This window comes from Dryas octopetala, chromosome 3 (genome assembly GCF_963921425.1).
Source record: "Dryas octopetala chromosome 3, drDryOcto1.1, whole genome shotgun sequence".
NCBI classification, from domain to species: domain Eukaryota; kingdom Viridiplantae; phylum Streptophyta; class Magnoliopsida; order Rosales; family Rosaceae; genus Dryas; species Dryas octopetala.
In genome coordinates this window covers 21665958-21738046 of record NC_141368.1, presented here as the reverse complement: position 1 = coordinate 21738046, position 72089 = coordinate 21665958, and the positions used below count along the sequence as shown (strand labels likewise).

The 72089-nt window shown below is 38.4% G+C and overlaps 3 protein-coding genes and 1 non-coding gene across 4 annotated transcripts; 2 read left to right on the top strand and 2 right to left on the bottom strand.

The window, feature by feature from the left end:
• Window positions 1-24391: 24391 nt before the first annotated feature.
• Window positions 24392-24498, bottom strand: LOC147291784 (small nucleolar RNA R71). Its single transcript, XR_015121572.1, has one exon. It is a non-coding gene; the product is annotated as a small nucleolar RNA R71 (small nucleolar RNA).
• A 15772-nt stretch (window positions 24499-40270) lies between these two features.
• On the top strand, window positions 40271-46036 carry LOC147291783 (uncharacterized). Its single transcript, XM_086238489.1, has 5 exons — window positions 40271-40463; window positions 42056-42538; window positions 44228-44386; window positions 44904-45325; window positions 45868-46036. Exons 1-5 carry the CDS (start codon window positions 40331-40333, stop codon window positions 46027-46029), a joined length of 1359 nt encoding a protein of 452 aa, XP_086094615.1. The 5' UTR covers window positions 40271-40330; the 3' UTR covers window positions 46030-46036.
• Window positions 46037-51801: 5765 nt separating this feature from the next.
• LOC147291782 (uncharacterized) lies at window positions 51802-52491 on the top strand. Its single transcript, XM_086236022.1, has one exon. It carries the CDS (start codon window positions 51802-51804, stop codon window positions 52489-52491), a length of 690 nt encoding a protein of 229 aa, XP_086092148.1.
• Window positions 52492-58344: 5853 nt separating this feature from the next.
• Window positions 58345-63729, bottom strand: LOC147291781 (uncharacterized). The gene is made up of 5 exons (XM_086236021.1): window positions 63600-63729; window positions 62841-63323; window positions 62163-62309; window positions 60276-60706; window positions 58345-58500 (listed from the first exon to the last, which is right to left on the bottom strand). The coding sequence occupies exons 1-5, from the start codon at window positions 63727-63729 to the stop codon at window positions 58345-58347; spliced, it is 1347 nt and encodes a 448-aa protein (XP_086092147.1).
• Between the last annotated feature and the right edge of the window lie 8360 nt (window positions 63730-72089).

Genomic DNA, 72089 nt, shown 5'->3' with positions numbered 1-72089 from the left:
TCCACTAGTGAATCCCAAGAGCCCACCTGCCCAATCTTATCAAGGAACCCCCTCATTTAATGGCAAACCGACCTCCCACCTATGCAGCTCCAATGAGGATCAGGAGGAATTATAGGCAAGGTAACCAAACTCTCCAACAGTATGTGGATAGTTTTGATTTCTTGCAGGTACAAGTGCCAACTGAGATGATGTCTGAAGAAGCAAAGAGTTACTACCTAATCTCAGGATTGAGTGAACCATATTGGAGTGCATTTAGAGATAATTTTCCACCACCACCATACCTAGAGATGAAAGAAAGAGTTTTGGTTTAGAGGTGTTGCCTCTGCCAATAGTGTCTGCGGATGCAAGAAGCTGAGCCCTTAATCACATTATTTCAACTAGTCCAAAAACAATTGCTTTTCAATTCTAGTAGTTTTAATTTTAATTTATGTTTTGATGGGTTTCAACATTGCCAATTATTTTGCTCAAGGATCCCTTATTTTGCAAAGGTTTAGAATTGAGTTTTGGGGACAAAACTCTTTTAAGGAGGAGAGGATGTAATTAACACCCCAAATTTTATTGATTTGGATTATTGGTGTTACTAGGCTAATTGAAATTAGTTAGAAACTAATTGTTACTTCTTTTAAACAAAAAGGTGGATTTATTTCCACATAGACAAGTTTATGGAATTTCATTTATCTAAATGTTTTATTTGAAATTATGTCACTTGCTTGAACCTTAATCATTTTCACATGTTTGTGGTAATTTCCGATTTAAGGCTTATGCACACTTTTATTTGCCTAAATTGACTTAATTACTTACACTTGGTTAATTGGATGATAAACATAACTTTGTTCATTGTATGTTTCTATTTTATTCAAAACTTGTTTTAAGGCACTTATTTTAAGTAACATGTTTTTAAATAACTATTTGGTTACTTAAGTGATCTTTTCGGATCACACACACATACACAGTCTTGCTTGTACAAATATGTGTTTGTGACATATATTTGTTTAAAAATAGGATTTGACAACTAGAAATACCAAGGGTTGCAAAGTTGACCTTAAAACCCTATTTTCTTTGACCAATCTTGTAACGACCCGATCCAAATTTCATTAGAAATTTAAATTTTTTATTTGTAATGGTCATTTAGAGGCGTAGTGGGAGATTAAATTGTGAGACTTCGTATTTTTTCAATGAATTATTTTCAATATTTTGGGAATTTATTTGAGAAATAAAAGGTTTTGGATTTAATTTTTAATTTTTGTTTTAAATTTGGCTTGACCCAAAAGTTGACTTTTAAAATTAGTGGGTTTTCGTCTTTGACTTTGGGCACGTTGAATAGGTCTCAAGTGCACGAGTTCGTAGACAAGTAGCACGCGTTGATCCGAGTTACGGGTTGAGAGTTACGCGTAAATTTACAGAAATCGGTTTTAAAAACCCAAAATCAGTCTCTCTCTCTCTCTCTCCTCATTTTTCTCTATCCCCCCAACTTCACTCTCTATCTCTCTCTCTCTCGAATCTTCCTGCCCTCGCACATACCCCCTCCTAGCCACCATCGCCTGCCAACCACCGCCGACCTCGACCTCCTGCGAGCACCCCGACGCCGACCACCCTCCCCCGACTTCACTCTATCTCTCTCTCTCTACACTCTCCCCCCGCGACACCAGCAAGCTGGACTAGTTTTTCCAGCCAATTTCTTGGCGACCTATGGCTGCCGACGTGCAACCCTTGTGCGGGCCGTCCTCCCCTGTACCTTCCCTCGCCAGCCCGCCGCCTCTGTGCGTAGGAATCCGCCGAAGAACCCAGCAGCCATCGCCGGCCTCTCTTGCCGATTCCTGCCACCACCGAGCTCCGATCACGAAATCAATAGTTGGGTTTTCTTCCTCTCTTCATGGGCTTCCAAACCCATATGGTATTACTTGTCAATTTTGAGTATTTGTGATTGTGAAAAATTGGGGTTTATGAACTATTTTGGGTTCCCTTTAAATTTCAGTTTTGGGAGCTGTTCTTGGACGTGTTTGGACATTTTTCAACCCTAGGAACCCTTAATTTATGATTAGTTTTGGAAATTTGAAACAAATTGGAGAAATTGATAGTTTTTGGGTATTGAGGAACTTGATTGTTTGAGGTTTACAAGCCACTTCGGGTTTGCCTTAAAATTTGGATTTGAGGATTGTTCTTAGATAATTTTTGGACAATATTCATCCATATGAAACCCCAATTGAAGTTTAGAATCGAAAAGGTTGTGGATTTTGGAGAAATTGTGGAATTCGATGTTAGTGTCACCACTTTGAGCGGCGACGGCGGTGGTTCTGACCACCCCGTTGTCATGTTGATTATCTAGCATCAATTTGAATGCCTTTACCAAGTTGGTTATCGATTTTGGTAGGTGGAGGCTGTTCGGGTGGACCAAAGTTTATTTGAGATTGAAATTGGACACTTTTTAGATAACGAAGCTATCCTCGAATGATTTTCTTGTTTTAGGGGAGCCACGTGCAGGATTCATTTCAAGATTTTGGTCTAGTTTGAGATCTTGGGTGTCGTGGGTCGAGCCAATGATGTTTTGGGAATAGGTTTTAGAGTGTCATAGTTTTAAAGAAGCGATTTCTAACCATAGGGAAGAATGTGAAGTAGCCAGGATGTCGGGTTCCTTGTACACACACACATTTTATTGATTGTTGAAATGGGACTAATTGTTTGTTATTGCTTTTTATTTAGGCGAGACGACTGTGGCTCGTGACGATTCGGCGGAGGATCAAAACTAGATTTCCCAATTCGTGAGTGGACCTTGATCTTAATAAATTATGCTTTACTATGGGATTTCAATCTCTTTGGTTATATTTGAATTGACTTTGAGTTTTAAATCTTAAGCTTTCTTAAATAACCGTTTATGTTAGTCCGATTACCCTTATCTTGGAATCTATAATTTAAGCGATACAGAAATATTTTCACATGCTTTTATATGTGAATTCATATTGAAGATACATTTATTTAAAAGGCGTGTTTTAATTTTTACTTAGTTTATGAAAAGATTACATAAATCTTGGAAGTTCTTCTCATTTAATATTTATTTTTGGTTTGGAACATTTGTGATTTGAGGAAATGACACTTTAGGGTTTGGATTATTAAGGAACGAGTTGAGGGAAAGAAAAGGGTTATTCTTTTATTTCAAAAGTAAGTAGAGATTCTAAAGTGTATTTGGAAATTGCTGTGTAAATGCATGTACTGATCGGACAAGCGTGCCTGTGTAAAATGCACGGGATTGTGGCCCGGATACGAGCCTGCTCGTGCAGAGTGACCTCTACGTACGAGATTGTGGCTAGGATACGATCTTTCTCGTTCGGAGTGACCTCTCCGTATGAGATTGTGTGTAAGACCCCGTATTTTTTTTAAAGAGTTATTTTAAATATTTTGAGAATTATTTTGATCATCTTGGGAATTTATTTGGAAAATAAAAAGGGTTTTGATTTAATTTTTAAATTTTGTTTTAAATTGGGCTTGACCCAAAGTTGACTTTTAAAATTAGTGGGCTTTCGTTTTTGACTTTGGACTTGTTGGGTAGGTCTCGAGTCCACGAGTTCGTAGACACGTAGCACGCGTCGATCGGAGGTACGATTTGAAAGTTACGGGCATTTGAAGTAGAGGGCAAACTTGTAATTTTTACAAAAATGGTTTTAAAACCCAAAATTCAGTCTCTCTCTCTCTCTCTCTCTCTCTCTCTCTCCCGCGTCTCTCTTGCCCCTCACCCTCACCGCCCCTGTCGCCGGCTGCTGGGCTGCGTGTTTGGCCCACAGTGCTCGCCACCCTCCCCTCTCTCTCCCTGTGGTCTCCGTTTCTTTGGCCGATCACCCACGACGAAGGAACGACGCAGAACAGTCGAGCCTCTCCTCGCCGACGATCTTACTTTTCCGGCCACGACGCAACTCCGGACCACCTGGGTTGTCTTCCCCTCGTCACGGCGAGCCTTTCAGTGTCGTTCCCTCACGCCGATGACCACCGTACACGACGGTGCGAAGAGAGAGAAGCCGCGCCTTCTCCGGCCAATTTTGAGCTTTTCCAGTGACTTTTGGCCGTCGACCCTGTTATGAAAGTTTATCCTCTTGGTATGGACTTTCTTTCCCCCTTGGTTTTGTTGGTCAATTTTGAGAAATTTGAAGTTTGAATTCTAGGGCTTGTACCCATTTCGGGTTTCCCTTTGATTTTCGGATTTTTGGGTTGTTTTTGACCCATTTCAATTGAATTGAAGTCTCTACTTTGATTTTGGGCTCGAATTTGTCGATTTTCTTGTACAGGTCCAGTTCACTGCCGCTGCCACTACCAACTCCGCCACTTGTGGCGGCGGGTTGGGTGGTTTTCCTTGTCAATCATCCTCCTCAGAGCATCCAGAGACCAATTCCAGGGTCTGTTTGCGTCTTGGTGAGAATTTGATGATGTTTGTGTGTTGTTTGGGGCTGGGCAGTCACCGTGTGTGTTGGTTACCGCCCATTTCGGTCGTTTAGCGACCATTTGTGTTTCTGCTTGGTATTTAATTGGTTGTCTGATCTTAACAAGTACACGGGCTCGGGAAACCTTATTCCCGATGTCGTTATGTAAGACCTCGTATTTTTCAAGATTTATTCTAAATATTTTTGAGAATTTATTTTAAGGATTTTGAGATTTATTTGAAAAATAAAAAGGGTTTTGCTTTAATTTTTAATTTTTATTTTAATTTGGGCTTGACCTAAAAATTGACTTTTAAAATTAATGGACTTTTGATCTTGACTTTGGGCACGTTGGATATGTGTCGAGCCCACGGGTTTGTAGACACGAAGCACGCATAAATCAGAGTTACGGTTTGAGAGATACGGGCATTTGAAGGAGGGGCAATTTTGTAATTTTGCATGAGTGGGTTTTAAATACCCAAAAAATCAGATCTTTCTAGACACTCTCTCTCCTCTCTCCCCGATACTCTCTCTCTCTCTCGCCCGTTCAGCACCACCGCACTGTCACCGGCCCGTGGGCGCGCGTCCGGCGGAGGATGGAAGCGGACGAAAGCTCTCCGAGCTCGCCTCTCCTCCCTCCTCCTTCCTTTGTGCATCGTTTAGCCCAGAAACCCCCCAAAAATTGAACCCAGTTCAAGTCGATTGGGCCTCCGGCGACGACTCACCTTTTCCGGCGGATTTGAGGGTGGCGACCACTTGGGTTTTCTTCCCCAGGCCCCGGCAAGTTCAGCCATGCCACTCCTTTGCTCCGGCGACCACCCCCAATGGAGAAACGACGCGAAACAGGGCCGATCCTCCCCGCCGGCGATCTGCGTTTTCCGGCCACGATACGACACTGGGCCACTTGGATCCTCTCCCTCTCATCACGGCGAGCCTCCCCATGGTTTCCCCATGCTCCGATGATCTCATACGGCGACGGATTGAAGAATTTTGTCCGGCGGCTTCTCCGGCGATTTTCGGCCATTTCCGGCGACTTTTGGCCGTCGGTTCAGTTTTGGAAAACAATCTTCTAGGTATGGGCTTTCTTTCTCCCTTGTTCTTGAGTGTCAATTTTGAGAATCTGGAGATTGAAATTTTAGGGTTTGTACCTATTTCGGGTTTACCTTGAATTGAGCATATTTGAATGATTTCTGAATTGTTTTTCATCCAATTGAAGTGCCTAGGTTGATTTTAGTTGAAAAACCAAATTTTTTAGGATTTGTCGCCGCTGCCACCACTGCCTCCGCCACTTGTGGCGGCGGGTCAGCTGTCGTTTGTCTCATTTTGCCCAAATTGAACTTCTAGGAGACCTTCAGAGGTTGTTGGGTGAGTTCTGTGAAAATTCCGTGTTGTTTAAGGCCGGGCAGCCACCGTGTGTGGTGGCGGCCGCCCGTTTTGGACGTTAAACGACCAGTTGTGAATTCTGTTTATATTTAAGTTGGTTGTCTGGTCTTAATAGGTACACGGGCTCGGGAAATCTCATTCCCGATGTCGTTATGCTGCCGGATTTGATATCCGAGGAATGGCTCTGTGAAGGGTAACTCGGTCTTTTACGTAGTTGAACTGTGAGCGAAACTTACTGGATTTTAATGTTGAGTACTGCTAATAAATTGTCTGTTTTGTGGGTTTTGCTGCTTTATGTTGGAGAAGCCTAGGTGTAGGATTTGAATCAGGAGAATGAATTAACGAGGATTTAAGGTTAAGGAATTAATTGAGAATTATAGAGTTGCTTGAGGATAATCGCTGAATTAGAGAAGGAATGATTATTGTCAAGATTAATGGATGATGATTAGGCAGTTATTATACAAAACGATCGAATTAATTATTGAGTAAGTGTTGATGATGATGCCTATATAGAGGTGAATCTGAGAAGAATTACAAGGGGCATTAATATATTATTAGATAGTGAAAGTTATGAGATGCTTTCGTGAATGTTATGATTGAGGTAGTGTGAGAATACCTGCCTGCCCGTGCATTGATTCGCTCTGTACGGGAAGTGGCGAGCCTAGTTACCTGCCTGCTCGTGCATTGATTTGCTCTGCACGGGAAGTGGCGAGCATACCTGCCTGCCTGTGCATCGATTCGCTCTGCACGGGAAGTGGCGAGCTTATCTGTCTGCTCGTGCCTATGCACGGGATGTGGCGAGCTTACTTACCTCAGTATATGACTAGCCGTTCTCCGGGTACCAATGTGGCATGAGATTTCAGTTGTGGAGTATTTGAGAGTATTAACTGTTCTTTACAGCTTTGAGACAATTTCAGAAAGGAGTTGAGAAAAGGTTTTTAAAGCTAGAGGATTTTCAAAGAGCGATGTGAGTGAATTTAGTTAGTCTGTTTTATTGCTTTGAATGCTTGTGTGCATATGTTTGCTAGGATTTGGGTTGATTAGGACTTGGTAGAACTAGGCTTGAATCTTGAGAATGGGAATATAATGTGTGGTTTGGATTATCGTGAACCAGTTGGAGATATGGTATAGGCATATAATTTATGTTGAGGTTAATAATTGACGTTTAGGCAATTGATTTGCCAGAATGATGATTATTATTTATTGATGAGATTTGATTTGAATACGAGGATTTATGATTTATCTTGAGATTTGGATGATTGGTGATGAAATTATTATGTGATTGAGTATTTATGGATTTTATTGTGGATTATTATTGATTATGGAAATAGAAGAATTATTGAGGTTATTATTTAAGTTATTTCACTCATACGAGCTCTAGTGAGCTTACCGGGTTGTTTATTTGAATGACCCGGTGTATCATGGATATGGTGCAGTGTGGTTGTTGGTGTTTTACAGGTTAAGCAGTGATGAGTGTTCATTTTACGCTATTTTATGATACTAACTCCCTAACCTAGAGTGTTAGAACTCGATCATTTTGTGTCTATTGTCTTGTTTTTGTGTTTTTAGGTCGAATGAAGCATAAATAGAAAATAGGAGCAAATGGAGCCGTTTTGGGACATTTCCTGGTCAAACTAGGAAAATGGGTCAATTCCTGGTCGAACCAGGAAAAGAACTGAAATCCTAATCAAATGAGGATTCCTAGTCACACTAGGAAACATCAAGTCCAGAACCATCATTGTCGAGCCAGAAAAGAGAAATCCTGATTGGAACAGGAATTCCTGGTTGAACTAGGAAACCTAACCCTACTAGGGAAAGGAGTCCTATTGACACTAGGAGACTCCAGGGGCAATATGGTCATTACGAGAAGTCAAAATGGATAAGGAATCTTTCATCTACAAGAAATCCTAGTTGGACTAGGAAAGGTTAGTCAAAGTCAACTCAATCAAGTCAAGGTTCCAGAAGCTTCTAGAAGGTGGTGGACATCCATGGAATCAAATGGAGGGAAGAAATGAATTCGAATCCAAGAAGGAGAGAGGGGTAAAATTGGAAGTCAAAGTCAATGGTCAAGGGTCAACCATATCATGTCATGAAGTCAATTGGGCTTTGGGCCTAGGTGAAGTCGAAATCCACAAGAATGGTGAGGTGGCAGCACAACACATTATTTGCATGCTTGCAGCCCATTCAGCCCAAGTCATACAGCCATGCATTCCTAAAGCCCATCACGCCACTTGCTTGTTGCAGCCAGCCCATGTTCTTTTAAAGGAAACCCTAGCCTATCACGCCTACAAAGAGAAAGCCCAAGGAATCCTAGTTGAAAAAGAAGTCAAAACCCTGGAAAATAGAGCACCAATTTCGACAGCAATTATGTAATTCTCCAGAACGAATCAGGTAGCATACCATACATGGTTGGAAAGATACGGATGTTAGCTTCGCAGGGAATTTTACGGATTTCGATTCCGAGTTTTCTAACTCAAGATATGGTCATTTTAGTGGAGGTAGCGCAGCAGTTCCGCGAGCTGAAAACGGAGTTACGCCCAAAAAGAGCCCAAATCAGCCCAAGGCCCATGTTTGGCCGAAAATTATAAGTCTTGGTGTGCAAGGAATGCACTTATCCCACATTGAAGTGAAAGAGAAATCTCAGCTCCACTCTCCTCTATAAATACATCTTTATGGCTCAAAGAGAGGGATCTCCTCTCTGAAATTTCAGAAACCCTAGCTGTTCTCTCTCTCTCTCTTGTAGCCGCCAATACCCTAGCCTCCTTTCTCTCTCTTTCTTTTCTCACGCACCCTAGGAACCCTAGCAGCCCCCATTATTTCTCTTCCCTTGCCGCAACCACCATCATCTCTCTTTCTTTATTTTTCTGCTGAACCAAAGGAGGAGGAAGGAGTCGAGCCGCTGCCACCTTGTGCCGCTGCTGCCACCTTCTGCCGCCGCTGCCACCTTGTGCCGCCGCCGCTGCCACTCTCTAAGGATGTTCTCTTTGTTTTTCTTTTGGAATTCTAGTTTTTAATTGTTTTTTTTTAATTAGTTTGCTTTCCAACATGGATTGGGAATTTATTTATATTATTCTGATTTTTTTTTCTATTTTAATTATGTAAGTTTATTTATTTTATCTTGCATGTTAGTTGTAGGTTGATTATTAGATTTGCATGCTTTAACAAATCGTTTATCCGTCTCTTGGTCTGTTAGTTTGATGTTTGCATGTATTAAATTTCCACTATCTATTAGAACCCGTCACTAGTTGTTTGCATCCTTTGACTGGCCACCTTAGGGTAATTGCATCTAGTTTAATTGTTAGGTTTAGCTGTGAAATAATCAAAGACACTAAACCACAAGTAACAAGGGAATAAGGGATTATTCTTGGTAGTGGGGTTGGGCGACCTCTATAAGGAAATAGTCAAAGCTTATATGTTGTGCATGTTTGACGTTCTCATAAAACTTAATGACTCCTGCATGGGTAACAGCTGCCTTAGCTTGAACTAGGGAACATGTAGGTTAACTGGCTAAGGAAGGCCCAAGAAGCTCTTAGTTTATGCATTAGGAGAACAATTGCGAGAAAGTAACTAGCCAAACCTTTTTAGCAGTCAAACTTTAATATGTTGTGTTCAAATTAACTGTCATTAGCCTTGGATGGTTATTGCATGCTTATCTGATTTGAAACTGAAAACTTAACATTGCAAGATAGAATAAAGGGTGTGTGTGTGTGGTGATGTGTGTGTGTGTTTCCATCTTCCAAAACCCCCCATTTAGTTATTCTATTGATTAATTGAATTGATTTGTTGCTTATTAACCATTCCCTGTGGGATCGACCTCGTGCTTGTATGCTTTGCTACTGATGCGATTCGTGCACTTGCGAGTATACTTTGAATGAAATAGATGTTTATTTTGTTCTAAGAAAACATTCAACAAGTTTTTGGCGCCATTGCCGGGGAATGGTGTCTAATATCAATGAATTGATTTGATTAATCATTAGAATTAGGATATATTAGTTAGATTTGTTTTTGGTTAGTTTTTAGTTTAAATAAATGCCGTGACTTTACAAGCATATTCTCTACTGATTTTGTGTTTGCTTTTGTAGATGCCGAGAGCAACAATGGGAGAAAAAGGAAGAGAAGACGCAAGTAGAGGAATGGCAATGTCAGGCTGAAAGACAGTAAATCAAGCGCTGATTGGGAGGCAACCCAAGCTTTTCAAGAATCCAAGAGATCAATATAGACCAAGGAGGCCGCGCCTACACTTGGAGTGTCCAAACTTGCATCCGCAAGTAAACAATTCCTCTATTCTTGCTTCATTTGACCATCTTATTTCATTTGTGTGTTTATTTGGTTGCAATTTCCCTATTGCTTATTTTGAGCATTCATGCATTTAATTTGTATACATTAAGGGCAATGTATCATTTAAGTTTGGGGGGAAAGCAATGGTGTCGTAGCTTGTTTATTAGGTTTTTAGTTTTTAAATTTTGAAAAAATAAAAAATAAAAAATTTCGTTTTGACTTTAGAGGTTCGGTCCTCTAGGGCATTTTTCAAAAAAAAAAAAAAAAAAGGTTTTGTTTCTTTTGTTTTTGAACTTAGGGAGTCAAATCCCACATCAAAATGCAATTTTCTAAAATTCATTCCACCCTAATGATGGAATTGAATCTTTAGAACCTTGTTGCAACATTGTTTTTAAAGTGATTTGAGTCTTTTGTGTGTTTTGGTTAGTTTTTGAGTTCCCAACAAGTTGATTGATTGTTTATGACTTTTGAGAAGCATGTTTAGCATTGTGTGTATGATATGTATTCTTCTTTTTCTAATATTGTTCCATAACCTATTTTATGATTCTATGTGATTGGGCCTTATTTTCATGAACTTGAGTTGTGATTTGCTTGATTTAGTGATTCATATGCATCTTAGAGTAGACTTATGTGACACATGTGAAGTTTTGAGCCTTGTCCTTCATTTCGCGAGTGTTGTACATGACTCTATTCTTTTCTCGTTATTTAAGTCGTTGTATGATCTCATTGTTTTTGATCAAATGCTTGAAATGTATATATTTTTTTTAATCAATGAACTAGAACTTCTTTCTTATTCTAGGCAAAGCATGTTTATAACTACATGAATCTTAGAAGATGATTTTATGCCATGTTTGTTTTACCTATAGCCTAAAAAGCCAACCCTTATGTGTTTTATCCCTAGCTAACCCTTTTGAGCCTTATAGCTTTTTCTTTGTTTACCCATACTATATACCAAAACCCTAAGTTTGGGGGTGCTATACCCCTTTTACCCGTTTTACCCTATTATGGTATTGCAATGTGTTTTACATATTGATTGAGGTGGAAAAGAAAAGAAAATGCATAGCTTATACAAAAATGTGCTGAGATTGTATGTACACCGTGCCCAAAAAGAAAAAAAAATAAAAATAAAAAGAAAGAAAGAAATAATTGGGACGGTTTCAAAAGAAGAATTAAGCAAAAGAGTTCAAATTGAGCTATGTAGTGCAAAGAAGCAAGGTATGCCTCAGAATGTTCTATTGTTCTTGAAATTCCATAGTTTATAGCCCTTTGTTTATCCCTTCCATTTCAATATCATACCTTACCCTAAGCCTTCATTATAACCCCTATGAAGCCCTAATTGATTTTAAGAGAAGTGCAGTTCTTAATGTGGAGTCTAGGAGGGAAAGGAGCTTATGGTTATTGATTTTATTTCAAGTGTTTTGATTTTCCCTTCCTTGAGATCTTGTTTCCTTTCAAATGTGCCTATCTTTCATGCTAATATGTGAGCTATTTCTCTTTGATTATATAAATTCTCTCACATATCCTTTGAGTGCACAATTCAACCCAATTCTTGAGTGCTTTATTGTTGAGGGTATGCCTTGGTGAGGATTGGAGTTGAATCTATTTTGTATATGTTGATTTATTTCTTGCTCGTCCAACACTTGGGTTATGAAGAGAATGACCTATATGCACAATGGAGGAGTAAGGTATGTTATTTGAAGCAGTATTAGAATTTGAAGAATAAATGTTATATGCTTATTGCTCTACTATGTTATTGTTGGTCATACTCATGACGTCATTTGTTGGGAAAGTTAGTTTGTTTGTTTTTGAGTCTTTGAGTCTTTTTCTTTATTTTCTTTGCTCGAGGACTAGCAAAGTCTAAGTTTGGGGGTGTGATGAGTGTTCATTTTACGCTATTTTATGATACTAACTCCCTAGCCTAGAGTGTTAGAACTCGATCATTTTGTGTCTATTGTCTTGTTTTTGTGTTTTTAGGTCGAATGAAGCATAAATAGAAAATAGGAGCAAATGGAGCCGTTTTGGGACATTTCCTGGTCAAACTAGGAAAATGGGTCAATTCCTGGTCGAACCAGGAAAAGAACTGAAATCCTAGTCAAATGAGGATTCCTAGTCACACTATGAAACATCAAGTCCAGAACCATCATTGTCGAGTCAGAAAAGAGAAATCCTGATTGGAACAGAAATTCCTGGTTGAACTAGGAAACCTAACCCTACTAGGGAAAGGAGTCCTATTGACACTAGGAGACTCCAGGGGCAATATGGTCATTACGAGAAGTCAAAATGGATAAGGAATCTTTCATCTACAAGAAATCCTAGTTGGACTAGGAAAGGTTAGTCAAAGTCAACTCAATCAAGTCAAGGTTCCAGAAGCTTCTAGAAGGTGGTGGACATCCATGGAATCAAATGGAGGGAAGAAATGAATTCGAATCCAAGAAGAAGAGAGAGGTAAAATTGGAAGTCAAAGTCAATGGTCAAGGGTCAACCATATCATGTCATTAAGTCAATTGGGCTTTGGGCCTAGGTGAAGTCGAAATCCACAAGAATGGTGAGGTGGCAGCCCAACACATTATTTGCATGCTTGCAGCCCATTCAGCCCAAGTCATACAGCCATGCGCAAGCCATGCATTCCTAAAGCCCATCACGCCACTTGCTTGTTGCAGCCAGCCCATGTTCTTTTAAAGGAAACTATAGCCTATCACGCCTACAAAGAGAAAGCCCAAGGAATCCTAGTTGAAAAAGAAGTCAAAACCCTGGAAAATAGAGCACCAATTTCGACAGCAATTCTGTAATTCTCCAGAACGAATCAGGTAGCATACCATATATGGTTGGAAAGATACGGATGTTAGCTTCGCAGGGAATTTTACGGATTTCGATTCCAATTTTTCTAACTCAAGATATGGTCATTTTAGTGGAGGTAGCGCAGCAGTTCCGCAAGCTGAAAACGGAGTTACGCCCAAAAAGAGCCCAAATCAGCCCAAGGCCCATGTTTGGCCGAAAATTATAAGTTTTGGTGTGCAAGGAATGCACTTATCCCACATTGAAGAGAAAGAGAAATCTCAGCTCCACTCTCCTCTATAAATACATCTTTATGGCTCAAAGAGAGAGATCTCCTCTCTGAAATTTCAGAAACCCTAGCTGTTCTCTCTCTCTCTCTTGTAGCCGCCAATACCCTAGCCTCCTTTCTCTCTCTTTCTTTTCTCACGCACCCTAGGAACCCTAGCAGCCCCCATTATTTCTCTTCCCTTGCCGCAGCCACCATCATCTCTCTTTCTTTATTTTTCTGCTGAACCAAAGGAGGAGGAAGGAGTCGAGCCGCTGCCACCTTGTGCCGCTGCTGCCACCTTGTGCCGCCGCTGCCACCTTGTGCCGCCGCCGCTACCACTCTCTAAGGATGTTCTCTTTGTTTTTCTTTTGGAATTCTAGTTTTTAATTGTTTTTTTTTAATTAGTTTGCTTTCCAACATGGATTGGGAATTTATTTATATTATTCTGATTTTCTTTTCTATTTTAATTATGTAAGTTTAGTTATTCTATCTTGCATGTTAGTTGTAGGTTGATTATTGGATTTGCATGCTTTAACAAATCGTTTATCCGTCTCTTGGTCTGTTAGTTTGATGTTTGCATGTATTAAATTTCCACTATCTATTAGAACCCGTCACTAGTTGTTTACATCCTTTGACTGGCCACCTTAGGGTAATTGCATCTAGTTTAATTGTTAGGTTTAGCTGTGAAATAGTCAAAGACACTAAACCACAAGTAATAAGGGAATAAGAGATTATTCTTGGTAGTGGGGTTGAGCGACCTCTATAAGGAAATAGTCAAAGCTTATATGTTGTGCATGTTTGACGTTCTCATAAAACTTAATGACTCCTGCATGGGTAACAGCTGCCTTAGCTTGAACTAGGGAACATGTAGGTTAACTGGCTAAGAAAGGCCCAAGAAGCTCTTAGTTTATGCATTAGGAGAACAATTGCGAGAAAGTAACTAGCCAAACCTTTTTAGCAGTCAAACTTTAATATGTTGTGTTCAAATTAACTGTCATTAGCCTTGGATGGTTATTGCATGCTTATCTGATTTGAAACTGAAAACTTAACATTGCAAAATAGAATAAAGGGTGTGTGTGTGTGGTGATGTGTGTGTGTGTTTCCATCTTCCAAAACCCCCCATTTAGTTATTCTATTGATTAATTGAATTGATTTGTTGCTTATTAACCATTCCCTGTGGGATCGACCTCGTGCTTGTACGCTTTGCTACTGATGCGATTCGTGCACTTGCGAGTATACTTTGAATGAAATAGATGTTTATTTTGTTCTAAGAAAACATTCAACAAGCAGGTTGAGGAGGCAGTGAGGAGAAGACGAGGCAGTGGGACCTATTTTAATTTGATTTAACTGATTTTATACAGTGAATTTTACATAAATATTTTGGGCTCACACTCTGATTTATTTAACGTATTTATTTATTATATTAAGTGCATGGCTCAGTCTTTGAAAAGGGTTGAAAGACAGTGTTTCAGTATTTTTTATAGGCTCGAGGATCGGGGCGTTACACGTTATGCTGCCGGATTTGTCATCCGAGCATGCTGCCGTCCAAGGGCATTTCGGTCTTTTCACGCGGTTAAACTGTGAGTGAAATTTATCAGATTTTAATGTAGAGTACCGCTAGTGAATTGTCTGTTTTGTGAGTTTGTTGCTTTATGTTAAAGAAGGCTAAATATAAGATTTAAATCATGAGAATGAATTGATGAGGATCTGAGGTTAAGGAATTAATTGGGAATTATAGAGATGCTATGACGATAATTGCTGAATTAGAGAAGAAATGCTTATTGTCGAGGTTAAGGAATGATGACTAGGCAATTATTATACAGAATTGATCAAATTAATTTTTGAGGAAGTATTAGTATGATTTGAGTGGCAAACAAATGAGGGGTCGTGAGTAGGAATCAATTTCGGAAAGGATTTGGTATAGCTCGAGGTAGACTGTGAGTAGATCTTTGGTTTTCGAAATGTTCTGCACATTTTATAATTCAACTTTTTATTTCTTCATTTAATTGAGTATGAATAGTTTCTGGAAATGATTTTTGACATTATTTTGGGGAAAATTTATTATTGAATTTTCATCCTTTGGAAAATGATTTTGATCGAGCAACTTTCACAATTTGAGAATGATTTTATTTAAGCGGATTTATTGGAAGATTTAAATTTCATTTTTTTTTCTGGAGGAGTACTTTTGAGATGTAGTTGATTGAGATATCCAAAAGCAGTTTTAAACCGCCATATTAGTACCCCCCTCAGCAGGTATAGAATTGCTCTACACTCGCCTAGAGATGACTCGACAGTGTATGACCAGCATTTGCTCTGCACTTGCCCAGTCGGCGGTGTATGACGAGCATTATATATTGCTCTGCACTCGCCTTGAGATAACTCGGCGGTGTATGACCTGCATTTGCTCTGCACTTGCCTAGTTGGCGGTGTATGACCAGCATGACATATTGCTCTGCACTTGCCTAGTCGGCGGTGTATGACCAGTATCACATATTGCTCTGCACTTGCCTAGAGATGACTTGGCAGTGTATGACCAGCGGTTCCCCAGGTACTAGTGTGGCGTGAGTTTTCAGTTGTAGAGTATTTTGAAAAATGATATTACATCAGTAAATATTTTAAATGACAGTTTCAGTAAGGTTTTTCGTTTTATTTTCGACGTTTTAATAGTTTCACAACTTGAGAGTATTATTTGTTTTTCAGAGTTTGATTTACGGTTTGAGGGGATTTAAAAATGGATTTGAAGGAAGAGATTTTGAAAATAGTTTTAAAGTTAGAGGGTTTCAAGGAGCGACGTGAATGAAATTAGATAGATGATTATTTGTATTGTGTGCTTGTATTGCATTGTTTGCTAGGATTTGGTAAAGTCTAGGCTTGAATCGTGAGGATGGAAATGATAGTGTTTATGCATTGAGGTTATTAATTAGGATGTGAATGATTGAGGTTGAGGTTAATAGTTGACAATTAGGCAATTGATTTGTCAGAGTAATTATTATTATTGATGGAATATTATGTGATTGAGGAATTACGAACGCATGAGGATTAATTATTTATGCCTTGGATTTATTGTGAATATTTTGTGGATTGTAAATTGTGATAATTGAGGATTTTTATTACGTCATTTTACTCAAACGAGCTCTAGTAAGCTTACCGGGTTGTTTGTTTGAATGACCCGGTGTACCATGGATATGGTGTAGTGTGATTAATGTTTTGCAGGTTAAGCAGGCTGAGAAGGCAGTGGGGAGAAGTCGAGGCAGTGAGACCCACTTTGTTTGTTTTAAATGTTTTTATACAGAGGTTTTACAGAAATGTTTTATTTGAAAGAAATTTATTTATTTATATTTATGTGTATGACTCAAAAGAAAGAGAAAACAGATTTAAAAGGCTTGACGTTTAACATTTTTATGGGCCCGAGGTTCGGGGTGTTACATTGTGGCTAGGATATGAGCCTGCTCGTGCGGAGTGACCTCTCCGTGCGAGATTGTGGCCAGGATACGAGCCTGCTCCTACAAAGTGACTTCTCCGTACGAGATTGTGGCTAGGATATGAGCCTGTTCGTGCAGAGTGATCTCTATGTACGAGATTGTGGCCAGGATTTAAGCCTGCCCGGGCGCGTGATTGTGGCCAGGACATTGTCTACAGTTACGGTTTTGAGCCGTAGCATTGGTGGAGGTTGAGCCAATCACGTCGAGGCATAGCATCCATTTTCTCTTCTTGGATCTTGTAGGCATCGCTTCTGTTGAGCTCATTTTATATATAATTTTTATCCTTAAAACTATACATTTTTGTCTATATCTTTTAGCATCTTTAGTGTTTTAAATCTTATTTTTATTATTTAGTTAATTAGTGAATTTTATTAGTTTTTGTTATTTCTTAGATTTTATTAGGTTGCATTTATTATCTTTAGGATAGATTTAATTTTAGAAATTTTATGTGTTTTTTATTAATTAAGTTTTATTTGATTTTTATAGGATTGAAGAGAAGAGAAGCCCAATTCACGCAGTAGCCCTGCCCAGCCCACCTCTTGGAAGCCGAACAGTCACAACACCAGACCCCCTTTCTCTTCATTTTGATTAATCAAACAATCACCCACTCAGACGACGCCACGTGGCTAGCCAATTCTTCCGCACACCAGTTCTTTCATTCCTTACCCATGTGAGCTGAGCAGCCAAGCCGTGCAGCCGAGCCAGCCTCCCTTCTCTTCTCTCTCCCTCACGTCTTTCCATGCAGCCGCAAGCCCAAGCAAGCCAGCCGCAAGCCACCTCTCTTTTTCCTTCTGCCCAGCAGAATTGCATTTGATTAATCTTCTTTCAACCAACCAGCAGGCGACACGTGTCCCACCTTCCAGACTTCTCCAGCTGCTTCCGCCTCTCAGCGCCTCTCTCTCTTACTGTCATTGTGTGACAGCTGTTCCTCCCAGCCTGTAGTTGCGCGACATGTGGCAGAAATCCCAGATATTTTCAGCCTTGCTCCAGCTCTTTGGGCTGATATTTTCCTCATTTCTAGCCCTAAGCTTTGCCTATATAAGGAAGCATTCAGCCCCTTTACCATATCTTTGACCCTAGAATTTAATTTGCTGCATTTTCTAGTATTCTCCTAGGATTTCTCTCTCAAGCCATTTGGCTATGATGTTTGAGAGAGAATAGGATGTAATTTTCTTACATTTTAATTAATGAAATTTTAATATTATGTCACTCTTCTCTCTTCTCTCTTCTCTCTTCTCTAATCCTTTATTTACTTTATGCATTTTATTTTATGTAGTTCTTTATTTTATGGTTAACTTTAATATTATGTCTCTCTTCTCTCTTCTTCTAATCTTTTATTTACTTTATGTCCTTTATTTTATGTAGTTATATTACTTTATTGTTAGTAGTGTTATTTATTTTATTGTTCTTTATATTACATGCTCATTTATTTATTTCTTTATTTTTATTTAAGATATAAGATCATGGGTAGTCACTAAACCCCCTTACCAAGGTAAGGGGGAAGCACCACCATGAACATTATTAAGTGAGGTCTTTATGTTAAATTTTCCCTTGTTTAAGATCCTACAAGCTCTAGATTTTGATATTAAAATGAGAAAGAGATCCTCTTTCACCCATAATGTCATATATTATGGGTAGTTAGATCCTCTTTCCACATTTTAGCTTTATGGTTAATTGTTTTAAACACAAACTTTTTGAACTCTAGTTGTTCCTTAGTTTTGGTTCACTTGAGTTGCTTAAAATTTGTATTTTCTAAGCAAAATCAAGATCTACCATATAAATCTTCAACTTTTGTGCTTAATTCATATTTATCTTTGTGAGAGAGCATCAAGTGACTCTTGGGTGCCCTCCTTTAAGGGGAAATTACTAAAAATCTCATTTAATATGTTCATAAGTGGTGTGGAACCCTAACTTTGGTTCTTATATATACCATTGTTTAGCTTTTAAAACCAAAAAGTTGTTATTTTCCTTTCTAGATTTAATATTTCAATTCTTGCACTTTTATTTACCTTATTCTCTTTTCATCTGTAACAACCCGACCCAAATTTCATTATGAATTTAAAATTTTATTGGTTGTGGACCTAAGAAGCAAGAAGAAAAGTTAAGTTGTGAGACCCAAGAAATTTTTTTTTTAGTAAATGAATTGGGAGACAATAATAAGTTTTGGAGTTATAGAGACCTAATTGTAATTAAAATGATTTTTGGTGATTAAATTTAAGTCATGAAAGATTTATTGGGAAATATTTGGAAGCATTTAAATTAAGTTGAATAATTTTCGTGGACTCAAAGTTTGAAGTTGAGGGGTAGGAAAATAGTACAAGGCAAGAGGAAGCCATAGGAATTTACGGAACATTTTTCAGACCTCAGATCCATTATTGGTGAATTTAATTAAGGTGTGGACGGTTATGCCCTTAACAAAAAAAAAGTTTGGGTTTCCAAAGGGGTTTAATAAGTAATTTTAAAAATTTCAATCTTGGTATGGTTGGAAAGTGCTCGTACTCACGAACGTGTAGGCGAAAACGGATCGCGATTTGAGGTTACGTAGACAAAATTATGGGCATTTGAAGTTGGAGGGCATTATGGTAATTTCATGGATCAGCCATTTTAAAAACCAGCTGACCCTTTCTTCTCTCCCGCATAGCAGCAGCCCCTCCCCATTTTCCAGAAAATTCTTCCCGTTTTGACCACCACCCTCTCAACTTTGACCGGCCATAACTTCTTCGTCCGATGTCCGATTGATGCAATCTTGGTGGCTATGGCTTCGTATCGACTTCCTCTTTCTTTTGGTATACAACACGCACCCTATCTCGCACTGTACTGAGCGAATCGAAGCTCGAAAGGTGACGCCCCTAATGACGGTTTTTCGCCGATTTCCGACGACTCCGGCCACCATTCATGGAGTTCTTGGCATGGATCTTCTTCTCTCTTCATGGGCTTCCAGTTCCAGGTCACCATTCATGTTTTAATTCAGTATTTTGATAGTTGCCATTAAAGCCACCATAGGTGCCGCGAATCCGAGGTGTGTTCAGGCCATTTTCAGCCTTCTTTTGAGGTCGACCCAGGTATAAAAGTTGTTCCTCTCGTCGTTATCTACATGTTTGTATATTTGTTTCACTCATATGAGAAGTTTGGGAAACGACCACTATTCACCGCCGTCAGCCACTGCGGGACCACCGCGCGTGGGGGCGACTGGAGTGGTTTCGAGCAGGTTTCGACCCTCTCCCACCTTCTAGGACTATTTTTAGATTTCTAATGACCTATTGGTTGATTTTAGGGTGGATTGAAAGCTGATGGAGAACTCGAATTGGAAATCGAACCTCGAACGGACGTCTTAGTGATATGAAACTGACTCCCGAATAAGCACCGGCTAAGGTATAAACTGTAACTCTCTTTTACGTAATTGATTTGGAAATTTGGATTAAGAGTGAGAAGTGAGTTGGATAATTAAGGTTAATTGGAGTTTGAATTATAGTTATTGTTTGGTTTTTGGATTAATTAGGTGACTTTTACGTAATTGATTTGGAAATTTGGATTAAGAGTGAGAAGTGAGTTGGATAATTAAGGTTAATTGGAGTTTGAATTATAGTTATTGTTTGGTTTTTGGATTAATTAGGTGACCGAGTCGCGAAGGTTATGGAACGCAAGAAAGGTATAATTCGTATCTGTCTAATTGGGGATATTTCTATTTTGTGAGTGGATCGACTGTAATTGAGTTAGACTGATGGTTGGTTGTTACTTGTGAATTAAGGAGGTTTGAAAAGCTCGAATATATGATCGGTTGGTTACCAAATGTGGAATCAAATTGAAAGAGAGATTTAGGTAAGTTCTCGATAAGGGTTTGACTCCTTGGGTTAATTTATACCAGTAGCGTTAATTCTAAAGTGGGATTAATGTTCGGCATATTAAAGTAAGCGTATTTTTGTATTAGGTCGATGGAGCTTCGTCTTTTGGCTATTTCTAGTGACGAACAATAAGGGATCGTGAAATGGGAACGTATTTCCGGAAAGGATTAGACATTAATCGGTTAAACTGTGAGTGGACTTTTGTTTTCCGAATTGTTTGCACATCTTATAAATTAATTCTACTATGCATAATATCTTGAATTGATTTGGGATTTGATCAATGACGATGGTTTTCGAATTTCAAATGTGTTCATAAATAAGTTTTTAAACCATATATTTACATGGTAGTTTTAATGAGTTGTTGGGCTTTGGGAAAGGAAATTTGGTTTCTCATTTTATTTACAAGGTTCATTTAATATTTCGGTTTTGTCGAAAAGTATTATTTTGATTTATATATATTGAATTTGTTTCGGATTTCGTATGTTGGCTTATGGATTTTAAGTTTCTTTTGGGGAAGTACCTCGATATTTATTTTTAATGGAAAAAGGATTTATTATTTGGATTATGGAAAAATGGTTTTCAAACCACCCTTGTAGTACCCTCCAGGTTATCGGATTGGATAGGTCTTTGGGACCCATCACGGCACACATATAGGCTTTGGGCCGTGTGTCGGGATGCTTCGCCCTTTGGGGGCTGCTCTGCGTGCACGTACGACCAGGATTGCCTGCACATGTTGGATTTTACTCCACGCGTGTGTATGGCCAGGATATTGCCTCCACGTGTTGGATTTTACTCCACGCGTGTGTATGGCCAGGATATTGCCTGCCTGTATTTCCGCACAGGTGTATGGCCAGGTTATTTCAGGGTATAAGCATGGTGGGATTTTATTATTATTTACAGGAGTTATTAAATATGAGTTTGGTTGAGAATTTCCTTTTAAGTTTTATCAAGATTTCTGGACAATGTTTTTATGACTTTTATGTTAAAAGGTTGTTATTGAAAAGTTATATTTTGATTTATTTAAATTTTTGGATTTTAAATGGTTTTATGACTTTCTTAAAGATCGTAAGTTGGTTTCAAAACTGGCGGATTTCAAAGAGTGACGTGAGGTCTTAGTGGAGATTTGATTTTAAAGGAATTTGAAAGGATGAATAACTTAATGTTTTGTTTCTTTATTTTGGTCCACTCACTGAGAGTTATCTCATGTTTTCTTTATTTTGTTTATAACATTTTCCCCCCAGGTGTTATAGATCGCTGAGGTTGGGCCGTACCACGTCGAGGCAGGACTTTCAGCTCTTCAGCGTCATTTCCCTTAAGTTGTGGAGTTAACTTTTATTTTGTAATGAAAGTTTAGTTTTGCTCTGATTATCATGTGCCTTGGTGAATAAGAACTTTTTGGTTGTGGTAGAGGTGGTTGAAGTTTTTAGAAGTGTTTTTACAGGTTTATAAATTTTGGGTTAGTCCATTTTCAGGGGAGGTTCTGCCGAATTTTCGGTAGGATTTTCCTTGATTTTGGATTCTCGCAGGACCTCTCCGGGTTTCAGGGTGGAATCCGGGGGCGGTCCTGTCATCATATACTTTATTTTCTTTTTAATTTAGTTGCATTTTATTTTAAGTTTCCTCACAACCAACAAAATTTCCAAACTAGGTTAGTTTTAAATTAACTTAAGTTTAAGCTTAGTGTATCGTTTTTCATCACTCCTTGAGGTTCGACCTCGTTAATATACTACTAGACTCGTATATTTGCGAGTAAATAAAGTTTGACAACAAGTTTTTGGCGCCGTTGCCGGGGAGTGTTTTGATACACTAGTTTAGGCTTTTTGTTAGTTTAAATCTTCCACTAGTTTTCATTTATTTTGCTTTTCAAAAAAAAAAAAAAAAAACAAAAACAAAAACAAAATTTATGTATTATTAAAAAAAACAAAAAATTCAAATTTTCCTTTAATTAGTATTTTTTTTAGTTTCCTTGTTCTTTTTCCCACTTTTATAAGTGCCGAAAATAAAAAATATATTAAAAAAAAATATTTTTCTTTACACTTTCTTGCATCTCTTCTCTTGTAGGTGCCAAGAAAAGAAAGAAGAAAAAAATTATATATTTATGGTTTACCATTTTTAGTTTATTATTTATTTTAATGGTCTTCTTTATTTTGTGCTTGTGATAAACATAAATTCTTGCTTTTATTTGGCATATTTATAGTTTTCTCTTTCTTTATAGCTTTCATAACTAGTATCTAACATGATCTTTTATTTTCTTTACCATTAGTTTTGTCTTCTTTGCTATCTAAAAAAAAAAAAAAATTATATATATAGTTAGCATATTTATTTCTTTGTTGTCTTTAGGTTGTTGCATCTAGTTTCAATTGTTGAATTTTTCTTCTTGCTTTTATTTATCATTAAAAAAAAAAAAATTCAAATCAAATATTTTTGTCATTTAGTATAATTTGGTTAGATCTTATTTATTGTTGTGTTGTGCATCTTCTCCATTGCAACATTAGATAAGGTAATTTCTATTTCCTCTTATTTCATTTCTCTTTTCCTATTTTCATTTATTGTTTATTTTTATCTTAGTTCTATTTCCCTTTCTCCTTTTGTGGTAGTTTTAGTATTTGTTCTAGTATTTTCTTTTTAGTGCTTGCATTGGGGAGAAGTTTGCAAAGGTGTGATCATCAAGAAAGGGGAATTGCTAGCAAAAGTTTGGTTGCCTTCTCCTAGTGTGTTGTGGCCAATGTCACCACACTAGTGGTATACTCTAAACTTTTTCTTTTTAAAGCTTTCTTGAGTGGTGTTTGCCTTACTTGTGCAATTTCAACTTCCATATATCTTTGTTTTGTTGGTTGTTGCATCTTCAATTAGCATTCTTGCATAATCAACTAGTAAGGGCATTCACCCCCAACAAGATAAGGATTGGATTTCATCACCAAGTCCTTGCCCACCTAGGCTAACCATCTCTTGCATTTGTTAATTCCAAACTCAATTTAATTAAAATCAAGTAGACATTGGCCAAAGGGTTCACGAAGCTCATAGGACCCTCTTGGAAGGAGCCAATTAGTGAATACTCTGGTGAGTGTTTTTGGAAGTACAATGTCTAGAAAGGTTCTTTAAGGTTGCAATCATCTTGATGCTTAAAGGGGACTGGTTTTTAAGAGAGACCGTCTGTGACTCCTCCACCCCCTCCGGAACCGGCTTGGTTGTATTTTTGAAAACCTTATATCGATACGCCACTAATTTGCTTTGAAAGAGAGGAGGAGCTTGTCTAGTGCTTAATCAAGATTAGGACTGTCTAAAAGACATCTCCCAAGGCTAAATCAAAGATAATTAAATTGCTTGTTTGGATTAACTCCTTGTTTTGTGATTTTTGTTTAGTTGTGTTTGCTTTGTTTGTTAGTTTGTTCATATTTTCGTCTAAAAAAGGGTAGTTAATTAATTAATTAAAAAAAAATTTTGAAAAAGTTTTTGAAAATTCTTTTCTTAAAAGCCGTCTAGTGCATGCTTGGTCGTCGTTCATTGAATCACGATTTAGCACCTTTTGACCTTGAAATTGAGAGAACACTTAGACATTTAAGAAAAACAATTGAACCGATAATTGAAATGGGTGAAAACATTGAAATTCGTCCGTTAAGAGAGTATTTTGCTCCCGTCATCCTTGACACCCCTTCTTGCATAGTCTTGCCCCACTCTACCGCAACTCATTTTGAGATTAAATCCCACATCATTCAATTGTTGCCCTCCTACCGCGGATTGGATCGAGAGGACCCGTACACACATGTTAAAAAATTCATTTGCTCAACCTCTAGATACCAAAATTTTCCTGAGGAGTCCGTGCGTCTCCGTTTATTCCCATTTTCGGTCAAGGACAAAGCGAAAGCTTGGTTGAACTCCCAACCCCCCGGTTCCATCACTTCATGGGATCAACTTGTTAAAAAAATTTTGTCAAAATTTTTTCCAATGTCTAGGACTAACGTGCTTAGGAGAGACATTTCGGAGTTTAGACAAAAAGACGATAAGCAGTTTTATGAGAGTTGGGAGCAATTCAAAGACTTAATTTTGAGATGTCCTCACCATGGTTTCGAGACGTGGCATTTGGTGCAATACTTTTACAACGGTTTAACTCAAATAAATCGCAATATGGTAGAGTCCATGAATGGGGGTGCGTTTTTAAATCTTGGGGAAGAGCAAGCCTATGATTTTTTTGAAAAATTGTCCGAAAATTCTCAACAATGGGATTTCTCCAACCCACATGATAGACAAGCCAAAGAACCAAAGCGTGGGGGGATGTATGAAGTAAGAGGCGATGTAAACTTAGGGTCTAAGATTGAGAGCCTAACGAGAAAGGTGGAGGCCTTGGCCTTGAGTCAAACTATGAGTGTCGTTAACCATGTCCAAAATGAGGTTTGTTCTCATTGTGCTAGTCCGATGCATAATGTTCAAGCGTGTCCTTCCTTGTATACTTTTTCCTAGAGTAATGTTGAGCATGTGAATGCCCTTAACAATTTTAGGAAGCCGTTTGTGCACCAAGGCACCTTTTCCGAGACCTACAACCCCAATTGGAAGAATCACCCAAATTTTTCTTGGAGACAAGGCCAATCCCAAACACATTTAGGAGAAAATTCAATGCCAAACAATTCATTTTGTCCTCCTAATCCCTCATATTCTCATGTTCCTCATGTTCCTCATCCCACTCCACAAAGTGTTGCCTCACCAGTGGCGGAGGCAGTGGTGGCAGCGACGATAGATCCTAAAAAATTTGTTTTTCATCTACAAATCAACCCCAATCAACCTAGGCACTTCAATTGGACGAAAAACAATTCAGAAATCATTTAAATATGCTCAATTCAAGGTGAACCTGAAATGAGTACAAGCCCCAAAAATTTAAAATCTTTAGATTCTCAAAATTGACACGCAATAACAAGAGGGAAGGAAGGCCTATACCTCGAGGATCATTTTTGACAACTTGACCGACGGCCAAATCTCGCCAGAAATGGCCGAAAACGGCGGCGGAAGCCGGCGGCTGACTTGGCTTCCCGAGCTCATTGCTCCGTCGTGGAGCATCGTCTGGATGAACGAAGCCCATGGTTGAACTCGCCGTGGTGAGAGGAAGAGGACCCAGTAAGTCCGGTGTCCCGTCGTCGCGGGAAAAATGAGATCCCCGGCAGTGAGCTGTGTTTTCTCTCGACTGTTCCAGCGCGTGGAAGAGCTCGCCGGTGCAAGGGAGACGCGAGGGAGGATGGCCGGCGGCTAGGGGTCACATCAGTGGCCTTCGGCCGTCGTGGGTTGGCCGGCGAAGGTGAGTTCTCACCGGAGCTGGCCGTGCGCAGAGAGAGGGAAGAGAAGGCCGAGAGAGAGAGAGAGTCGGGGAAAGAGAATTAAAAAAAAGGGAGAGAATGTTCTAGAGAGAGAGAGAGAAACTTCTAAAAAAAATCTGATTTTTAAACCCAATTTGTCCATTTTACAAAATTGCCCCTCGCTTCAAACGCCCATATCTCTCAAACCGTAGCTCGAAATGATGTGTGCTACGTGTCTATGAACTCGTGGGCTCGAAACCTATCTAATGGACCCAAAGTCAAAATCGAAAGCTCATTTATTTTAAAAGTCAACTTTGGGTCAAGCCCCAAATTAAAACAAAAATAAATAAAAAAATTTAAATCCAAACCCTTTTTATTTTCCAAATAAATCTCAAATCTTTAGAATACAATTCAGCGTCCTTAAAAGAAACCTCTTAAAAACCATAGTTAAATAAAAATTTAAATTTCTAGTGAAAATTTGGGTCGGGTCGTTACAGCAACTATGCCTTTCATGGGGGCTGCCAAGTCATACATTAGCATTTATATTTATTGAATAAAAAATGTTTGTGGTTTAAGTGTTTGGACTTACTAATTAGAGATGAGGGAGTACAGTTCTTACTCTATCCTTGGGTTCAATTCCCTAAATGGTATGCATACAAGTGTCGTCTAGAATCGGTTATGAAATTAAGAATATGCTAGAGGGGAAATAAATGATTTTTATTTACTTCAATGAAATGACATCTCACTATCTAAATCTTACTTTTTAGTAAGATGTGAGGGATAGAGGTAATTAAATTTACAAATTAGGGAATAAGTCCACTGTTTATGAACTTTAACAGGTTTGCAATGTCATGGATTAAAAGGTACGCTTGCATTGTTATTTAATTAAACAATGCAAGCGTACCTTTTTCTTATATTATGCATATGCAAGCGTACCTTTTTCTTATATTTAATTAAACAATGCAAGTGTACCTCTTTCTTAATTAAACAATTTCTGCATTTGCATTTCATGAGATTAATCATGCTAGATATATTAAAAATGAATGCATGATGGTTTACTAATACCCAACCCAAAAAGGCATGGTATTATGTATGAAATAATAGCAATGACTTTATGTTTGTGAAATTGTTTTTTGAGCATTAAAATTTATTATACTTGTGCTTGTATAATTGTAGTTTCGATATTTGAAAATGGATATATTTATTTTTCAAAGAAAGAATGATTTGGTTTCCATTTAAATGTTTTAAATAGGTTGTCATTTGATTATTAAATTATTTGCTTGGGCAGAGGCCATTTCGGCATCGGCTTAAGTCATTGGTATATCTTACTTGTAATTGAATTGATTGTGTTGAAATGATTGAGTTTTGTTGGACTAGTTGAGTGTGTGATCAGCTGTTTTGGTGATGCTCACCCCTACACAGTTTGTTAAGTTGCAGGAAAAACTCTAGGAGAAAAGAATGGTTAGTTTCATAGACGTTTTGGATAACGAGGGATAGAGGTTTGAAAGTAGAGAGAATTCACCAAGAAATAGCATACCAACACCACCCACATCCAAATACTCAAGTGTGAGGAAGATGACCCAATTATGGATGAGTTTGTTACTATCCCTTTTTATTACTATCTTTCTATATTTTAGTTGAGAAATATATGGAATTGATTATTTAAGGATTAGTATCGCTCAATTACTTATTTATTATTTGATACTTCTTTATGTTATTTTGTTTACACCAAAAACAAAATTTAAATTAAAGTTTTCACTTTCACTTAGATTTCAATTTCTTATTCGATGTTTTGTTTACTGATTTTAAAACAAAGGGTTTGTCTTTATTTTTGGAAATTGATTTATCTTGAAAGGTGAATAACTAAAAGCTCACCATTTTACAAAGCTTTCATTTCGGCACACTCTGATGATTTGTTATTAAAAAAGAAAAACAAATTCCCCACTGTTTTGAAGTTTAGTTTGTTTAAATTTTTAGTCTTACATTGATCTTCGATCTTGGCTTGTTCTTACTTAAGATTAGTGAGAGTATATCGAGGTTAAAAACTAATGTAGCGCTGCCACATGCCCAAAATGTTAGACCCTATGTTGGAGTGTGACAGTAGGGTATAAAAATGGGGTGCATGGTATATAAATAAGGTTTAGGGTTTAGGAGCTTCTGGCTTAGGGTTTAGGTCTCCTCAAAACCAGGGAGCTAAACCCTCTGGTTAAAACTCGAGAGCTAAACCTTAAACCGTTTTGCTGCGTAATAGTCAAACATAAATTTAATATTTTTTTTATTAATTTATTTGTAATTGACCATATTTTTTTTATTGTAGTGACATATGATGTAATATTTGTGAATTTTAATATTCTTTATTACATTATTATGTTTAACTTTTTAATTAATATTTAATTTAAAATATTATTAAATTTTGAAATTAAAACTAAAACATTATTAAAATTTGATATTTAAAATCAACAAACTTTTTTTAAATTTGGGTGAAAATTTCAAAATTTAAAACTATGGCAGAGGTGGAGTGGTGGACGTGACTGCAAGTCACAATCGCTTTAATCAACTTAGTTTTTCATTTCCTTTAGGTATGCCGTATGGGTATACTTTTCAGTTTTTCCCAGTTATCACGCCTTCGAATGATGACATTCGACTTTGAAATCAGCATCCGCTCTTCTTTTTAATTGTCTTTTACCAATAATTCTATGACCGACAATAAAATTTGTTGTATGAAAGATGAGTCAGGCAATTGATTTTGAAATCTGCACCATCCCCGTAGATTCTAAGCATCTAGACCTTATTTGGGAGACATAATCAACAAATGGAGTGAGACTCACGTCTGCCTTGGATACCCGGGAAAATTCTAAACCGACATGTTAAAGTTAGAGTCTTGGAAAAATTATTATTCTTCATCTAAAATATTTCAAGAGATGCCAAAGTGGTAGGGTACTTTTTAAACAAAAAAAAAACAAAGAAAAAAAAAAAAGTGGTAGGATGCTAGGATTCTCCTCTAGCTAATTTCAAATAAATTAACCAAATATAGTCAATTAGATATTTGGCGTTTTGAATAAGGGAGATAACGTGTACAGATAAACGATTAAAATTTTTTAATTATAAAAACCGAACACATGTTAACTTTCAAGTCAGAGTTTGTTGACCTCCCATTAGAAGTGCTTGGTGCGATTTAGAAGTGTTGGGCGATTGTTATTGTTAAATAGTAACTATTTGAGCAGATGATTACTACTATTGGATAATAGTAATGATTTATAACTGGTAAATATGATTTTTGACTCCAAAACTTAAAATTTTGTGTTTTATGTGTTTTTTGACAAATTTATGCATGAAAAATTAGAAGATTTTATACAAGTTGCCTTGTTTTGGGTGTTGTTGCAGTAAATATAATTGACACTGTCCAACAGTGGGAATTCTAACTGTTAAGCAGTAACTATAATTGCTACTGTTGGACAATGAAAATTCTACTTGACGCGGAAAAAAAAAAAATGTGGCGCACTCTGGGCTTCGTGGCCAGTGCTTTTTTTTTCTTTTTATGTGATTTTATTAAAATGGATTGCATTAGGATCTCATTTTTTATAGTAGACCTTAAGAAAAGCCTACTTTCTATAATGGGCTTAAAAAAAAAGTAAATTACTAAAATGATAAACAGGTCCACTTTATACAAATAAGTCTACGTTATATGTTTTTCCATGAATTTTTTTTTTAAACTAAACAAATTGTCACAGTAACAATGATTGCTACTGTCAAACAGTAGTAATTAATAGAATATTTTTACAATTTAAATAGTTACTATCTCACAGTAACAATGATTGCTACTGCCAAACAGTAACAATGATTGCTACTACAAAACAGTAGCAATTAATAAAGTATTTTTACAATTTAAATAGTTACTGTCCCACAATAACAATGATTGTCACTGCCAAACAGTAGCAATTAAGAATTAAAAAATAAAATATATTTTAATTTGGACCATTTTTGGAATTTTTGGAATTTTTTATTTGTTTTCAAATTTTGTGTTTGCTTGTAATCTGCAAAGCAGCATAACTGAGCTTTAATGGCAAAACCAAAAGCTTCGAGACGAACCCTCGACTCCTACACTGTCAAGCACATCAAGGAATTCAACCAACACATATTTCATCTTGGTCTGACCACTCTTGAAGTCATCCCCACCAATTAAATTGTTTCTCCTAATTGCCAAATCAATCAGTCCTCCAGCCAACGTGCACGTGCGGTGGTACTACCGGCCAGAGGAGTCGATCGATGGCAGCTCAGCACTGAGTCACCACATCATCTCCCTCACCTCCTCCACCTATGACCTTCTCACTCTCGACCCACCACCACCCCACCTTCTCGCTTTACCTTTGGTGGACCAGCTTGGTACCGGTTTTATGCCACCGGGTTGGCTGGTTATATGGGTTCTAGATCTGTCCTTAAAAAAAATAAAAAAAATAAAAAAAATAAAAAAAAACCCTAAAATTAATTGACAACAAAATAGCCCCAAGACTTTATAAGCACTTAAATAAAACTATAATTTTTAAATGTTGGACAATACACTCCAAGAACAAGTAACAAGTTTCTATTGAATAATCCTGTATGGCACCTAGAAATTTTTGTCCTACAATTATTTTACTCATTTAATTTTTAATAATTGTTTGAGATTGTTACAATTTTCGTGTTTCATCTGGGTGAAAATAGGAAATTTATTGAACACAGGAATTTATTCTTGGGTCCGTTAGATTGTAAGGTTTGATAACTAAAAGTGTTGGTCTAAAGGACAACTAGCCAAGTAAGTTGAGCTGATGGACAAAATTCAAATAAGGGCTAACCTAGTGCATCTTGAAAAAAAAAAAAAAAATCAGTGCATTTGTAAAAAAACCCTATGCATTTGTAAAAATACAACAAGCGCATCTGCGAAATCAGTGCATCTACGCAAAAAAAGCCAATGCATCTGTAAAAATACAACAAGTATATATGCGAAATCAGTGCATCTGTAAAAAAGTCAGTGCATATGTAAAAATACATGCAACAAGTGCATCTGTAAAAAAATCTAGAAATTGTCCTTTACACCAACTTATTATTAGTAGTTTGGTACTAGGATATAATTTACTATCTATTCTTTGTGGCTTTTAAAAATTATATTTGATCTTCTAAAGGTCAATTAGCTAAGATAGGACCATGGTTGTATGGCACTCATCTCTATGATTTCAAATGGTTTAGTTGTGTGGATTGAAGTTTGGGAGAAAGTATTGAGATCTTTCCAAGATTTGATGAATATTTAGGATTACTTCGAATTTCCAGAATTAAGGTTAAGAAGTGGGATTTTTCTTAAAAATTCTGGAAGTCAAATTATGGTTTTGAGAAAGATAAAAAATACTCAGTCAAACAAGTCTGTAGGAATTTTTGAACACCTGAGCTATTTAAAAAAAAAAAATTCTAGATTGGAATCAATATTGGAAATTTAAAGGAAATTTGGAAATTAGAAATTTTAAAAGAAATTTTAAAATTAGAAATTAATTACACGAATTGCTGTTGTGGCGCGGTCCTGGATGCTCTTTAAAGTTGTTTGCTCAAAACCAGCAGGGTGTCCAAGTTGAGAGTTTATCTTAATAGAAAAGTCACACACACTCTCTCTAGGGTATTTATGCCCAAATTTTCTTCAAGTCACAAACCACAAGACGGAAGTCCTTAGTTGGAATATTTTATTTCCTTCTTGGAACAATTCCAATTCTTGGAGAAGTTCCCAATTTAATCATTGATTGGGTTGTCCAATTTTGACATTATGGACATAACAATCAAATATTAGGCTTGTTATAAGGAGACTCTGCCAAATTTTCAACTCGTTTGGATTAAGTTTGGCATGATACCTTGAGAACATTGGACTTACTAAATTAATTTGGATTAAGTTTTTAATAATCTTTTTGGATTTTTATTAATTAATTATGCTTTAATCCTTTTGTTTAGCATAATGATTTGTTGGTTGAGATTTAAGTTAAGGAGGTCTACAACCAGGTAATTGATGATTAGGCATGATTGATTTATTTAAATTGGATTTAATTAGTAATTAATCATGTCCAATTATCTTTTTAATTGGAGATTGTGGTTAAATAATTGAAGAAGAAATTATAGATTTAGTCCACTTATTTTATATCTAGTTCAATTTTGGTTCACGATCATTTTTAAGTTCTGTTTGGGTCCACTAATTGTTCTATTTGTTCATTAAAGGTCCATATTTGTTTTCTCAAATTTAGCCCACATTTTACCCTATTAAATCTCACCCAAATTCAACAAACATATACTTATTTTAAAGCTATGCATCTCCTCTTTACAACCATATACAAATCCTTCTAATTAAAGTTCTAAGACTCAAGATAATCGACCCTAAAGTAGGGTACCCGAAACAGCCAATTTTTACCAAAAAATTTTCAAAATTTTCAAACTTCACCCAACTTCAATTTTCTTCGATTCTAATACTTCAAATTGGTTCCTATGACTAAAAAATGATGAAATATAACTTATACTTCAATTATAATTGAAGAAAACACAACCCAAAAAATTTAAAATCATAAACCCCAAAACTAAAATTTTCCGACTGGACATTTATTGAACAAGTGGAACAATTAGTGGACCAAAGCAGAACTTAAAAAAGATCATGGACCAAAATTGAACTAGATATAAAATAAGTGGACAAAATCTGTAATTTGGTTATAGATTACTTAAGTGTATTTTTTCTTAATAAAGAAATTAAGTTGGTTTAATTAGATTGGATAGTTGAATTGCTACAAAATAAGGTAGGCTTGAAGTTGGTTTTATTTGTTAATCAATCTCATAATGGATTGAGGCCACCCCAATGATTGTGCGTAACATAGTGTCGAGGTCGATCAGTGCTTGAATATGTACTCCTATGAGTAATTGGGCGAGAGCTCCCCAAGCACCCTCGCCCTGACCTGGTAATGTTATGAATGCTTTATTGGTCAACTTTAAGAGTTAAGTTAAAATTTGACTTAAGTAGAAACATATAGGGGACCTCCAAAAGTATAGAAACTTAGTCTACATAAATTGGTTTCGGAATGTTTTGGGAGATATGACCAATAAGAAGGGTCATGTTGAATCTTTGCCAAAATTGGGTTATGACTAGTCATTACTATTGTCGCACTTGGATTTCTAGTTACCCATTGAGAAGACTTTGAGCGTTAGTGCAGTGGAGGTGCATTACAAAGGCTAAGCTTAGACGCTAGGTAGAAGGAACTCACACCTTAACTTTTGGCATTGTAATATGTATGTGTATGATTTATAAATGCTGTTGTTGCAAAAATTTCATTGTTTTATACCATGTCATATGGTTTTCGCAATTTGAATATCTTTGGATGATCTAAGAGTAAAAGGGTCACGAATGACCTTCGGTTTCGATCTCCTAAAACTCCCAAGGGGTTGTACGGACGAGCTAATCAATTTGTACAATGTTTTGGGTGACTAGCTTACAAGGTTCTCACTACAAGAAAAAAGATAATTGGCGACTGTTACTTTCAAAAATCATTGTAGGCTTAGCCGAGATCCTTGATAAGAACACTGCAGTCCTAGTAAATATGCGGGCGTGCCACTATTCTCGGCCGAGAAGCCGTAATAGAAATTGAATGTATTTGATGTTTTGCGCTAAATCCTACCTAACTTCTGATCAAAACAATTGTAAGCAAGCAAGGAACAAATTCTCGCCGAAGGTCCTACCTGCTTTGATCCTCAAGAACTTTAATCGTCGTTGGTTTTAGTGATTGTGTGCTCAAATTCGTAAGTGCGGATGATGGTTGCTTGGGTGACTGGGTGAACAGAAAAATAATGAACTTTAATGTAGAAGATGTGAATGATTTGATTATCAAGAAATCTGGTAACAATAGATGATCTAACAATAAATCTCATAATAAGCAAATATGAAAAATTAATTGTCGAAACTTCTGAGGAAATCAATACTAAGGAAGAGAAAACTCTAGCAGAGCTAAAAACAAGAACAAAGCCTTGAAAGCTTGAGAATTTGAAGAAGATCTTGAGAATTCTGAGAATAATTGTAGGTTTTTGTGCTGATTGATTGTTGAATGTGTTGAGAGAGAAATTTCTGAATGTTGATGTCTTCTTTATATAGTGATCAAACCCTTGAATTCTAGGAAATCCTTCCTTTTTGCATTTGGACTATTTTTGGTTACTTCACGCCCAAGACTTGCCAATCTTGCCTTATTTAGATCTCTTAATTCACCAAGGACTCTCGGCGAAACTTGACTCTTGAATTCTTCTAGATTCTTCCTCTTTGACTTGGGCCTTGACTAGATGGGCTTGCAAACTGCATTGAATCTGGACCTCAATAATAGAATTCGGGGTCTTACTAGTAAAACCTTGGCTTGGCCGTGATCTCAGTCCAAAACCAAGTTAGGGTGTAAACAGCGACAAAATCATTTCGTAGTTAAAATCAAATATTTCCTCGCCAAACACTATAGGTCACCAAACAATATATATATATATATATATATATCACCAAACTATGTCGTCACTAGTTTCGTCCCCTATACAGTGTGGCTCTTGAACGTTCGCCACAAAATTCAAATTTTGTGGCCATATACATTCTGAGATGAACATATATTTCGTAATTGAATAAAATTATTTTGTCGCCAATGTGGCCACAAAAATTACTTGAAATTTGAATTTTGGTGCCAAATTTTGCACGTATTCCCCAAATTTCGTCACCAAGTTGCCATCGGGATGGCGTGAACTACACATATATGGCGCAAAGTTTTGTCGCATATCGTATTCATTTTGTTGCAAATTGTTTTGATTTCAAAGGCGACGAAATCCACTTTCGTCGAACCAAAATATCTCAACATTTTAAAACAATCAAAGTATTTAAACACTTCAGAAGGAGCAAAGTATCTTAACACATGAACACTTCAAAACATTGAAGTATTTGACCACTTCAAAAACACTAATGGATTTGAACTGCATGTGATCAAAAGACTAGAGTATTAAAAGACCCAAGACACATAACGTAGCCCTACAAGTAAAAGTGTAACAACCTATTTAGACCAACATCCTCAAGATCATCAAATTAAGGTATCATCATCTTCACCAACATCATCACAGAAAACACTACTAAGGGAAATTTTGTTGGGAACCTCGAATGGCAATAAGTTTGGCTTGTATCCGCTGAATATAAAAGGTAAGCTCTTCCATCTTTACTGTAAACTCCTCAACTCTCTAATCTGTTGCAACAGATGAAGCAATTTGTCACCAGAGCATCTCTTCTCTCTCTCTCTCTCTCTCTCTCTCTCTCTCTCTCTCTCCTTCTCTCTCTTCCTCTCTCTTTTTGTTTCGCTTTCGAAAGAGAGAGAGAGAGAGAGAGAGAGAGAGAGAGAGAGAGAGAGAGAGAGGAGTGGGCCGACCGCCGACGACAAGGGCGATGGCAGTGTGGCAAGAGGAAGGGTGGGGGCTGCGATCGGGGTCTCGAGTGGTTTGTTGTTTTTACTTTTTTTTGTTTTCATTTTTTTTAACCTTTTTTTTGTTTTTATTAAATAATGTTTGTTCTTTATGGTAATTTAGAACTGAGATAAACTTGTAATTTTACAAATTAATAGGGTGGAATGTGTAGTGAGAGGAAAGAGAGTGTGCATATAGTAGCCTTTTTTACAAAACGGTTTGTTGTTTTATAAAACCAAAACTACAAAGAAAATACGTTTGGTAGCAGTATTAAGAAAACGACTTTGGAGATTGCGATTTTTCACTTTATAGTGTAAATTTGAAAAACTAGTAAATGATGTTTTATAGAATATATGGGATACAATGGCAAAAAAAGAAAAAAAAGAATACTAGATACAATTATGAGAAAATTACATTTAAATGAATAAAACATTTCAATATTACTTAATGGTCAATGTAAATTTTCTTTCCCATAAAGGTCAATGAGTTTTGAAATTATATTTCATTTTAGTCACTAAGCTCAATCCACTTAATAATGTCATATATTTTTGTGCATCGGAAAATACCAATTTACCCATTCCTTTTTTTTCATTACTTATAGTAGTAAAATTATGACGTTGCCCGACCTTAATTTAGTTTAAAGTATAGAAATATGATTTATGGTATAAAAATGAGGTGCATGATATATAAATGGGGTTTAGGGTTTATAATTAGGGTTCTGGAGCTTATGACTTAGGGTTTAGGTTTCAAGTTTTGGGCAGAGCCCAAAATCCAGGAATTAAACCCTAAGTCATTTTGTTGCATATCAGTCAAACATAAACCTAATACAAATCTAAATCTGAATAATAATGTATGTTTATTAATTTATTATAATTTGTCTTTTTTCATTTTGATCAATAATAACTAAAATAAAATTATGAAAAAACACATTGATTAAAATATAATTGTGAAAAGTTTTATTGATTTATTTGTAATTAGCCCTACAATTATTCAAATGAAAAAACACAATCCTCTGCTAGCTGTATTACTGCAACCATTATCACTTCCTCTTCATGATTACTAAAAAATAACTGCTTTCCTTTGTCTTCTTCCTCATTCTGGGTTTTCAATTTCGAGAATTCAGCCCCTCTGCGAGTTTTTGGATCTAATATGACCATTTTAGAGAGGGATTTGAACAGAAAGGCCAACATAAATATAATGTTTAATTTTTCTTGGATCTTACCCATTCTCTTCTTGATGAACAGGGAAAATTATCACAATCGAGTTGGTCGAATTGGATTATTCTGGGTCTTTCTTAATTTTTAATGGGATTGATTTGATTTCTGGGGTTAAATAAGCTGAAACTGTAAGTAGGTTTTTTTCAGCTTGGTTTTGGAAGACAACAAAGCCTTTTGGCATGATGAGAAGGTGAGATAGTAATGTGGGGAAGAGATGGGTTGCAGGCGGGGCATAACGAATAGCTTTGTATTAGAAAGGCTTTTCACCTCCATAAGAGATATGTTGGGAGGGTTCAGAAACTTCCACAACACGAGTACAGGAACCCCTTGCAAATATAAAACATATTTTATAAAAGGAATTTCTACTTGACTTAGCCTTTTGAATAATTCGACCCAAAAAAAAAGTCTTTTGAATAATTCGACCCAAAAAAAAAAGTCTTTTGAATAATTCAATTATTGATTGTTTATGTGGTATTCAATATTTCAAACCTTCACAATATATTATGTAAATTGGTAATTCATTTGTGAAAAAATTTGTAAGAAATTAAATATCATTAGAAAGAAAGAAGCAAGGGTTAAGAAAAGAGACGAAGCCAAGAAATGAACAAAGCAAAGAAAGGGACGAACGCAAATAGAAGAAATATAGATAGAATTTCTCTTATTTAAGAAATTTCTCTTGGAGCTTACTTTATATTATATTACAATGATCTGAGTCGTCTATTTTTTAAGTATTTATTCAAAGATCATATATGCAAAATTTAGACAATCGAAAATCATTAAAGTTATAAATCATATAGAGTGTGTGGACTTTGTTCTATATACCTTTTAAGATAATAGTCTTTGTCAATTGCTCAAGAAATATCTATTAGGCATGATTTCACTAAATCATTCTAATCAATTTAGAACAATTAACTAATTAAAAAGAGTTTTTATATTAAATGATATGCTTGTGGAATTATAAATATAAACTTTTTAACGCTTTACACCCCTGAAATTTGACTAATTTTTCACTTCACCACCTAAATTTTTTTTTTGACTCAATATGGCACCTGAATTTTAAAAAAATTGCAATGTCAGACTTCGGTTATATTTTGTCAATTTTTCTGTTAAAAATAAGAGTATTTTAGTCTTTTCATATTGATTTTTTATTGTCAGACAAAAAAAAATTGCAGTAACCCCACTTTACTTGGAACAATAAGAAGTTTACACATGTCTTTTTTACTTAAGAATTAACTTTTTAAATATTCTCATTATTGTATGTATTTAATATACATCCATTATTATTTTTGGAAGAGTAAAAAAAAAAAAAAAAACCACCACCACCCTCACCCAGCGCAACCACCCAGCCACGAAACCTCCATCATTTCCAGAGATCTTGCAACCCACACAAACTTCCTCCTCAACTGCACCTCCACTCCACCACCAAACCCAACAACGTAATCTCCAAAAAAATCTCTTCTTTCATTCATAAGAAAGAAAGAGAAAAAGAAGGAGAGAAGAGAGGGGGCTAGTTGGGAGGGAGGGGGAACGAGGTGGTCAGAGTGAGGGACCGTCAGCGGTGGTGGAGGGAGGGGCAGTGGATTGTTGTTGTATTTTTCTGGCAGAAAGGGAAGAAGAGAGAAAGAAAGGGGAGCTGTGGGGCTGCCATGGCAGATCTGGGAAGAAGAGGGAGTTGTTGGGTTTTAGATTTTTTTTTATTTTTTTAATAAAATTAAAATGATTAAAAAAAGTGAAAGAAATTGTGTTTGAATGTGCGGTAAAAAAAAAGTGTGTAATGATTGGATTAAAAAGTTTAGAAAATGACACATGCCATTATCTTATTTGTTCTCATGTGGCACATGTGACCATTTTTTAACAAAAATTTTGACGGAATCAGACGGAGGTTGTATATTGCAAAACTTTTTAAATTCAGGTGCTACATTGAGTCAATTTTTTTGTTAGGTGGTGAAATGAAAAAAAGGTCAAAGTTGAAGTGGATAAAGTGTTAAAAAACCATATATTAGTGTAAAAACTTCTAATGGAATATTTAATTGCTGTTAGGTGAAAAATTAATTAATTAAAGGGTGTTAGACTGTTAGGTGTAAAGTAAATTGTTTGGTCCTGTTAGGTGAAAAATTAATTAATTAAAGGGTGTTAGACTGTTTGGTGTTTGGTCTTATTGGGTTGCAATAAATATATTTATTGTAAAGCAATGACCACAAGCAGCTGGTTGCGTGGTGGGTGTGTGCTCCGTGAAATAATTGGCTTGTTCTTGGTCCTGTGTTTGAGTCTCAATTGCAATAAAATGGTAAAACTTTTGCTGTGGAACAAAATGAGGGCGGGTCGGTTCGGTAATAACCCGACATCATAAAATTTGAGGTATAGCCCGATTGGTTCGTATTGGTAGGGTTGGTCGGTTTGACCCGAAAAGTGCTCACCCCTAGAAACCTTTTTTTTTTTGGCCAGGACCCCTAGAAACTTATTATAATACCAAAAGCGAAATTGCTTGTGAGTTTCTCTAGCCATAAATAATTTGATCTGACGTCAATGTGGATGTTGTGTTAGCGGAAACTCTACTTAAGTATGGATTCTTACAGGAAAAAGAGAGCACAAGTTACCTATTTAGATTAGGAAAGATAGCAACCAAATTTTAACATGATGTATAACCGATCGAAAGTCTTCTTTCTGTAAACAAGTCAAGCAAATAACTCTGTCTTAGCTCTCACTACCCAAGTACCCACAAATCTATCATCTGTATGGTAAACCAAATTTCTATAACTATGATCGTTCATATTTTGATATCTCTACATATATATGTATATATTATATACACATAGGGTACCATTGATTTGTGTTTAGTCAATTACATAGTTTAACACCCATAAACCAGTTTATATCAAAATAACAGATAGAACCATTAAATTTCAAAAAAGAAAAGGAAAGAGACCAGCCCCTATCAACAAACTCAATATATAAATGCCTAAATACACAAACAGCCCTAAACTAACCCAAAAATATATAAAAAAAAAAAACCACCTACAACACAAGAAAATATGTCACAAGCAGGAATCCCCAATCTAAGAAAAAATTGAAAGATTTGAAAGCCTAAAAATGAAAGTTTGATAAGATTGATAAGATTGATGAACTTACTGTTAAATTTCAAAGATAGATGATGAAGCACTAATCATTTATATGCATTTTCAAAGGAGTTGATGGGAGAGTATGAGAACCAAGAGATGTGGTGAGGTGAAGGTCTCTAATCAGAGAAGAGCTGCTTGACAGAGAGATCGTACGCAGGTCTAGGAATGAAGGTCTCTCTCCTTTTCTTCCATGAAGGAAGCAGGTTGAGCTTTGAAAGAGATGGTAAAATTGCTCATATTACTAAACCTTTCATTTCTCTCTATAAAATTGCTCTGCCATGGGAGATGAAGCAAAAAAGTGGGTGTCATGGAATTTGAAGGGAAGGTGGCGGTGAGGAAGCGGTGGAGATGAGAAAGGGAGTCAAACATCTTCCAGAGAAATCCAAGAGAGCTGTTTGGGTCCATAGCAGATTGCCAGATCGGGGAAGAAGAGACGATGGGTGGGTAGGTGGGTGGGTTGGTTGGTTGGTGGGTGGGTGAGGGAGGAAATTGGATGTTTGGATTTGAGGTTAACAATAAAATTGGCGTGTTGGGTTACTTGAATAAACATTAAAAAATGACAGATCGCTCCAATTTTTTGGGCCACACCAACTTTTAAGTAATATGAGGGTCCCGAGCATTAGAAGTCAGACCCAAACATTTCCCAGAACTTAAAGCGAAATTGCGCGTCAGTTTCTCTAGCCATAAATAATTTGATCTGACGTCAATGTGGAAATTGCGTGGCAGTGTCTCCACTTTCTAGCCATGTCTATTTAATGATTCTAAATCGGTAAATCCTTTACAAGAAATGAAACTCTACTTAAGTTTGGATTCTTACAAGAAATGGCGGCAGAACATTTAAACTCTCGACCAGACGATGCATCTGAGATCTGGGATAAAGATGTTACCTTATCCCCTACACCCACGGTGTCAACTCTTTGCAGAACAACGTCCGCCAGTACATTAGATGATTCTTGTAAGCTCTCTTTCTTCCACTTCTCACTCTATACTAAAACTCAGATTGTTTTTTTTTTTTTTTGGGTTCAAGATGTTTAGAAGAATAAAACAATCTTTCAAGGTGAATGATCTTTTTTCTCTTTTAAAAATGAAGAAGTTACAGCATCCTAATTGGAAAAAAAATCACAACTGGAAATAGGTGACGAAGGTCATGAATATATATAGATACTAGGGCCTTAATAAGATTATCTTCAGATCCTAACTTTATTGCTTTTCAGATTATAATTTAGGTCCAGTTTTTAATGCACTCAACGACCTCATATTAGGATGCCATTGCCTATCCTAATATTGACAATTGACAATTGACAAATGGTGCCATTTAATATTCCAAACTTAAACCATAATTATTCATAAATCAAAATTCCTAAAATTGCTGCAATCTTTAGATTCGAATCCCAAACTAGAAAAAAAGTACGTTTCCAAATTAGAGTCAATTCCCCATTTTGAATCTTCATGCTCCTAGGCAGGAATTGAAAGCTTTGTGCCAGTCCTTTATTAGGGTGGTAAACTGGTAATTGTATTATTTTTTTTTTTTTCATCAACTCTGTTTCTTTTAAATTATTAATTTTCTGGTAACTAGTCTATAACAAAGTTTGGGGCTGGTTTGTTCTTTAGGTTTGGTGATATAGGTATCTTATACCGTATTTCGGTGTACATCGAGCCGGGCCGGCCTAAGTACGGCACGAGCACGGCCCATTTAAGTTGGCCCGGCCCGACTCGTCACTAAGTGGGCTGGCCCGTTTATATTACTTTCTCAATTATTTTATTTTCAATTTTAAATTTAAAGACTAATTTTTAGTTCTATAAATAAAAATATTTTTTAACAAAACTAAAATACAATTATATATTCAATTACAGACTTATTTTTTATTCTTTTTATTGACATTTTTTATTAATTTAAAAAATTCAGTCTTTGATTTATTAAATAATAATAGAAACTTAAAATAATTAATCGGCTCGGCACGACCTATAGGATGGGTCATGGGTCGAACTGGACTTAATGTTTAAAATAATTGGGTCGGCCCAACTTGATTATTAAATGGGCCGATCTGAGCACAGCACGAAGCACAAATGGGCAGCTTGCTTCTAAACGAGCCGAGCCTGGTCGGCTCGTTTTACACCTCTAACGGTATATTAGTTTTGGTATACTAGGAGCATCTCCGGTCTTTCTCTAAACCATCCCCCAAATTTAAATTTGGGGAAAAATGATATAAAACAGAGCTCCAACCATTTTTGAATTCTTCTCAATCTTAGCTGATTGACTTTGTTTTTCTTTCACTTCCAGAATTTGGGTACGTTGAGGAAGAAAACTGGTTCGGTTTTAGCCTTATCTCCACCACTCATTTAACAATAATTCTGGTGTTGTTTATATGCTGTCGAGGGTTAAAAAAATATGTGCGCAATTTTGATAATTGAATTGATAAAATTAAATTAAAAAATAAAATAAAATAGAGGAGTGTAGGATGACTGTTTAGGAGTGCCAATAGGCCTCCCTATATATGTTGTGGGTGTTACATATAATATATTCATGCATGTTTCAAATCTTTACAGCGCCGGAATCAAGACAAAGCGAATGGTCCTTCGAAGACGGCGTGAACGTATTCTATGTTTCTGTAAGAGGGGACTGGAAAGGATTTAGACGAATTACAAGAGGAAAAAATATGACTATTATTCGTGCCAGTATCATAAGAGGCGGGCAGAATGTTGTTCATGTTGCTGCAGGAGCAAGACATGTTCGCTTTATGAAGAAGTTGCTGAAATTTTTAGACAAAGAAGACTTGGTCTTGAAAGATCAAAATGGGAATACACCCTTTAGTTGTGCTGTTGCAGCTGGAACTGTAAAAGTGGCTGAGATGATGTTACAAATGAATCCAAAGCTGCTAGAAATTCCGGGTGCTCAAGGAAGGACACCACTTTATTTTGCTGTTTTGTTTGGACGTGACAAGATGGCGTCGTATCTGTACCCGAAACTTGATTTGGACCAAGGGGAACGAGCTAGGATATTTTTCACTTCCATCACCAATGAATTATATGGTAAGCATTCATCTATATCTATATCTTATCCATATATATAAAGCAATTAAACAGGGCTGTTAAAAATGCCCATACTTGGGCTCAATTACTTGCTAATGGCCTTAAATGGAGGGTTGGTACTGGTTCTAGCACTCGGTTTTGGGATGATAACTGGACTGGGGTGGGTGCTTTGAGGGATTATGTGATTAAGTCCATTCCTCCTTCTATGCTTGAGCTATCTGTTAATAATGTTTGCACTCCTTCTGGTTGGAATATTGGTCTGTTAAAAGAGTTTCTTCCTGACTCTATTGTTCAGCTTGTTTGTGGGATTCATGCTGGTGGGGCTGCTTGTGTTGAAGATAGATTTATTTGGGGCCTCACCCCTTCAGGAATTTTTTCTGTTAAAACTGCTTATCAGTCTCTGTTCTGTGGGGAGGAGTGGCCCTCTTGGAAATGGGCTTTTATTTGGAAAATGAAAATTCCCCCTAAAATTAAGACCTTCCTTTGGTTAGTGGCTCATGGTAGGGTGTTAACTAATGAGGCTAGATTGAGGAGGGGTCTTTCTCAGGATGCTAAGTGTCCTAGATGCTTTTCTCAATGGGAGTATTTGGAGCATTTGCTTAAAAGTTGCAGGTTCTCTATGCGTATTTGGGCTGCCATGAATTGGAATGAGGAGTTTTCTATGTCTCTTACTGCTGGTTTTCAGGAGTGGTTGTTTCAGAATTTAAAATCTAAAGTTTGCTTGTCTAATGGCTTGCCTTGGCCTTGTCTTTTTGCTATGGCTCTTTGGTTTATTTGGAAGTGGAGGTGTAAATATATTTTTGAACCTGGGTTTCAATTGCCTCTTGAGCCTCAAGCGTTGATTAGGAAATGTACTAATGAGTGGTATATGGCTAATGATGGTCAGGCTGTGTTGGGTTCTAAGAAGTCTCTTATGGTTTATTGGGTGAGGCCTCCAATTGATTGGTATAAGATTAATACTGATGGTAGTCTGAGAAGGGATGTTGGTAGAATTTGTGCAGGTGGAGTTCTTCGTGATGCTTCTGGTGCGTGGATTATAGGGTTTGCTTATAATTTGGGTAGTGGAGGTGTTCTTGATGCTGAGCTATGGGGTCTATACACTGGCCTCCGTTTAGCTTGGGATTCTGGGATTAGAATGCTTGAGGTGGAGTTGGATTCTGCTGTGTCTGTGTCCCTTTTACAGACTCCTCTTGAGGTTAATTATCCCCTATTTAGCATTGTTAGTAGTTGTAAGGAATTACTCAGCAGACAATGGACTTGTGTAGTGCGGCATGTGTTTCGTGAACAGAACTGTGTGGCTGATGGGCTTGCTGCTCTTGGTCATGATTTGGACCTTGGATGTCATCTTTTTGTGACCCCCCCTCCCTCCATTGCTAGTCTGGTGTTGGCTGATGGTCTGGGTCTTGGGAGACCCTGTTTAGTTAAAGGCTAGTTTTTTGTGTTCTTTGGGCTTTGGCCTGCCCTTTTACCAAAAAAAAAAAAATGCCCATACTTAACTAAAATGTCAACCTACAAAAATATTATTATTAGAGGGTAAAATGGTAAAATAAACAACCAATTAAAATTTGAAAAATGAAAAAGAAAGAAAAAAGAAGACATATTCTTAAAATAGGAACCAGGAGCAACATTTTAAAAAGAAAAAATTGATTTCAAATTAACTATCTTCATTGTTGTTTACTGTATATGCAGTATTTGCCTTGAAAATGCTTCAGGACTACCCGGAGCTTGCAGTGGCTCGTGACATGAATAACGAGACAGCATTGCATTTGTTGGCTGGGAAGCCTTCAGCATTTTCCATCAAAAGTTCAAGATGGAAAAGCTTCATCATCTCTTTCCTTGACTCGATGAGTATGGATAGCAATCTAGTCTATTCCTATTTTGTACATGTCATGCATATAATTTGGTGTTCGGGTCAATACTAGTCAATTATAATCCGACTAAGTTAAGATGATATCTTTGGTATTTTTAAACCAACCACATAGAATATACATAATCAAACCCTCAATATATATATATATATATATCTGGTTGGTTAATTTTGAATGGTGTTATTGTAAGGTGCTGAAATTGTCATCATTATCAATTAGCTTACATTGCAAGCATTGCATAATTAATATCTATTATGATGATTTTCTTTTTTATTTTTGTTTAATTATAAAGTCAATCCTATGTACTTATAGGTTAAAAAAGTGTAGATATTTTCATATAATTAAGGAATGAATAGAGATCTTGGCCAAAAAAAAAGGGAAAGAATAGAGATATCGATATCGATATTTGTACAATTAAAGTTAACCTTAGCAAGTTAAAGAAAGATATTAGTTGGAACTCAATTGTCAAAAACTAACTTGTTTTTTACTTGTTGAAGGTATAAATAAGGGAAAGAACACAAGAACTTCCGGCCTTCAATTATTAAAATGCCTTTTGAAGGAAGTTTTATGGAGAGGTGACAAGACCGACATTATAAGAAAGCCCTCACATGCACTATTTATCGCAGCAAAATTAGGAAATTATGAATTTGTGGCTGAGCTTATTGGTTCTTACCCTAGTTTGATATGGGAAACAGATGAGTGCAATCGGAGTTTATTTCACATTGCAGTTATGTACCGTCATGCAAGTATCTTCAATCTGATATTTGAGTTCGGTTTATACAAGGATATCATACTCTCTTACAATGATCATAAGAATAATAACATATTGCATTTGGCGGCAAAGTTAGCTCCACCACATCAATTAAATATCCTGTCTGGACCTGCCTTTCAAATGCAACGAGACTTATTATGGTTTGAGGTAAACATCCTTTGCTTAATTCTCTCTCTCTCTTTTTTTATTTATTTATTTACTTATTTTATAATTAGGATACGAGATGCGAGACTTGAAATCTTTCTATGAGTGAGATAAAATGCTCTACCGCTAGAGCTACAAGTCCTCACTACCCTCTCTATCCCTTTATCTCTTTATCTCTCTCAAAAAATGTCCAAATTCGTATTGTATAGATAGAGATACATACATGCTAAGATACTTATTTGTTTGGATTCAATAAGACACCATGTTCTAATCCGTTGAATGATAATCATATAATAAAACAAATGTCATTTAAATACATACTCTACATTTTTTCTACTAATTAATCGTCTTTTAAAAATGAAACAGTTTAGAATTAACATGATCTTGATTCACAACTTAATATTTTATACAAATTCTCGAATTTTCTGATAAGAAATTTTTTTTTGTATATATATATATGATATTTCAAGTTACAAATTTAATTATGTAGTTAGTTCTCTATGTTTACCAATTCCATACATAATGCCTCATATTACTGATTGCAGGAAGTGAAAAAGGTTGTTCCACCTTCGTACGAAGAGATGAAAAACTCAGAAGGTAAAACGCCTAAAGATATATTTATTGAAGAACATAAAGGTTCATTGGAAAAGGGAGAATCGTGGATGAAAACTACCATGCGTGCTTGTTTCAAACCTCGTTCTCTATGAAGCTATAGTGTTGGTACCAATAAATTAATTGCCATGTGTCAGCTCCTCAGCTGTCATGCCCCAATTCATACTAATTTAATTTTATTGAGTTAAGGTGTGAATCATATCTTAATTAAAGAAATAAAATTTGTAAAATCAAGATATGACAAAAATAATAAATAAGTACCTAAAAACAATTAATAAACAAATACTTACATTAATTATATTGTACATAATTTACACAAAATCATATTTTACATAAACTACTCACTGGGAGTCCCTTATTCTAGCACACCACACAACTTTATACATATATACATTATGTTCTCTTGCTTCAGTAATTTTAAGTCTCCATTTCAATACCTGCAAAATCTATAAAGAGGTGAGCAACCTTAGCTCAGTAGAGAAACTCTTCTCATGAACAATTGACTAAACTAAACTAAGTGACAAGAAAATATTACATGATAAATATAAATAATGTTTGATGTAATGCCAACTCGATCCACTATTTCTATTCCCGTTAACCTATATATTAAAACAAATAGACCGCACATACCATACCGTGCATTTTACCATTGTGTTTCTGAGTGTTTCAATATATAGACTAACACCCAAAATACCATCAACCTAAATTCCTATTTTTGCTAGTCATCTTGTCCTTCTCCCTGTCGCTAGTCCCGAATTACCCGATAAAAACATTGCGCAAACTGGGCTGACCTGAGATCTGGTACCTACCAAGAGTTCGGACTCAACTACACAAAAACTTCCAATAATTCCATACTTTTCTTTTCCCAACAACTTCCATACTCACTTTCATGCCCAAATGCAAATAATCATATAATAAAATTTAATTGATAATAAATTCAAATATGTCAAATAAAATGAGATAGAACATTTAACATATAACTCACATAAAGTCACATAAATATCACAAAGTTTAATAAAGTCAAAATTTCAATCTTAGAAGTTCCCCAAATATTCCCTACCTTGATTCCGAGCTTCAAATAACACTTCCGAGTCTAACCCGAACATACAAGTACATAAAAGAAAATAAAATATTAATTAGATTTTATTTTATTTATTTTTTTACTCTCCAAAAAGAGAGAGTGTAATTCACACACAAAGTTACGGGTCTCGGATGGTCTCGAAACCAATTCCATTGGATTCAGAACGAAAAGATGGAATGAGAATAGGCCAAAGAACTGGCCGGAAATAGCCCCACGCGCCGCCACTCTCCGGTGGTGCGAGTGGGCATGAGCAGTAACACTGTTCATCATCTTCGTCAGCCAAAATGCAGAATTTTGACAATTTCATGAAGCTGTTTTTGAACCTAGTTTTGACTCATCAAAACTCAACAAAATTTGACAAATAAATACTCGTTGAAAAGCTTATACAACCAGCTTTCCAACCATATATTGGTTTTCAAACACGGAGCTTAGGTTTGAGAGAAATCGTCATTCAAAGTTGAGGGTCCGAATCTAACGAAAGTTTTTCCAGAATTTATGAAAATTTTTCCCTCCACTTCTTTTCGAACTTAAAGCAATAAAATTGAATCTAAGGGGTCTGAATAACTTAATAACAATATAACTTTGAATTTAGACTACAAAAACATAAAAATTGGAATCTAAAACAAGATTTTGAAAATTGATTTGGACACCCAAAACCATTTTCAGAAAAAAAAAAAAGAATTTTAAAAAGAAAGCTATGAAATTCAAACCTTACTTCCTTTTCTCTTCCAGAATTCTTAGCTTTCTTGCTCTAGAACTGTAGCCTTCCTATGTTTACCTCCCTTTTGGTGTAAAGAAGCTCTGAACTTGTCAATGGAAATTATAACAGAGCATCCTATCTATTTATAGGGAAAGAAATCAAAAACCAAATTGACTTCTATGTGCTGTAAGAAGTAGGGAATTTGATTTCTAATTCTCTGAAATTCTCCACCTCCTATTATGTAGATCCATAGCTTGTCCACCACCATTTTAGAGAGCTACACCTCCAGCTCTATAGCTTGCCTTACTCACCATTCTAGAGTGCATAATCCTCATCCTAGCTAATTCTAGGTTCCACCCAGCTGCTTATAGTTTACCTTAGACAGCTCTTCATAGGTTAATGAGTGAGCAAGTCATGATTATAGAAGATAAACATGAGAAGATGATAAGAAGAGGGACAAGCAAGCAAGAGGAAGAAGATGAGTTGCAACGTTTAAAAATTTTTTTTGGCTGGGTTTGATTTTGGGTTTTGAGGGAATGAGCTGTTTTATGAGTTTTTGAGAATATGGGTTTAATTCTAATATTTTCAGCCCCAAAAAAAAAAATTCAGAATTTATTTAAAACAATAAATTTATTAAAATTTTCTATTTACAAAAATAAAAACAAAAACATGGGTTTTCACACTAGCCTTGCCACATGGACAAGAGCAATAATAGAAAAATCAACAAGTCAAAGTGTTGGACACATTTTATACCTTTATTTTACTTCTAAATTATACATTCTTAATCCTAGTCTTTCAATAAAATTAGTATTTTTAAGGTTTTATTTCCTTATTTTTAACTTTTAAGTAATTTTTTGTTTTTATTAGTTTTCCTTCTTCTTTTAGGTTATTTTGTTGTTTATTTGGTGTATGTAAGTTTTTAAAATAAAATGGCAACATCCCATCATTTTTTCACTGCAAGGATACAACTTAATCTGATTAATAATGCAATCTATGAGCTATGTATTCACTTGCTTTTGTTTAAATCTTTTATGAAGTATGATCACCATTAGGTGAGGTTGTGGCATTAGAACAGCAATGCAATGCATTCAAACCATATTAATCAAATCATCTGAAGTGGAACATGCATTTGCAGAGGAACAAATCACGTGGAACCAAACTTTTCAGCAGCATGGGCGCGTTGAACAAACCAGCAGCACATGTGAAGCAGGCAGCAAGGCTGGCGACCCTCAGCGGCTTGCCGACCCCTCGGCGGTGGCTGGGCGACCCCTCGGCGGCTTGCCGACCCTTCGGTGGCTGTGGGGTGGGCTCAGGTATTCTTCTCTCCTCTGACGCAGCTTCCATTTCCTCTTCTGATTCGCGCATGAGGAATAATCATCAGTATTCCACCAATCCACTGTTGAGCTCCTGGCAACTTTTGCATTGTTTATTTGCTGCATCGCTGCAATCGCACCAAACTCATTCCACTAATGCATTGATTATTCAAGCCAGCAGCACAACTACTTCTTCCCTCTGCGCATCAGCAGAAAAATAAAATGGACAAGAAAAATAAAATTGATAACAACATGTAAATAAGCAAGATATAAAGATACAACAACTTTACGTACTTTGACAATTGCTTTTAAGTCCACAGGCAATATATTCTACTAAGAAAATATTGCATTACAAAAGACAACCTGTTTGTGGATAAACCCACATGGATTTAACAACCAATCATGGATCGACACGTGGCTGGTCAGATCCAACTTCAGGCTTTGACTTTTTCAACGGTCAAACTCAGACCTCCACGTCACTATATCAGCTCGGCAACATTTTCATTACCAGCTCGGATCGGTTCATCCCGGCGAACCTCCCACGTCCGATCCGACCCGATTTGAAGATCTCTTAAGAATTGAGTGTTCATCTTTTCTTGGTTATCCCAGTTCGGTTCGGCTCGGCTCTTGGCGATCATCTTCTCGGACAACGGGCTACAGTCGAGCAACGACTGTCACATCATACGTCGAGACTATCTGGATCAGTTCACCTATGCCCGATCCGAATGTGGATATGTTTCATACTTGCATATACATATCTATGATCGGCTCGGCTCGGCTCGGATCCCACCGCCATTCTAGAAGATTGGAGTCAGGACGAACCGCCTTACCCGAATATCTCTGGCATGGCTCTCTTACAGATGGGATATCCCAGCTCACAGCCATAACTATTAGGGCATCCTATTTGATCTTCCATCCTTGCATTCAATGTAGCATTGAATGCAAAGGAGGTGGGTAGCTGTGCATACTACTATTCCTGGCCGAACGCGTGGCCACCTCTCAACCATTCACTCTCATGCAGGTAACTTACCTTTCACCACTTTCTTTGCCTATATAAGCTGACTTATGTGCACAAAAATGGGAGATCTACATACATAACCTCACTCACAAAAAGCCTATCAAAATACACCACTTGCTGAGAATAAACCCAGAAAATCTTACCTTGTTCTTCCTTATTCTCCCAAGTTCATCACTTGTTCTTCCTTGCTCTTACACAAACATCTCCAAATACACATCACTGACTTCATCATCGGAGCGTATTTGGCTGGTACCACACCGGTCCTTCTCCTTTGATCTTGTGTTCGTGCAGGAAGATCTCGAATCAACATCCACTTCATCATCTAGCAGGGCTTCCAATCAGCCAGATCATCCTCTCTAAGTTGTTGCATCTATCTTACAAAAATTTGCATCAACAGATTGGCGCCGTCTGTGGGAAGATCATCTTTAGCCATTGTGTTCATCTTCACAAGTGTTAAGCTCTTCCTTCAACAAATCACTACTATCACAATCCCTACGTCATGACTACCATCTTTCGTGACAGCAGCTCTTCCTTAGGAGGATCCCAAGACAATCAACAACATGAGCCTGAGACATCCGAAAAAACGAGAAGAGCACATCTCGCTAAACTAGCTAAGTCTAAGGCTCCCTTGAAGATAAAGGCTGCTCACAAGCTCCTCAGGGAGAACCAACGACACTTAGCCGCTGAGAATGCACTTCTCAAGCAAAACAATGAGCTGCTCACTAAACAGGTAGAACAAGCTGAGGAGCTCGTACCCAAGCTGATCTCATCACTTGGACCTTATACGTGGACGGATCTTCCAACGCTATGGGAAGCGGAGCCGGACTGGTTTTGATCTCCCCAGAACAAGTCGTAGTGAAGTATGCTCTCCGCTTCAAATTTCAAGCCTCCAACAATGAAGCAGAGTATGAAGCACTCATCGCCGGCCAAATTGGCAAGGGAGCTCGGGGCAACTAAACTGAACATCTTCAGCGACTCCCAACTCGTCCTCAACCAGATATTGGGAGAGTACGAGCCTCGAGAACCAAGCATGACGGCCTATCTCGAGAAGACCCGATCACTACTCAGGGGGTTTCAAGAATACAAGGTATCCCAAATCCCGAGGGTAGAAAACTGCAGAGTCGATGCCCTAGCACGCTTGGCCACAGTCACAGATATCGGATCTGCTAGACATGTCCCAGTCGAAATCCTGAACAGACCTAGCACCTCCGAAGACGAGGCCACCGTCATGCAGACCGATACCGAACCGAATTGGATGACGCTGATCACCGACTACTTGGTTTCCGGGATTCTTCCCCCGAAAAAGGACAAGGCACGTCTCGTCAAACAAGATCGGCTCGGTTCAGCATCATCGATGGTCAGCTCTACAAGAGGAGTTTCTCCCTACCCTACCTGCGGTGCGTCATGCCTCAAGAGGGTCAGGATGTGCTAAAGGAAATCCATCAAGGGATATGCGGGAACCACTCTGGAGGAAGAGCCCTTGCCTACAAGATGATCAGACAGGGTTACTTTTGGCCTACGTTGAACAAAGATGCGGATCATCTATCCCGCACTTGTGTCAAATGCCAACAGTTCGCCGCGGTCTCCCATCAGCCTCCTCAATTGCTGACCTCTATATCCAGTCCCTGGCCGTTCACACAGTGGGGACTCGATCTGATCGGCTCTATGCCGAAGGCAAAGGGACAAGTCACGATAACCGTAGTAGCAGTCGACTACTTCACCAAATAGGCCGAAGCTGAACCCCTAGCTACCACTATGGCCGAACGGATGGAAACTTTTGTGTGGAAGAACATCATATGCCGGTTCGGCAAACAGTTCGACTGTAAAAAATTTAGAAGTTTTTGTTCACGTTTGAACATCAACCTGCGCTTTGCAGCCCCTTACCATCCGCAATCAAACGGACAGGTCAAGGCAGTCAACAAGATCATCAAAAAGACCCTGAAGTCCAAGCTTGATAACGCTAAGGGAAATTGGCCAGAACTCCTACCAGAGGTATTATGGTCCTACCGAACTTCCTATCGGACTTCGACAAAGGAAACGCCGTACGCATTGGAGTTTGGTGTCGATGCTGTTGTTCTGGTCGAAATTGGGACTCCTTCATTCCGGACCGACACGTACAACCCTGAGGCCAACGATACCGGACTTCGGCTCGGCCTGGACATAATCGAAGAAAGGCGAACCGATGCCAATCTCTGCCGAGCTGCCTACCAACAGAAGGTAGCCAAATACTACAACAAAAGGGTCAAACCAAGAAGTTTCGGATTGGACGACCTCGTCATGAACAAGAACCCTCTGGCCATCAAGGAGAGCTCATTCGATCCTAACTGGACTGGACCCTACAGAGTCACAGGCATAGTCAAGCCTGACACTTACAACTTAGCCACTCTGACCGGGAAACCTCTCAAGTATAGCTGGAATGCTGAACACCTCAAGATTTATTACTAGTAAATGTAGTTAGGATCGGGGACTGTCCGACCTAACATTCTTTCAATCAATGAAAAGATGAATACCCTTTTGACTTGTCCATTCTCATTTTTTGAAGTAGACACTGGGGACTCTACCCCTATGCACCCCCAACAAAAAGGAAAGATCTAAGTGTCTCCTTCAAAAAATAACAAATTCACAGACTTATCAGGTCTATAAACTCCTGTGCTGAGCTGGCGTGCCATATTCGGCCCGATGCTCGACATAGTACAGACTCATCAGGTCTATAAACTCCTGTGCCGAGCTGGCGTGCCATATTTGGCCCGATGCTCGACACAGTACAGACTCATCAGGTCTATAAACTTTTGTGCCGAGCTGGCGTGCCATATTCGGCCCGATGCTCGACATAGTACAGACTCATCAGGTCTATAAACTTTTGTGCCGAGCTGGCGTGCCATATTCGGCCCGATGCTCGACATAGTACAGACTCATCAGGTCTATAAACTCCTGTGCTGAGCTGGCGTGCCATATTCGGCCCGATGCTCGACATAGTACAGACTCATCAGGTCTATAAACTCCTGTGCCGAGCTGGCGTGCCATATTCGGCCCGATGCTCGACATAGACTCATCAGGTCTATAAACTCCTGTGCCGAGTTGGCGTGCCATATTCGGCCCGATGCTCGACATAGACTCATCAGGTCTATAAACTCCTGTGCCGAGTTGGCGTGCCATATTCGGCCCAATGCTCGACATAGTATAGACTTATCAGGTCTATAAAAACCCTTGTCCGAACCGAAGTGACTTACTACAGTCCTAACGTTCGACAAGAAACTTCTAAAAGAAAAATATACCCTCAAACTCAAACTCTCATCGTGCATGCCGAGCTGATCTGAAAGTAAGTTTGAATATTTTTCTCAAAAACAAAATTCTTAATATCTCAATGGATATATCAAGCCCATCTGAGATCATCAGGGATTTATAATTTCTGCTTATTTTCATCATGCTCATCAGACTGATCTAAAAACAAGTTGTGAATTATCATTACATTTTATTTTATTGTGATCGTCAAGTTGAGCCGATCTCAAAATACTTTGTCACATTCATTTTGTTTTTATTATGACTTTTATTTTTCATCATTTTCTTATCTATCTGTTACTTGTTGTGGTTTTAGTTTCATTTCCGAGCTGAACTGACAAACAACTTGGAATAGAAGAAAATACTGAAAATAAATTAATAACATAATGATTCAAAAACAATTTGTTCAAAACATATCAAATCTGAGCCACATCTCGGCTCGGGAAAAACAAAAATAAATAAAACATGCTAAACAGATCTCTCAGCTGGCCCCTTCAAAGTCGGCCCGGCAGATCTCTCAGGCGATTCCTCGCCGAGCTGCACTACTTCCACACCTCCGATCTGCATCTCCGTATTGGGATCAGCTTCGGGGACTGGAGGGATCTCGGGCATCTTATCTAAAGGGATTAGAGGGCTTTCCTGGGTCAGCTCGGCCGCAGACGCGACTGTCTCAGTCCCAGCTTGGCGATCGGGGGGGGGGGGGGGAAGCTCTTCTTGCTAGCTTTCCTGGGTATCCTCCTCGCCATCCGACTCGGCTAAGAAGGACAGGTCCCAGTCCGGCCTCTTCGCTCGGACCACTTCCAGGAGCTTCTTATACCCTTCGAACTGGGCGTCACTCAGTTCCTTCAAGCTCACTTCCCGAGCCTGACGCTGAGCCACAATAGCCCTCTGTTCGGCCGCCTCGACATCTTGCTGAAGCTCGTCGGCGAACACTCCCAGGTCGATCACTTTCTGCTCTGAGATCAGGAGCTCCTTCTTGAGCCGAGTTACCTCTTCCCCTCGCTCGGCCAGCTGAATCTACAGATCGGTGAACGTTTACGCTCCTCCCTGATCAGGCGCTCGGCTTCGGCCAGCTTGTTCCTCAGCTCCTGGTTCCTTTCCTTGAGCCTCCTCATCTTCTCCTCAGCGTCGACCGCAGCTTGTGCCGCTTCAAACTGCCTGAGGGCAAGCTGCAAAAAAAGGAAACAATCAGCCTGACCCGATCTGGAGATAACTTTGAAGGTTTAAAAAAAAAAAAAAAAAAAAAAACACTTACCACCATGGCCTGTCGGGACGCATTCAGGGCCTTGCTCTCGAAGCTGGGTGCTTCCTTTCCTGCCCAGAGACCTTCCACGACCTTCGGCGTGACCACACGCTTGAAGCCCGTGACGAACGGCTCAATGGAGGGATCCACCTCCACCTCCACCGTTCTCTTGGCAGCCCAACCAAAGACATCGGCGTTGGCACCCGCTGGCTCAGTCCGAGCCCTCTTCTCTACCCGGGCTTCAACCTGAGGGCCTTTCCTCTTCTCAATTGCTGAGCCGAACTCGGCATGGAGGGTCCAGCCTGGGCTGTGGTTCGAGCAGGCACCGGGGCTGGCTCGGCAAGGACTCGAGCTCCGGCCTTCTTTTGGGCACTCCTCGCCACCCTCTTCCTCAGCCTCGCCTCCAACTCGGCAGGATTCATCCCTTTCTCTATACGGGGGTTCCACCTCGGCACGAACCAAGAAATCCCACTCGATCCGATCTGAGTAGAGCCGAGCAGGAATTTGGTGGACAGATACTTCGATGGTTGCTCATTCACCACGGCGATCTGATCTCTGAGCTCGCCCCGGAGTTTAACATGGCCCCAGCTGACTGCAAAAAAAAAAAAGCAAGGGAGTTAGCTTAAAAAATATATATATATATCATCATCATTATCACTAGCAAATAATCACAAGTCTAATCCGGATCGACTCTCCCAGACATTGAGTGCCCACCTGAAATCCTAAAGGCTCTAGGGACTCGGGCCGGAAGGGGACTGCTCGGATCGAAGAACTCCCAATCCCCAGAAACGAAGAAGTATCTCCTCTTCCAAGTCTTCTGGGATGAAGGATTCTCAGTGAGCAGCGGCCCCGAATACGCCTGAAGGTTGTAGAAGCCGAGCTCAGTCTTCTGCTTCAACCTCAGTGAATAAGAGCAGATCAACAAGTCCTTGTCTGGCACACACTTGTGCACCTTGTGCCACAAGATGTGCATGGACATGATAATCCTATACACGTTCAGATTGAGCTGGTGTGGCGCCGCGCCAATCATCGCCAGCCAATCCTGCAAAAAAAGATGCAGGGGGGGCCGAACCCCATTCTCGAACATCTCTGGGTACATTGTCACTCATCCTTTGGGGGGTCGGCTCGGTTTCTCTCCCCTGCTCAGGCAACCTTGTCAAGACTGAATCGGGGACTCCATACTTTATCCTCAGATCCTTGAGATGAAATTCAGTCATTTCATTGGGGATCTCATCGACTTTCCATGCCAGCTCTTCGTAAAAATCCGGGTCGATCGGACACCCCCTCACATGCCGAGCCGAACTCGAGGCATCGTGACCCCTATCTCTTTCCTCTGACCCCGAGGTGAGCCTTATTGGAGTACTCGAGCTCGACTCGGCACCGATATCTTCTTCTTCATCGTCCTCCTCATTTGCATGTTCGGATTCGTGAGCTATCCCTTCCGGCCCCCGATCCGAACTCATGCCTACTTGGGGACTTCCTTCACCCCCTCGAGGTCAGCGTTCCTCGCCTGGGTTACACTCTATGTCCGAGCTGACCTCACCCAGCTCCTCGGATAGTTCATCCCAGTCAGCCTCACCCCCTGGTGGGCTTCAGCTCAGCTCGGCATCACTATCGCCTTTGAAGGCTTCTCCTGAGCCGAGCCGACCACTTGAGTCGGTCGTTGACATCACAAACACATTTCAAATTTCTCTCTCTTGCTTTTTGGATCAAAAAAGTGTCTTTTTCAAGAACACTCAAGAACACACCCAGAAAACTCGAAAACACAAAAAAACTCAGAAATGGGAAGAATCACTTACTAGTTTTTCTCCGGCCACACTCTCCACCCCTCACACACTCAAAACAGCCTCGCCTACGGTCGTGCTTGGTCGGAATCGCGACCGGACTGCTACCCAAAACACGGAGAGAGAGAGAGAAATTTTGGAGAGAGAGAAGTCGGGGAGCTTCTAGAAATTCTGAAAACTGAAAGTGAAGAAGAAGGGGAGAGAGAAGGCCTTTTATATCCCCATGCAAAATCAATCCCAGCCATTCAATTTTGGCGCTTCAGATGCCAGATCTTGCCACATGTCCACATTTAAAAAAAATCATAAATGAGGTGACCTTTACGTTCCCCCATGCAGACACAATCATGAACAGTTACTCCTTCGCATATTCCCAAGATATTTTGGCCAATCACGCATCATCATCTGCTCGGATTATTGGGAAGTCGGACTTGTCCAGATCGGCACATCTGCATCAGTTCGGCACGGGGCATGTCATATGTTATGTTTCACAAACTGTCTTTTTTCAACTTCCAATTCATCACGGTCTGTTCGGATCGGAAGTTGGGGGACTTCTGTTTGTGGATAAACCTACATGGATTTAACAGCCAATCATGGATCGACATGTGGCTAGTCAGATCCAACTTCAGGCTTTGACTTTTTCAACGGTCAAACTCAGACCTCCACGTCACTATATCAGCTCGGCAACATTTTCATTACCATCTCGGATCGGTAGCTGACCCGATCTGAAGATCTCCTAAGAATTGAGTGTTCATCTTTTCTTGATTATCCCAGTTCGGTTCGGCTCGGCTCTTGGCGATCATCTTCTCGGACAACGGGCTACAGTCGAACGACGACTGTCACATTATACGTTGAGCCTATCTGGATCAGTTCACCCATGCCCGATCCAAACGTGGATATGTTTCATACTTGCGTATACATATCTATGATCAGCTCGGCTCGGCTCGGATCCCACCGCCATTCTAGAAGATTGGAGTCAGGACGAACCGCCTTACCCGAATATCTCTGGCATAGCTCTCTGACAGATGGGATATCCCAGCTCACAGCCATGATTATTAGGGCATCTCATTTGATCTTCCATCCTTGCATTCAATGCAGCATTGAATGCAAAGGAGGTGGGTAGCTGTGCATGCTACTATTCATGGCCGAACGCGTGGCCACCTCTCAACCATTCACTCTCATGCAGGTACCCTTCACCACTTTCTTTGCCTATATAAGCTGACTTATGTGCACAAAAATGGGAGATCTACATACATAACCTCACTCACAAAAAGCCTATCAAAATACACCACTTGCTGAGAATAAACCCAGAAGATCTTACCTTGTTCTTCCTCATTCTCCCAAGTTCATCACCTGTTCTTCCTTACTCTTACACAAACATCTCCAAATACACATCACTGACTTCATCATCAGAGCGTATTTGGCTGGTACCACACCGGTCCTTCTCCTTTGATCTTGTGTTCGTGCAGGAAGATCTCGAATCAACATCCACTTCATCATCCAGCTGGGCTTCCAATCAGCCAAATTATCCTCTCTAAGTTGTTGAATCTATCTTACGAAATTTGCATCAACACAACCGTCACCAAAGTGTCTCAATTTCTCTTGGATTCTTTGAAGAGCATTTTTCTTGACAACCGTTGAAATTGTCCACCCGTTGGAATAAGTCAACAACCATTCTTTTAATTAGTTTACCTTTATTCCAAATCGGCATGTAATCTCAGACATGGTTTTTAATTAGTTTACCTACGAAGGTTTTTTGCTCCAACAAAGTTGTTCTTTTCCAAAAAATATAGTACAAACCCAACCTTTTATATGGTATAGCACCAAACACGTACAATACAATTTGTCCAGCTTAATTATATATAGTACAAAACCCTTAACGATACTAAAGACATTATAGTATAGTACAATACGATTGAAATAATGCAATCCGATACAGTCCACTTCAGCATACCAAACTAGAAGAGTGCTATGAGTCCAATTATTAGCTAAACTTTATAATGGTTTGAAACAAGCATGCACAATACTGTTCATCCACGATCCTCCATATACCGATAAACCTTTATGTTCTTCGATAAATATATCTTTAGGTGTTTTACCTTCTGAGTTTTTCATGTCTACATAACATGGTAGAACAGCCTTTTTCACCTCCTGCACATCGATAATATAAGGCATTGTGTTTGGAATTGGAAAACATTGAAAAATAACCACATAATTAAAATTGTAATATCAATACAATAGAGACAACTTCCACTAAGGAATCCAATTAATAAAAAGGTCATCTTATTTAAGGGATCTTTTGTGAGTCCATTTCGCATTATAGATAGTTTAATGATTCGAGTTATCTATTCTTTAGGTTTTCACTCAAGAATCAATCTTAAAAAAAACAAAAAAAAAAACATATTGGAAATTATTAAGATATCTAATTTTGATTGAATAAATTGACAAACACACAATGTTTTCTATAAATACAATGCTTACCGATTAATTAAATGGTTAAACAATTTCAGATTTGTCTAATTTTTTGTATGGATGACTAGTAAATAGAGACCTAAAAAATAGATTGTTCATATTATAAAAGGAAAATGATTTTGTGCCACACTAGGGCACAACATCTATGTGTCATAATCTTATGTGGCAAAGTTAAATAAAACACATCACTATTCATTTTTTACATTAAATTAATATAATTTTTTTGAAAGACCATCTTATCCATCTCAAATCTAATAGCTATAATTTTTATTAAATAAAAATTTGAAATTGTTAATTTGTTATCTTTTTCAACTATTCAAAATCTGCATCGATAAATAATATTCTCCAACTCCAAGTTAACGTTGAATCTTCTCCAACTCCAAGTCTCCAATTTCGAATGCTACTCTAATCAAAGACTCCAACACCTGCTTCTTCTATTCAAGAGTCAAACACCTACTTCTTTTAACAATTTTTGTTTTTTCCTCTTTAATTTCTTAGGTATTAGGTGGATCACGAAATCAACTGCATGAGACTGTATGTATGTATGTATATATATATATATATATATATATATATATTTGCTCCATTTGAAATGAGGAACACATATTAATTAATTGGTAAAATTTTTATATATCTAATAGAACAAAAAAGCACGACAGCAGTTTAATTAGACCATGGAAGAGATTATGATGTGATGAGGTTTTAAGGGTTCTAACGATTTATGACTTAGATTTCTTTTTATTTTTGCTTAGTTTAAATTTTGTAAAATCTACGATTTATGACTTTGATTCTTGTTATTATGTTTAGGCTATTCCTTCCTACTTTAATTTCCTTTGTTTTGCTTCTTCTTCTACGTACTATATTTTTCTCACTTTCCTACCCCCCCCCCCCCTCTCTCTCTCTCTCTCTCTCTCTCTCTCTCTCTCTAAGTCCCAATAAATTAACTTGTTGTCCATTTCTATCCCAACACACCTACGTACCACACTAGTCTCTACCAAGTTCTTGGATTTTCTTTATTTTCCTGTTAACTCAATCAATATGATAAATACCCTAAACCAATAAATGTATAATTTATTATATGTAAATCTCTTTGCTGTCTTTTTTAAATGTAAATCTCTTGTGTGTGTCTGTGTTTTTTTAAGAATTTTAGAGATAAAAATATTATAAATATTTTAAACTAAGAAAATTGATTGAGGAAGATTGCAATTGTATTGGGATTTTTATGAACTAATACTAAATATTATGTACATATATTATTAGGTAATTAAGATGCTTAAGATTGACCCAAACCCCCCCCCCCCCCCCACATAATCAAATTTCTAGTTCCGCTAGAAATTTTATCCCACGCCTATGACAAGAGTTCAAGTCTTAGCTCCCATCTCTTGGATACAAAAAAAAAAATAAAAATAAAAACTATTTAAAATAGAGACAATAGCTAGGGAAAGAATGCTTACCTTAAACCATAATAAGTCTCGTTGCGTTTGTAGGGCAGGTGCTGACAAGGTATTCAATTGATTTGGTGGAGCTAACTTTGCCGCCAAATGCAGTATGTTATTATTATTCTTATTATCATTGTAAGAGAGTATGATATCTTTGTATAAACCGAACTGATATACCAAATTGAAGATACTTATCTGGTGGTACATTACTGCAACATGAAATAAACTCCGATTGCAGTCATCTGTTTCCCATATCAAACTAGGATAAGAGCCAATAAGCTCAGCCACAAACTCAAAATTTCCTAATTTTGCTGCAATAAATAGTGCATGTGATGGCCTTCTTATAATGTCGGTCATTGTCCTGTCACCTTTCCATATAACTTCCTTCAAAAGGCATTTTAATAATTGATGGCCGGGAGTTCTTGTCCTATTTCCCTTATTTGTACCTTTAACACGTCAAACAAGTTAGTTTTTGAGTTTGAGTTCCAATATATTTTCGACAACCTATATATGTTATTAATGAAAATATTCCTTTTTTTTTTTTTTCTATTAACTTGCTAAGGTCATCTAATTGTACAAGTCTTAATATCTTTATTCCATGATTAATTATGAAAATATTTCAGCTTTCAAACATATATGCCAAGTTAAAATTATCAATTACTTGATACAAACTAGTAAATGACACTATCTGATCACATAAATAATATTTATGTAGGACTATATCAAACACGAATAACGTACCCAATTGACATTACAAACTCGTTTTAACTAGTATCATATAAAGAATATCTTTTCTCTATATGATATTGTATGAATTTCTTACACAATTATATGATTATTTTCTATGTTTTGTTAGCAACAAGATTATGTATGCTTTTATTTTATGAGTGTATGAGTGATAGATTTAGTTTAAAAGTAAGAGAAACTTAGTGTAAAGTTTCTAATTCACAACACATGCATGTAAGGCAGCTAAACGTACACGACCCAATTAATAATATAAGGGAAATTTCATCAAATAACCCATTTTAATATCATACTTGCTTTTTTGACTCTCAGCTCCAAAATTAAACTTTTTTTTACTCTTTGGACACTTTTTGAACCAAAACACCTTTTATGTCGCCACGTAGTCTACGAAAAATCAAATTTAAAAAAAATGTCAAAAAAATAAGAGAAGAAGAACATGATGATGATGATCATGTTAAAGCGGTTGTAGTACCATCTAATGTGGCGACCATTTGTCAATTATTAGTCGATCATGGGTTGACCAAATTTCAAATCTGAACTTAGGTTCCATTGATATCGATACCGAGCTTTGAAGGTAAACACGTACCAAAAAAAAATAATTCCCGAGTCCAAATCTCACCCTACTTTTGATTCATCTCTGATATCTCTCAAATTCCGTTATATATATTTCCCAAACCTTGTCTTCCCCCAACTTTCTTCACACTTACCGATCATGACCTCCACTCCTGAAGAACATGTGTTGCTACTTGCTACACAAACCCAATATCTGATATTGCAGATCTGAAATTGCAATAACTTTCATCATAGTTGGTCGCTGGAGAGGAAGAGGGAGGAGGGAAGGTGGGGAGAAGGGGATCAGAGAGAGAAAGAAGGTTAAGGGTAATTTTGTCTAAAACTAGCTAAAAGATTCAAAAAAGATTAAATTTGGAAATGAGTCTCAAAAAAGTAAGTTTAATATTAAATAGGTTAATTATTTGATAAAATTTCCCTTAATATAACTCGATGTATCATGAGTTGGGATAGCTGACTACTATTTGACCTGGACACCAAATCATATGCCATGAACACAATACACCTTGACTAGAATGCCACCCCTACATACTCATCGATTCATGGAAAGATTAAATGAAGCTTAAGCTGCAATGAGGAGAGAATTACAAGAGTAAATGAAGCTTTTCCATATTCCTGAACGTTTTATGGCAAATGCTGAAGGCTTCGCAGCCAACAAATGCAAAGCTGTCTCACTATTCATGTCACGAGCCACTGCAAGCTCCGGGTAGTCGTGAAGAATTTTCAAGGCTAATACTGAATAAAAAAAAACCAACAAAGATAATTAATTTCAGATCAAGTTTTGCACAAAACCTGCACATGTGACTTAATGGTGTTAGACATGAAACTTAACTCACAAGGACGACTACTCTTCCTTGTAGAATTGTATTCACTTATTCATGAATGTTTAGAATATCTTGTACTCCAAGTATAGGTCTCCTTGTACTGATCGACACGATTATGCTTGTATATATATGGGTTATTCCCTAATAATAAATCATCAATTCCAAACCTTCTTACAAATGGTAAAGGGCTGACCATTTGAGCGAGTTCTAGACGTCTAAGGTTTCAATCCTTATAGGCGTAAAAACATTCGAGTGTAACATATATTTATGTATGGTTTTGGGATGATTGCATGTATGTAGTTTTTTCCTTAAGGTCTTCTACCCAATGAGAAGTAAGTTGTAAATAAAGTATTCTTAATTACCCAAAATCAATTCCATCCTTTTCTTTTAGGAAAAAGATCTAGTGGAATGGGAAAACATCTGACATAACATTTATGCTTACCATATAATTCATTGTTGATGGAAGTGAAAAATATCTCAGCTCGTTCCCCTTCGTTGACACTTTTGATGACTTTAGGGTATAGATACAACGCCATCTCGCTACGTCCAAACAAAACGGCAAAATAAAGCGGTGTCCTTCCTGGACCACCTCGAATTTCTAGTATCGTAGGATTCATTTGTAACATCATCTTAGCCACAGGTACAGTTCCAGCTGCAACAGCATAACTAAAGGCTGTATGCCCCTTTTGATCTTGCAAGACCAAATCATCTTTGTCTAACAATTTCAGCAACTTCTCCACAAAGTGAACATGTGTGGATCCTGCAGCGACATGAAGAACAGTCTGCCTTCCTCTTATAATATTGGCATGTAAAATAGTCTTATCTTTATCTATGATTGGCTTAGCCACTTTCCAGTCACCTCTTACTGCAGCGTTAAATAGGATCGCGTACTCGTGGATGAACCATTTGTTTTGTCTTGATTCGGCTGTAAAGATTTGAAATATGCAAGAATATAATATTTAATGTCAATATGTAACACAAGATATATATGGTCCAACATTTGTGTGCATTTGCGCCAGATAAAAAGAAGTTAACAACTCTGGAAAACAATAAATGAAAGTTCGTACGTATCGTTTCTGCAGAATTTTGTCGAAACTTTTAAGTCTATTTTCTTTATGCAAACACATGAATATTTATTTTTTTACTCCAAAACAAACTGAGCCTTACTAGTTGAGTAAAAAGTGGAAGAGAGAGAACTTACGAAAATGTGTAGGAAGGGACGCTGTTCTATTAGAAGCAGCTGACACCGCAGGCGAAGGGGGGGAGCTAACATCTATATCATTGATCTCGGGTGCATCCACTAATTGAGACTTGAAACGTTCTGCTGCCATTTCTTCGAATAACATTCATACCATTAAAAAAACAAGTTAGTTTTTGTAAGAATTCGAACTGTTGTCTGAGTTACCATTCAATATAGACTCACTACTAGAAAAAGGGTCAATCCTTTTGATACTAAAAGCCACTGGATTAGACTGGCTTTCTGTCATCACCCAATGGCCAATCAAGGTGTATCCATAGCTTATTTGACACTGGATACGCCGGTCGCTTTTAACATTAAGTGGGCTAATCCGCCTCATTGCACATTCAATATTAAATGTGAGATCTCACACCTAAAGGAGTATATATATATATATATATAAATTCAAGTGCGGATATTAACAAGCATCCCAATGTTATGCGAGAGCATCTCGATCGGCCAATGTCAACAAACAAATAAGTTAGAAAACTTGTACCAAATAAAAAGGAATAAGCTAGAAAACCAAGTTGTTCATCCATAATATTTTATGCTAATAAAAAATAAAAAGTAGTAGTATATTATTTGAAATGCCGTAACTGATTAAAAATATATATTATTTAAAGAACAAGATAGCCACACCATCTCTACCATAGTTATAATAATTCAAAAGAATAGACTGCGACAAAGCTGATAGTAGAAAATTCCTACCTATATTTTCCCTGTTCAAACTCAAAATTCAAAAATTGTATCCTTTCGATAATATATATAGTTACTACGTACTTTCCTTAGACCTTAGTTTCCTATGACCAATCTTGTAAGAAACATGAATTTTCTGCTAAATTATTTGATTGTTTATGGTTATGGTAAAGGGCATCTTGGCATGTTCAAGACAATAGATAATTATATATTATAAACTCGCGATAAGAACGATAAGAATAACATATATATATATATATATATATATATATATAACGATGACCTCCATAATCACATAATAATAATTTATCAAATAGGACAATAGTTAAGTGACTAAGTCCACGTCCACCAATGAAGACCTGCTCTCCTTACCCATTGTTGCCGCCCAATAAATATCATTTTAATAAGAAATGATATTTTTTAGAGCATTTTAATAAAACAAATATCAATTTTTTGGTTACATTATTGGAGGGAATAGTTATAGAGTTCAGTACTAGCCTAATTCTAATATTTATCTTACCCACCTTTAGCACTTGGGCTAATATCAAGAACTTAAAATATAAAAAATAAAAAAATCAAATAATCAAATAATACCCTCTTTTAATAAACACTTGTACATCGATCTCTGCCAAAGCAAATACATCGATCTCTGCCAAAGCAAAAACCAATGCTATGTAGAAATTATTTTACGTGACGATAAAATATCATGTGGCACTTCTCGCCGGCGTGAAAAAATACCTTGCGTTTAGATAGCCTTTGTGTTGAGTGTTGATGTTGTATGAGTGTTTGCTTAAAGAGTTTATTTTATTATAAATGCAAAGTTAACAATTTTAATGGGTTACACCAATACTAAGAAAGAGTATGTTATTATCAAAAAAAATTATTGTATGTGACCGTAACATCTGGTATCATACTAATTTGGTGTTATCAATTCATTTAAATTATAATATGTATACAATCATTAATATTTAAAACCTTAAATTCTAGATAATACCCTTAAATATTCTACACATATTATAACTTAATTTGATTGGTATACTGCGTCAACATACCACCTAATATGACAATCACTTATAATAGATTTTTTCCCAGTTGAACCATATGTTCTTACTAAATGACTTTAGTACAGTCACCCGAAGCTATAATAGAAGAAGAGGACAAATCAGCCCCTTTTTGCCTTTTTCCTCTTAAAACAAGGTTAGAAGGGGAGGAGCAAACTCTAGCGTTGGGTTACAAGAAAAATTATTATATATGACTGTAACATCACAGGACATAATGACGTGGTGTTACCAATTTACTCAAATTATAACACGTAAACAATTTTAAGAGTTTATTCTTATATTTTATAGTTTTTCTTAGATTTTAGAGTTTTTCCTAAATTTTAGGGTTTTAAAAATTAATTATTATATACGTGTTATAATTTGAGTGGATTGGTAATATCATTTGGTGTTACGGTAACACACAATAATTTCTCAGTTACAAGCCACCGGAAATCGTTTAAACCCAAAAATAAAAAAATAAAAAACACAGTAGAAACCATCGAAAAGCCAAGAGAAGCAAAACTTACGGGCAGATCCGATAGAAGGAAAACGATCAAACAGCAGAGGAGGTGGTGACACGCTATGGAGCAAACTGGCGGTTGGGCGTACTAGAAGTGAGAAACTGAAAACAGTCCAGAAGAACCACGAACTAATACCATTGAAAGGTTTGAAACCCTTTTTTTTAGTCAAATGATTGAAGGTTTAAAACTTAATTTGATGATTTCTATTGATTGCATTCTTGTCTATTAACTATACAAAAATTATGGTATTTATAGTCCTCTGTCCCATACACAAGATTTATCTATACATACAAAAATAAGAATCGTCGTAAAAAAAAAAATACAAGGATAGGAATCATAAAATCTGTTTTTGGTTTTTTTTTTTTTTTTCAGTGGGAATAAGATATGGTCATTTTAATTAGTAAACTGTCTATATTTAATCGAAGAAGAATAGCAAAAAAGAGAAAAAAAATTATGGCGGAGAAAATATCATATATATAGTCTAAAAGAAGAGAGAGCTTAAAACAACAACTTTGTAAAAAAAAAAAAAAATCTTTAACTACTGTAGTTCCTTTCCGGACACCACTTTTGTAACAACTTTTGTTGATAATTAAAGATAGCGTTTGAGTTTTTTATTAAAAGAAAAAAAAAAAGAAAGAAATATATAGTGACCATTTAAGAACGCGTAGCATAATATTAAAATATATAGATTTGGCTAGCTGTTTGAGATTTGGGATAATTAAACTTTAGTAAAATTAATTATTTGAGGAATTCCTCAATGAAAGGGACATACATATATATATATATATATGGAAGACCATTTTCGCATTTCAGTTTTCTCCACTTACAACCTTCTTTTAAAAAAATATTTTTTATATCTCTTTATTAGTTGTATTACCAAATCTGCGCGCCATTTACATATTTTGACTCAGAATATTTGAATTGTCGTGTTCTACCTGAGGCTCCCATGGTATAGATCTGAAGAGGGTTAGATGTACTGTCTTATATATCCTATCTTGCAAAGAGATCGTTTCCCATTTTTTAATTTTGCAATGAAACAACACTAGCTACCAGTTGAATATGATGCCCAAAGAAATTAGAATTGAGGCTTCATCAGGTGCGGTCTACAGTATGACTTGAACAAATCATTCTTCGGTGTTGGAAGCTATTGGTAGAGTAATCATGATCACCATCTTTGTCATTCAAGTAGGATGTTCTAGCTAGCACACTCAAATCTCATTGCATTCCTTTGCATATATATCAACTTGTAATGGTTTAAGATATTAATTGACCTCACTCTCACAACGTACAGGAAGCTGGGTGTTGATGCAAATTCTCGTAAGGTAGATGCAACAACGTAGAGATGATGACTTGGCTGATCTGAAGCCCTGCTGGATGATGATATGGATGTTGATTGGGATCTTCCTGTAGACAAACACAAGATCAAAGGAGATGGACCGGTGTGGTACCAGCCAAACACACTCCGATGATGAAATCAGTGGTGATGTTTGATGATAGATGAGGAAGAACAAAGGATGAACTTGGGAGAATAGGAAGAACAAGGCAAATGTTCTGGGTTATTCTCAGCAAGTTGGGTATGCTCTTTGGTGAGTGGGAGTTTTTGCGTAAGTGTTTTGTGGATAGGTTGATAGATCTGGATTTTGCACATATAAGTTGGTATATATAGGCAAATGAGTTTGTGGTGAGTAAGTTACCTGCATGTGAATGAATGGTTGCCAGTGATCCACCTGTTTGGTCAGAACTAGTTGCATGCACAGACATTCACCTCCTCAGCATTCAATGCTGCATTGAATGCTCCATTAAATGCAAGGTTGGAAGGTTCAGGCAAACTTCTCCAATAGACAGGGATGCAGGCAGGATATTCCATCTGTCAGAGGATTTTGTGTCAGATGCATTTATGTGTAGCGGTTCGTCCCAACGTGACCTTCCTGGGAATGGCGGCGGAGAGCCGAGCCGAACCGAGCAGATGTTCTTTATGCGTATGCATGAAGTCCATGTGTGATCGGACCGGATATGGGATTCCAGACCGAGCCGACCCATAAGATAGGGGTCCCTCCGAGCCCTAACTGGCCGACGCCAGGACTCGAAAGGAGGTCACCTTGGTGCCGAGCCGAGCCGAACAGGGATGATCGTGGAAAGATGGGCACTCAATCCCTTGGAAGATCATCGGTTCGGCTCGGACCGGTCCTGGATAAGTGGCGTGGAAACCCGATCCGAGCTGGCGGAGGAAGTGTTAGAGAAATGATGATGTGGAGGTCAAAGTCTGACCAGCCACGTGTCCAGCCAGGATTGGTCGTTGGATCGGTGTGGGTTTATCCACAAACAGGAGTCCCCCAGCTTCCGATCCGAGCGGACAGTGGTGGATTGGAAGCTGAAGTGTGATGACCTTCCCAAGGATAATGTGTTTGCTTGATCCGAGCTGAACCCAACAGGTCTTCGTTCCTGAAGGTCCGAACAGGTGGTGACTTGTGTTTGGCCAAAATATCTTGGGGGCAGATGAAGGGACGTTTGGTTTCTGCATGGGGGAACGTAAGAGTCACATCATTTATGGGTATTTTGAATGCTTGACAGGTGTCAAGATCTGGGATTTGAAGCGCCAAAAAATGAAGGGCTGAGATCGGTTTGCATGGGAGTATATATATGACTGTTTCTCTCTCTTCCCTCTCACTTTCAGAAGTTCACTCTCTCTCTCCTGCGAAACTCTCTCTCTCACCGTGAATTTCTCTCTCTCCCCGTCGATCGTGTGGTGGCCCAACCTCGATTCCGACCAGGTTCGATCATAGGTGGGGTGATTCCGAGTGTGTAGGGGGTGGAGAGATTGGCCGGACAAAAACCAGTATTTTCGGGTTTTCTGGGTTTTGTTCTTGGTGTTCTTGAGAAAAAACACTTTTTGATTCAAAAAGCAAGAGAGAGAAAGTGAAAAGGTGTTTATGATGTCTGAGACTGATTCGAGAGGCCGGCTCGGCTCGGGGGAAGCCTTTGAAGGAGATAGTATGGCCGAGCTGAGCCGAAGCCCACCTGCGGGTGAGGCGAGTTGGGACGGTTTGTCCGAAGAATTGGACGAGGTCGGCTCGGCGCTGAATCGCAACCCAGGTGAGAAGCGCCGAGCTCGAGGGGATCAAGAAAACCCCGAAGTATTGAGTTCCGACCGGGAACAAGGGGTGGCCGAAGGTGGTGACGAAGAACCTCTTGACGTCGAGCCGATCGCCACCATCCCGAGTAGACTCACCTCGGGCTCAAATGAAAGGGACAGGGGGCATGAAGCGTCGACCTCGGCCTCGGGTCAGCAGGTGACGGGGAGTCCGATCGACCCGGACTTCTACGAGGAACTGGCGTGGAAGGCCGATCAGATCCCCAATGAGATGACCGAATATCATCTCGGGGATCTGAGGGATAGGTACTCAATTCCCGACTCCGTACTGACGAGGTTGCCGATCGGAGGAGAGAAGCCGAGCCGACCCCCAACAGGATGGGTGACAATGTACCCCGAGATGTTTGAGAACGGGGTTAGGCTTCCCCTGCATCCCTTTCTGCAGGACTGGCTCGCGACGATCGGCGCGGCGCCACACCAACTGAACCCAAATGTATACAGGATAATCCTGTCTATGCATATCTTGTGGTACAAAGTGCACAAGTGTGTACCAGACAAGGATCTTCTGTTCTGTAACTACGCACTGAGGTCGAAGCAGAGCGAGCTCGGATTCTACAACCTCCAGGCGTATTCGGGGCCACTCTTCGGTGGGAATCCCTCCTCCCAGAAGACATGGAAGAAAAGATACTTCTTTGTCTCTGGGGATTGGGAGTTCTCCGATTCGAACAAAGTCACCTCGGCTCGGGTCCCCAGAGCCTTTAGGATTCCAGGTGGGCATTGGACGTCTGGGGCCGATCCGGAGATAATTGTATGTTTTGTGATAATTGTTTTCTTTTGTCTAACTCCTTTTGGTTTCGTCTTTGCAGTCAGCTGGGGCAAGTACAAACTGAAGGGCGAGCTTAGGGATCAGATCGCCGCGATCAGGGACTCACCAGCAGAGTACCTGTCCACGAAGTTCCTGCTCGGGGAGACCCAGATCAGGTCAAGCGGGATTTCCTGGTTTGTACCCAGGTGGAATCCGCGAGCCGAGAGAGGAATGGCGCCCACCGAGCTGGAGGCTCGTCTTAGGAAGAAGGCAGCTCGTAGCGTCCAGAGGAGGGCCGCAAGGCGGGCTCCTGCCGAGCCGGTCCAGGCTCCTGTCGCAGCGACAGCTCAGCCTGGACCTTCTGCGCCGAGACCGGCTCGGCAAACAGAAAAGAGGAAGGCTCCCCAGACCGAGGCCCGGGTGGAGAAGAGAGCTCGGGCCGAGCCCAGTGGTCCTGGTGCCGAAGCGTCTGGCTCGGCGCCCCTGAAGACGGTGGAAGTAGATTCTTCCCTCGAGCCGTTCGTCTCGGGCCTCAAGCGCGTGATGACGTCAAAGGCGCAGGAGGGGCTCTGGGCCGGTCAGGAGAAGCCGAGCTTCAGCCACAAAGCTCTAAGCACATCCCGGCAAGCCATGTTGGTAAGTCCTTTTCACTTCGGATTACGTTTATCCGCTCGGTTCGGATTAATAATAGATTCTTTTTTGTTGTTTTTGCAGCTCGCCATGAGGCAATTTGAAGCCGCCCACGCCGCCGTCGAGGCCGAGGCGAAGATGGGGAGGTTTCGGGAGCGAATCCTGGAGCTCAAGGAGAAGCTGGCCGAGGCCGAGCGGGCGGTCAGGGCCGAGTGCGATCGGTCGGCGGGTCTGCGGTCCAAGCTGGCCGAGAAGGAGGTAGAGGTCGCTCGGCTCGGGAAGGAGCTTGTGTCCTCGAAGCAAAAAGCGGCCGACTTGGGGCAACTCGCCGACCAACTCCAGAAGGACGTCGAGGAGGCCGAGCGAAGGGCCGTTGAGTCTCGGCGCAGGGCCGGGCTTCCGAGCGTCCAGGCGCTGGCTGATGCCCACTTTGAAGGGTATCAGGAGCTTTTGGAGGCGATCCGGTCGAAGAGGCCGGACTGGGATGTCTCGTTCCTCGGCGAGTCCGATGACGAGGAGGATACTCAGGGAAGTCAGCAGGACGAGCTTCCTCCTCCCGATCGCCAAGTCCCCGCCGAAGCCGAGCCGACTCCGGAGGATCCTCCGCTGCCTGACTGCGAGCCGACCCCGATCCCCCCAGTCCCCGAATCCGATCCCAACGCTGAGACGCAGATTGGCGGGGTTGAGGTGGTGCAGCTCGACGAGGAGACGCCCGAGGAGTCTACTGAGCCGATCCAGGAGGGGCCCGCCGAACGATCTGCCTGAACCAACCTGTATTTTTGTTTTTGTTTATTCCCGAGCCGAGGAGTGGCTCGGGTTTGATGTATGTTTGAACAGTTTTATTTATGTTTTTTGAACCACTTGTTAATTTATTCAGTATTTTCTTTATGATCCAAGTTATTGTCAGTTCAGCTCGGAGAATAAGCTAAAGATACAACAAGTAACATATGAATAAGAAAATGATAAAAGTAACAAACATAATAAAAAACAAGATGTTTTGAGATCGGTTCGGCTTCCCGATCGCAATGAAAAGAAAAGTAATGATAAATTGCTACTCGACTTCGGATAAGCTTGATAAGCATAATGAAGATAAGTAGGAATTTAAAACCCTAGTGATCCCGGATGGGCTCGGAATACCCATTGAGATGTTTTAGGAATTTTGTTTTTGAGAAAAATATTCAAACCTACTTTCAGATCGGCTCGGCATGCACGATGAAAGTTTTGGTTGGAGTGTATATTTTTCTTTTAGAAATATCCTGTTGAACGTTAGGACTGTAGGAAGTCGCTTCGGCTCGGACAGGGATTTTTATAGACCTGATAAGTCTGTACCATGTCGAGCATCGGGCCGAAAGTGGCGCGCCAGCTCGGCACAGGAGTTTATAGACCTGATGAGTCTGTACCATGTCGAGCATCGGGCCGAAAGTGGCGCGCCACTCGGCACAGGAGTTTATAGACCTGATGAGTCTGTAATATGCCGAGCGTCGAGCCGAAAGTGGCGCGCCAGCTCGACACATGAGTTTATAGACCTGATGAGTCTGTAATATGCCGAGCGTCGGGCCGAAAGTGGCGCGCCAGCTCGACACATGAGTTTATAGACCTGATGAGTCTGTAATGTACCGAGCGTTGGGCCGAAAATGGCACTTCGGCTCGGCACATGGGTTTATTATTTTT

Bases quoted from the DNA above. Each gene is read 5' to 3' on its own strand.
- LOC147291783 (XM_086238489.1), top strand. From the start codon at position 40,331: ATGGCGGCAGAACATTTAAACTCTCGACCAGACGATGCATCTGAGATC. The intron at 40,464-42,055 runs GTAAGCTCTCTT...AAATCTTTACAG, and splicing joins CAGTACATTAGATGATTCTT to CGCCGGAATCAAGACAAAGC. The intron at 44,387-44,903 runs GTATGGATAGCA...TACTTGTTGAAG, and splicing joins CTCTTTCCTTGACTCGATGA to GTATAAATAAGGGAAAGAAC.
- LOC147291781 (XM_086236021.1), bottom strand. From the start codon at position 63,729: ATGGCAGCAGAACGTTTCAAGTCTCAATTAGTGGATGCACCCGAGATC. The intron at 63,324-63,599 runs GTAAGTTCTCTC...AAATCTTTACAG, and splicing joins GTCCCTTCCTACACATTTTC to CCGAATCAAGACAAAACAAA. The intron at 60,707-62,162 runs GTAATTCTCTCC...GACGTGTTAAAG, and splicing joins GAAAAGCTTCATTTACTCTT to GTACAAATAAGGGAAATAGG.
- LOC147291782 (XM_086236022.1), top strand. From the start codon at position 51,802: ATGGCCGAACGGATGGAAACTTTTGTGTGGAAGAACATCATATGCCGG.